Here is a 68,137-nt window from a genome sequence, read left to right on the forward strand (position 1 = left end):
TTAGCAGGCTCAGAAATGCTCTGCTATTGCCAGGGCCTGTTCAAAGGCTGAGCCTTGTACACTGAATAACAAGAGCTTTGTCTTTACAGAATATCTGTGCAATGAAGGGGTGGCTTTTCTGGGACCATGATGGCATCTATGGGCAGATTCCTGCAGGTGAGAGCGGAAGAGATTCCCCTTTCTCTTCCCAATGGTGCTGAACAGCAGAAGAAATAGCAAGCTCAGCCCTGGACCAGCACCATGTCCCTCGGAGGTTCCATCAGCAGTTCCTCCCACTTCTTCCCCCTTTCCTCAACTGAGTTTTGGGCGCAGTGCAACAAAACCCCTGTCTTCAAGTGTGATGGGGAATGGAGCTTGAGGAGATCACATCAGGGGAATGGGGACAAGCTGATCAACTGACTTGATCGCTTCATGTCTGATGTCCCAGACAGGCGAAGTGACCATCTTGTCAGAGCTAGCCAGATTGCATTCACAGCTTCGTTCCTTGGAGGAGCCGATCGGAACAGAGAGCACACGACAAATTGTTCCAATCGCAGCGCCTGCGTGGATAAATCCTGGGGCCAGACATATGCACTTGTTGAACAATAGCAGTAGGAATCTGGCTTCTTCATGGATGAATATGTTTAATTAAAATATATATCCTCAGAGCACACCCAGAGATGGAAGATGCGTACAGCTACACAAACACACTCAAAAATACTGGGAGAAACCTAACACTATAAGGCTAGTGAATCAGGACTAAGATTTCCATCACAGAAGGTCTTTAAGGCTAAGCTAGATAAAAACTTACCAGGAACTGAGAGTTGACCTTGCTTTGGGCAAAGGAGGGATCCTCTCTGTTTTCTGTGCCAGCCTGAGAGATTACAGGCATGGTAAGCAGAAAGGGAGTGAGTTGGTATAAAAATATCTGGGCAATATTGATGAGGAACTTTTCAGGTCCTCTTTTATCACAAACAGTATTTCTGATTGCCTGGATTTCTCAGCCAACCAGCCATTGATTCTGTCAACCCAGCCTGCACTGATGTATAAGCAATATTTCATCTATCAAGCTTAGATACAAGCAATATGCCAGGCACGCACGGAGCAAGCAAGCATAATCTTGCAAGTAATTAGCATAAGCTGTGCTGAGGTCAAGCGGTTGTGTCAGAGCACAATACAAATCACCAACATTTCTTCCTACCGAAGACTGAAAATGGAGAATTACAAATGCTGTATCTCTGGCTCACCTCTTGCTTCCCATCGTTTATACCAGAGGAAGGAGGTAATTACTTTGAGGTACGTTTAAGAATAGCATCTCTGCTACTTTCATTACTTAGTGGGAAATCACATGTTTAAATGATGAAAGGTCACATTATTTCAGGACCTGTTAGGTCATTTTCTTGCCCTTAACACAGGGAAAGCAGCGCAAATGCCTCATTTGACCGAGTCCAAAGCGGTAAGCTGAGGGCAGTCAAAGAGCTGCAGTTATTCTTCCTGCCTTCTGTAAGAAGATCTCGGTCACATCTCCTTGAGAGGAACCTGGTGCAGGGTATCGGACAGAGGGGTCATCCAGAGCAATGTCCTGTGTCCAAAAGAGGCACAAAACGGGTGCCCAGGAAAGAGCAGGAGCATGGTGATTCCATATGAAGCATCTCCCCATACCCTGCCAGCCATTTGATGGTGTGAACTTCGAGAGCCAGACGTCAGTTCAGTGCCTCCACTAGTGGGTTTTCTCTAGAATGGAGATTTTGGCAACTCTTTTTGCCATTAATATGTCTGGTCCCACTGTGAACCTGTAACAGCCATTCCTTCCTGTGGGGAGGACTTGCACAGGTCAGCCTGCGCTGCGGGAAGGACCAGCTTCTTTTGTTCTGTGTCTGGCTCCTGTTAGTTTTGTCTGATGGCCCCAAGTTCTTGTACAGGAAGAGACCACAAATGGTCCTTCCCACCCACCCTGTGCAGGCAGAACTTATGGATCTACTTATCCTTCCCTTTTCTTCAGGGTCCCAAGTCTGATCTCTTCTGAACAGATCAAAGAGTGAGGGTAGCATTGTTTTAAACCACCAGTTTCCTACAGAATGCGGTCTATCCACTTGCAGATGGCTTTTATGGTGTCTAAAGCCTCCCATGGATTAGCCCACAGTTGACTGTATAAACATTTTCTCTATCCCACATCCTGCTTCCACAGCATGTCTGGGACTCACTTCTCTGTCCTTTTGCTCAGTCCAAACATCCTGCAAAAAGGCTCCAGCTCTCCTGCACAGCCTTCCTCACCCCTTTTCCTTAAACCTCCCCAGCTCCTGCCATGTTGCAGATAAAACTCAATCAGCCCAACACAACCCCCAGACTCTTGGAGATGTGCCCATGAGGGAGGAACTCATGTGCCTTTCTGATTTAACTACTGACACATTTACTGCTGCTTTGCCGTTGACTTAATGCTTCTGCTATTGCATAGAGGTTGGTCTGTCTTCAGCCATCTCTCCCCCTGCACATTTCAAGCTCTCTCCTTTCTCCCCTCAGCTGTCATCTCCAGCAGCCTGGCTGCCGAAGGAGGTGGGTGGCAGAACACGCACCGCAGGAGATGCCTGATCTTCCTTGTGCTCGAGGATGGGAGAACTCAGCCGTGGCAGCATCCTCCTCCTCCATCACTCCTCGCTACGTCGGGGAGAAAACCCCACCACGGCTTCCCAGCACATATGTGTGCACCAGCACCCGTGTGTGAGCTCTGAGGCTTGGGGAGTGCTGTGGGGAGGTTTGGGGGGCTGTGTGGTGGGAGTGGGACATACACCCCATTATTTAGCAAACCAGGTGCTGCACTTGAAACGGCAGAGCGTGCAGAGGAGAGGGAGCTGCTGTGGCTCACTGGTCTCTGGGTAACCCCCTCATCCAGCTGGTGGGGGCACAACTGAGGGTTAGGGGGTGTTACGTGGGTTCCTTCTGCCTGATCAGCTGTGGGGCAGGTCGGCTGAGGCAGGGGTAAGCAGGACAGTGTGGGTGGTACTGCCTCAAACCACAGCACCTGATTTACCAGAAGCTGTGTGTGAAGTGCTGTTAACTTGGAGCAGCTGGTAAAAAAATGAAAACAATCCCCTCTGCTCCTAAATCATTATTTAAACAGTATAAAGGTCTCTGTAAATGTTTAAAACAACAACATGGTTGGGAGGGGAAGGAGGAGAGACAAACAAGTTTGCTGTTTCAGCTTCACAGAAACAGATCTTAATTTTTGGCAGAGTTTTATTCATCCAGAGGATCCAGCTGCCAACATGCTTTGGAAAGCTTCAAATTTGTAACCGCTTCCCTAGCATCTTCCTCCAAGAGGCTGCAGTTTGGCATGGGCACCACCTTTGATGTCTGCGTTTGGCCAGGACCTCGTGCTGTAAGATCTCAGTTCATGGCCAGGGCATCTATGCTGGGACTCAGTGGCTGTGGGCTCTCCTGATGGTGTTTTTCTTTCCCAGACCTGTGGGTCACAGTGGTCAAAGCCCAGCAGGAACCAGGGAGCTCAAAGGAGCAAGGTGCTGGCTGCTGGGGTAGGGATGGGGATCCTCTCCTTCCACTGAGCACCTCTCCCAAGAGATGGGGGTCCCAGTTCCCAGCCCATTCCCCTCCTTTCTCATCTGCCTCGGTAGCACTGCGGGCACCTGGTGCATTACTGCAGCAGAAACCCTGTGTAATTCCTTGTAATTTCTATTTAAATACACAGCTGGCAATATGACTTGAACTAATTCAGCTTTTTACTGTTGAAGAGCTGGAGCTGTATCCTGGTTTGGCTCCAGGCTGAGAGGGACTCGATCTGAAGCCTTGTGTGTCGCAGGCTGCTGGAGGTCAGTGCCTGCTCTCCCACCTCCATGCAGATCTGATGCTCTGGGTCCCAAATCCCAAGCCCCGAAGCATCATCTGTGTGGGATCTCAGGGGAAGGGGGGCATCCTTCTCAGCATGGGGGAGACTTTGGGCTGTCAAAATGAGAGTGCATGTGTGAGGAGGACATAAGAAAACGAGGTCCCTGGGGAGCGGAGGAGGACTCTACTTCCCACCAACCTGCCTGAGGTCTCAGCTGGTTGCCAGCCCAGTTAAAGCTCGTTTCTGCCCAGTCCCACCTGCTCTGCTCCTGCCCAATCTTGTGTTTGCCCCTGTGTCCCTCTGGCCCAATCTTGCCCAGCCCCATGCTGAGCTATGGGGTATATATCACCTCAGCGTTGGTAGCTGCCTTCTGCTGTGAGGTGTTGCAGCTGTGAGTTGCTTTGGCTGGTGTGTGCAACCTATATTGCTATAGAAATGTGCTTGATGTGCTGTATTTGCTTTACAGTCTCTAGAAGTGTGTTCCTGCTTCAGCTGTTCAGTCTAATGACAGTACTGAGCTGTGATGTGAAGATGCAGTTTCCAGAGAAGCTCAAATACCTGTTGGATCATTTAAGAAGCTGACCCTGCTGCTGCTGACCTATGTGTGACTGTAGCCCAGCGCAGATACGGGAGGGAAGATGAGTGCAGTGGTTCCTCGTGGAATCATAGCATCATTCCAGTTGGAAGAGACCCTCAAGATCATCAAGTGCAACCATAAACATACCACCAATCCCAGCCTTGCTGTTCCTTCTTTGGTTGCTGTGGAGTGACCTGATACAAAGCAGAAAGACTGAGCTCAGCTGAGCTGGCTTAGCTCTTGAGCAGGGCTGCACCAGGGAAAGCTGTTGCTGGGGTGTCCTTTGCTTTTCCAGCTCCAGCCAGCTCCTGTGCAGAACCTACACCGAGATAAAAGAGACTGACACAGTGTGAAACCTTCCTCCTCTTCAGCAGATGGTGTTTGCAACAGTGGACTTTGCTCGTGTTATTATAACAGAATGGCCTGGTCTAGCCAAGAAATTGAATGAGAAGCTGCAGTCTAGTCTTGCTGAGACCGGCTTGTTATGTAAACCTGGCCTGAAAGCCTGGATCTCAAAGGAACTCTTGTTTTTTCAAGGATTAGACTTTTCAGCCATCTTCCACTTACGAGTTAAAGTGCTGTCATGACTTGCCTGCAGTCAGTAGCTGTTGTCGCTCTGCAGCATTCACAGCAATCTCCTGGGATTCTTAATGACTGAGGATGTGATGTGTGTTGCAATTTGAACTTCATGTAACCTTCACGGAAAACCTAAGTGCATCTTAAGTGGGGCTAACCTGGTGTCCCTGCCTTAGGCTTTAGCAGATCAATGCTACTCCTGTCCAAGCTGTGAACTCTACATGCTTCATGCCTAAAAATCCTCACAGTTGGAGAAACAATGTCCCTGCTTAAGCAAACCACTGTGAGTTATTGGCTGGTAATGCCACTGGCTAAGCCTGTTCCAGTGTGTCCTGCTAAAATGATGGACTGGGAAGGTGAAGCTGAACCTCCATCAGGCCCATTACTGTCAGACTGAGACTGCTGAGCACTAACTGCAATGGCTATTTCAAGATAAACCTCAGTCTCAATCAGCGTGAGCAAGAAAAAGCATGTTGTCTTGATATTGTCTGAAGGCTGCTTTCTGCATTGTGACTGAGGGTGGAACCTGCTTAGCAAAAAAAAGGATGTCAGCTGGTGTTAGCCCTCCAAGAAACTGGGTCACCAATATTTCTGACCTTATTCTATCGCATTCAAGATGTGAGCGAACCAGAGCAAGTGTTCCCTCAGTTGGAAGGGCCAAGAAACCATGTGCTGCTTGTATGTCTCAGCTGGTCCCAGGGCCTCCAGAAAGACTTCCCTCAGTTACCTTCTGGCTATTTCTGACCACCTCCCTCTTTTCCAGTAATGTTGCTGCTTCCAGAGCATCGCTGGAGCTCTGCCTGTCTGCATCAGCTCCTGAGCTGCTCTGCTCCTTCCTCCTCCTGCTAACCAGAGGCTCTGTACAACTGTCTTTAACCTGCTGAGCCACAGCAATCTGAGAAGAAGCTGGGGAGTGTGGCAGAGAAACTGTTGTAGGCTCTGTCCCATATTTGGTTAATACCTGGAGGATTTTTTAACCTTCATGGGGAAAGCGGTTCTGTACATCTGCCAGCTCTGTTGTTCAAGCATGCAGCAATCCCATGGGCAGAGACACTTCCACTTGAAATCCGAGAGCCAGCTCAGCCCACGCAGCCCCTGTGTGTATCCCTCCTCGCCAGCCTGGCTCCAACAGCACCAGCCTTTCTCACAGCTCTTGGAGACAAACCTCACTTCGTCCTGACTAGCCTCAAAAGCTCTTTCACAGCAAGCCATGTGTGAAATCACCGTGTCCGGTATCGAAACCACCTACTTGACTTTATCCTGCCTGATTACAAAAGGGACAACAGGCCTGGACAGGTAAGAGGACACTGGGCACAGCTGGACTTGGATGCTGGGGGTGTTCAGCCAGAGTGCAGCCTTTCCCACTGCACTCTGCCTTCAGCTAAAGGAGAGATCTCTCTTTAGTGTCTCTTTCACTCAAAGCTTTCAAAGTGGTACCGTATGGATGCTATCATGATATTCATTAGTCTCTGTCTGAGCCCCCTCATGCTGCAGAAAACCCCTGGAGGGGGCAGGTTGGGGTGGGATGGGTTTTACTGCAGCTGAGCTCTGCTGGTTTTTCCTCTGGGGGTTTCAAGAAGTTTTGTTCCGCCCATGAGAAGTGCCAGGCATCAGGGGAAGATTTGTTTGTTGGCAGCTGTTCCCGTTTTGCTCTAGAAAACAGATGCTGTGCTAGGAATGCACCGTGACTAAAATTCCTCTGGGCTGCTCAGGTCAAATAGCAGCAATAGGGGAAATGGGGGGCAGGAGAGCAGCACTGCACAGCAGAGAGCAAACAGGAGGGCCAAGCCCCTTCCTTTCCCTTCCATCCTCCCCAGAGCCAAAAAGCAGGAGCTGAGCAGTTGGAGGGAGAGAAGGAAGAGGAGGGTTAGCAGGCTGCCTGCCTCCCACCTCTGGCAGCCGCACAGCGCAGGCACACGCGCCTGGCTCTGCCTGTACCTGCTCCAGGGAGCTCTGGCATTGTCAGCCTCACTGCTTTTTGCAGTGGCGTCCGACCTCCTTGGAGAACAGACCACGCTCTCTCCATTTGTTTTGCAGAGGATTCAGGAAAAGCTTTCAGGATCAGAGATTTAAACAAGGGGTGTGACAAGCGGTGACAGTTTGGGAAAAACACAAGCAGCAAAAGGTTTTGATACTGTCAGAGAACATGACAGGCAAGTTCACAGCCCCTGCAGGCCTTTGGCTTCTTGTTTTCTTTCGCCAAACGGGGGAAGCAATCCTGTGCAGTGACCTTGTTCTGGCGGGGCAGTGCTAGACATGCTGGAAGCAAAGCAGAAAGCCTGGGCAGGGGCTGGGAGCGGGGAGATGGCCTGCAGGGGTTAGAGGAGCTGGGTACCTCTTTTTTGGGGGGGAACACTGTGAGGCATCTGGAAATTCAGCTTTTGCAATGCGCTCAGCTCTGTTCACTGCACCCTGAATGGTGAAGTCACTCTCAGGGCATCACCTTCTGCTTATTCAGGAGTTGCCAGGGCTGATAGGACCCTTGGGGCTGGGGAGTGGGGAGTAAGATGTGCAGGCAGCCTGAATTCTGCTTCCCTGCCCTTCCTGGCTGAAGATGCTGGGACTGAGGGTCATGTCGTGTCCACCCAGTGCTCGCTGGGCGGTGAGTGCAGCCTGGACACAGCCCTCATGCTCCAGCCCATCCATGGCACTGCAAAATGGGTCACCCCATCAAAACAACCCTTGCCTTGTTCCCAGGCTAAAATGAGGGGTTGTGTGATAAAAACCCTGCAGCTGGTCTCTCCATCTCCCACCACTGTCTGCATTAACTGTCAAGACAGTGACTTCCTTGATGCTGGGCAATTTTTTTCTGTGCACGCAGCCAGCTAATCAATTAAGTTTCTCAGCAGCTTCCTCCAGCATTCAGGCATGGAGGGTGGAGCGAATTTGTTATTCTAGGCACTGTTGGAGAGGCATGAACTGTACTAAAAGCAAATTGGTTGCGCTTTCCAAGCGCTGACACTCTTCACTCACAGCTTGGCTTTCTGGTCCTCCTCCCTCAACCTCCTCCCTGCTCTCCTGAGCACCTCTGGGTGCAGCTCCCATCCCACCAGCTCAGAGCTGGCCTGATGCTTTATTATTTTCCTGTTCCCATCTTATTTTCCTCCTCCTTCATTGTTGTTCCTTGCCCTACCCAGGCATGATCCTCTGCATACAGAAGGGGAATGCTGTGTGATGTGTTTACATCCGTCTCAGTAACCTTGGGCCTTGCAGAGTTGAGCATTGGGCTGAGAAACTGAAGTGGAAAGATCCAGCAGGATGGGTGGAGGAACCAAGAAATATGGGGTATTTGAGGTGATATCAGATTGGATATCAGGAAAAATTTATTCCCATAAAGGGTTTTTGGGCATTGGAACAGGCTGCCCAGGGCAGTGGTAGAGTCACCATCTCTGGAGGGGTCAAACAGACATGGAGATGAGGTTCTCAGGGACACGGGTTAGTGCCAGGGTTGGGTTAATGGTTGGACTTGATGATCTTGAGGGTCTCTTCCAACCAAAATGATTCTATGATTCTATCTCGGGAAGATTTATAGATGGTTGAGAGGAACTGTGTCTCCTGCCAGCTCGGCTACACCCTGGCTCTCTGCTAGTGGGAATGAGGGTGTTTTCTATGTGTGTTTAGCAATGCAATGGCTTAAGAATGAGAGCAGCAGCACTGCTGGAGTCAGGAGGACCGCAGAGGTTTGCTAGGAGCTCAGCCAGTTGTGTAAAACTCTTTACTCCACAGATTTTGGCCTGTCAGGATACACGCAGGCATCTTCCCAGGCCAAGGAAAGCTTGGCCTGAGCAGAGCTGCTTTTGTCCTGTTGACTGGCGGGGAGGGATGGCCACAGCCTGAATCCAGCCTGGCCTGGGGGTGAACAAGGTTAATGGTTGGACTTGATGCTCTTGAGGGTCTCTTCCAACCAAAATGATTCTATGATTCTAAGGTCTTTTTCATCAGGTGCTGCCTGGAAGCCTCAGTGCTGCCTGCTCCAAGGCTTCCCTGTGGGCTTGTTGCCCCAGCGTGTCATCCTGCTTCAGAATCTCAGCAGAGAGGATAAGGAGGAGCTGGGTGGATAAGATGCCCCATGCTTTCAAAGGGTTCTCATCTTTATCAGCAAGAGGAGTTCAGCCACCTCTAGTCATGTTCTCTATAGCAAGATAACCTGGTGCCAATGACATTGCTTCTGTAGGATAAATCCTATAGATGTTGTGCTCGGGAAGGAATTTGATGAACCAGGAAAGAGAACCCAGGATGCCTGTTACCAGTTGTCTTTCCAAGCCATTACACAGTACCACTCTGGAGTTAACAAACTGAAAACATCTGGGAATAATCAAAGTTATTTAGGCTCTGGGAAAGCATGGCTGGAGAAAGTTTGAAGGAAGCAACTTGAAAGCTCAGCATTTTTAAAAACAGTCTGGAAGCCCTGGAAGTTAAAATGAGGGTAACATCTACAAAGAGTGAGGGAATATCAAGAGAAGGATCTAATATCCTCCGAGGAACAGAGAGGAGCCAGATTGAATTGTGATGTTCAAGCCTCTACTAAGCTACAGGGCATTAAAAATTGCATTGGAAAAAACAGATCTGCCTTTCCTGTGGTTTCCATTGGCAAGGGAGCTGAGGGAAAGACCAGGGCTCTGTCTTAAAAACAGCCTGGGGAGTGGAAGTCCGATTTAATGAGGGATAATCACAATTCTCCAAAAGCCCGTTCTTGCCGATGCAGAGCCCGCGGTGAGCGGTACCTGCCAGGGCTGGCTCGGGGAGGACGCAGGACACACAGCAGGGGTCCGGGGGCAAAACACATCCCTGGCAGGGTGCTGCCAGCCAGAGCTCTGCTGGGGTGGAACGTGACCCACAGGCTTTGCTTTCCAAGCAGCAGGACACGTGCTTGGGCTGGGTGATGGCATCGCCATGGGAAGGGCAGTGGGATGGATCGTGCTCCCCAAGACCCATTCCCCATGGAACTGGGGCAGCTGAGCCGCCTGCAGTGCCCACTCTGCTCCTTCTGCAGGAGCCCAGGGGGCTGCTCCCCTGAGTGACCTGGGGAAAACCACGGAGCCAGCTCTCAATGGTGGAAATCCCCGCTTTCAGCATCATTGGGGATGCAAGTCTTGCCGGGAAATCTCGCTTCCGCTGATTTATCGGAGCTCTAATCTTGAAAGGCCTCTACTGGTGCTTTCCGTTTGCTCTTGTACCACTTTACATCTCCTCCTAATTCTGCTGCTGGTTGGGACTGGGCTACGAGCCCCCAGCATCTCCAGGAGATGAAAAGGAACCTGGGCATGAGGAGGGTGGGCAGACCTGGGGAAGGACAATGGGACAACCAGCCACTGCAGGAGCCATGGAAATGGTTAAAGATTTGGTGAGCCCAGATCTGCTGCATCTTCCGTGACAATCTGGCCTCCCCAGCATCCTCGTAAATGAGAAACCGCGTAAGCCTCACACTCTATTATTGCTGTGGAGCATTAGAGTCTCTCATTTAGGATAAACATTCTCCTCTCCAGCAGAGCATGAATAACATTAAATGAGATAGTTAAAATGTTTCAGGCCAATTATAGCCCTGGTGTAACTTCGGCAGAGTTACACCAGGGATTAATTTGATCCGGAGAGCTCTGCCTCCTGTTCTGAACTGGGATTCCAGCGCAGGTAATTACATCCTGCCTCTCTGCACTTCCTCTGGAGTTTTAATTGGGTTGAATGGACCAAATCCGCAGCAAGTGTAAATCAATGTAATTGAGCTCGCTCTGGAGAGGAACCCTGCTGATTTACACCCTGAAATCTGGGCCAACCTCCCTTTCCCCTCTGCCAGGAGGCTGCGTGATGAGGGGCAGCGCGGGCTGAGGTTGGTGCAAGGAAACTGCCCCCACCCAGCACCAGCCCCCCTGCAAAGGGCTCAACTGCTGCTCTTTTCTTCAGAAAGTCACCACATTTCCAAACGGCTGCTCTGCCCTGCCTCTGGTGCTAGCACAGGTCAGGTCTGCTCCAGGGTGCAGTGTGGGTGCCCAGCAGCCTGCGCCCCACTGTTCCTTCTGCCAGTGAACCCACCACCCCAATCACATCCTGGGGGGACCAGCCGTCACCCCCCAGCCTGGATTGCAAACCAGGCTGCTTGTGCACAGAGACAGGCAGCTGGACTGTCTCCTTCCTCCACTTGCCAGCCCTTTCAGTAAATCAGTGTTAATGAGGGACATTTGACCCTCTCTTTCCCTGAACAGCCTTAAGAAACATTTTTGTTCCATGAGACAGTTAAGAAACTTGAAGCAATTTCCTCCCTCTGCTTCTACTGTAGTTTTTTTGGTTGATATGTTGGGGTGGTTTTTTTTGAGGAAAAAGAGAAGTTATAGGGCACGAGCAGCCTTTAGGATGCCAGAGAAATGGGAGCAGAGGAAGGACAGCAGAGTCTGATATGGAGGGGATGGACCGGACAGGCCAGTCAAACTGAGGTAACCCCAACCCTGGTCCATTTGGTCCGTCAGAGCAACCACATGTGCAATTGAGACAGGAGGCTCAGAGCTGGGAAAGTGCACTCACTGGCTGTAATTAGGAATTTAATTGTGAGGCGTTATCTCACTTAGTTGGAGCCTATACAGAGCCATACATCCTCCATAGCCAATTGTATGCAGGGGCGGCGGTGGAGGGAAGGGTGCTGGGAATGTTCTCCCTCACTGATTTCCAGGACTTTCTGCTGCTGTGTGGTCCCTTTCCCTTCTCACAGAGAAATGATGAAAACAGACAGTCAGATAAACCCTGGGGAGCTGGGCCCGGCAAGGTCGCACCGCTTCACCCCCTCCTCCAGGCTGCTGGTCCCACACCACCTCCACCACCCCCAGCTGCATGTCCCCCACTCGCCGTTTCATTTCCCTTTTGGTTTTTCCCAAAGTGTATTTTAGTAGAAACAGAGATAGAAAGAAAAAGAGCAGAGATGTCACAATCCTTCCTTCCTTGTCAAACAAACGGTATCTCCTCAGCAGGACCATGACAACAGGACCGTGATGGTGGGACCATGTCCTTCAGCCTCCTGTCCCCAAGGAGACCATCAGCATCCTCAGAGGACCACTGGTGACACCGCACCTGACCCATGAGTGCTGTCACTACCAATTCTGTGTTTCTTGTAAAGCAAAGGGTGGTTTTGACCAGCAGAGAGGACTAAGCAAATTCCCACTCCCACCCACCAAGGGCCTTGCGGGACCATCCCAAATCTCAGCACAGACAGCAAACACCTCGGCATGGCCAGCAACCCTTGGGCAGCCGCTTGCTACAGGCAGACTTGCCTGCCCTTAACTCAGCTGCTGGCTGCGGCTGATTGAGTAAATAATGAACATTTCTCACGAAATCCACCCTTTCGGAGGTCCCCAGATGGAGAGCTGGCCTTTCCGTGGCTCAGGAAACATTTATCCCCCAAATACACAACGCCCCCGTGCAGGCGGTTTAGCAAGCGGTGTTTGCACACGCAGGTTGGCAGCTCAATGACCCCGTTCCCGGCAGCACCGTGACATTTGCAGGCGCCACCTCCAGCTGGCCCCGCGTTGTCCTTGCTGGGATTTTTGTTTGTGCAAGTCCAGATGGGGAGAAAGGTCAGAGTTACTGATGGTAATGTCCAGACTGAAATCTGGGTTTTTCCTAAGCCCAGGATGACTGTGCCTGGGCTAACCCTGCAAACTGGGGCTCCAGTTAGCTACTCTCAGTGGGTTGCAACAGACTCTGCTCCTCATCTTTGGGGCTATCACAGCTCCAGCATATGCACATTTTGGAGCTCCTCTCCAACTTGTTTCTGACCTTTCCTGAATGCAGATCCTCCTTGTTGCTCATTGCTGCCCACCCAGAGCTGAACAGCCTCAGTCCTGATGCTTCCCCTGCAGCTAAACCCCTGACCTTTATTTTCCCTTAAAGAAATATATGAAAGCTCTGCTATAGCGATACCAGCATGTCAGGGGAGTCCAGGTGATTTAAATCATCTGAGGAGCTGATTCTGCTTTTGAAGCTTCAATCCGGAGAAGCTTTTGTCTTTCCAGCCTCCAATCTCTTCTGCATTGGCTTCAGTACATGTACATTGTGTTCATTCCCTGACCCCCCCCTTGGCATTATTGATTCTCCATCTTGCTTTTAATCTGCTATAAAATGAAGGCAGCTCCAGGTAAAACAGCAGTCTAATTCTTCCTGATCACAGTATTTCCTTTACCAAAAAGAAGAAAAAAAATAATGTTTAAAGTGAGTTGAGGTTGTAAAAGCTTAATTAAAAAGCTTCAGGGGGAAAAAAATCTATTGGGAAAACTCTGTAGGCATTTTTGAAACTACCCATGTGGAGAACCAAGCTGCTGGCAGCTCTTGTCTGTGTGTCTGGCCTTACCTCGCTGGTGACAGGTGACCCTGCAGCCCCAGGATGGGGAGATGGTGCTGCCATCAGCCAGGAGCATCCTGGGCATGAGCCACAGCCCAGGCTCTTTCTCCACCATCGCCGTGTCCTGCTTGTGGCCTCCAGTGTGGTCAGCTCTCAGAAAAGAGCAAGCAGCTTGTTCTGGTTTCAAAAGGGGTGTATTTGGCACTGAAAACTCATTCCAGCCATGGTGAGGCCAGCACAACTGTGCCCGCAGAAAGGATTTTGCTCTGTCACTACTTCACGCACCAAAACAAGCAAAGACTTGGTTCCTTCTGCCTCACAAGTACTGGCAAAAGCTTTGCGAAATGCTTTTTCAGTTAGGGTGAAGCTGATGTTTGCAAGTCTACCGATGACTGATCAATACATGCTGATAGACTTTTCCCATCAGAACATTTATTTTTCCAACAGGACACCGAGTTCTCAAACAGATGAAGGCTTGCACAAGAAATCGTCTGCCTCGGTTTGGCAGCAAACGGAAAACAGGAATATTTTTCTTTATTCTAAACCCAAATTTTTGTGGTTAAATAGAGCCAAAAATATATCTCCCCCTCCCGCTTCTCCCAGACACGAGACATCTCTGAATGCCGAAAGCAACGCTTCCCCACCGCAAATGGACCAAATAAACCCAGCACGAGACTGGTGCTTAGTAGAAACAGATGCGCCTCTAATGCTGTCATCTACAGCAAGCTGCGTCTGCAAACTGATCTTTTATTAACATATTTGTATGGACGGGAAAGCTGCAGAGGGTGCGTGAACCCCGCTGCCGGGGGCAGGACGCCTGATCACCCCGTGCCCGTGGGATGCGTGATGGCTTTGTGGGGGCATCGCCGTGGGGCTGCCGGCCACCCCGCAGGGCTCAGCCTTAAAAACAGGCAAATTTCTGTTCTGCACCAGCATTTCAGCCGATGTCTGGTCCCCCCGAGCTGTGAGAGAGGAGTTAGAGGGATGTGGGTTGGTTGGTGTCGTGGGTTGTTTTGCCGGGAGTTTCTGCGTGTGCTGAACCGGGTGCCGGCTGCAGGGGAGCTGCAGGAGGAGAAGGAGTCATGGTTGATGCTTTGCTGAGCTGGGACAGACAAGTTTATGAGCTTTGGGGGATCTGTGGAAGGGAAGGTGAGTCCCTGGGCTGCCTGCGGGCATTTGGCAGTGCCCTGTAGGCTGGGGGGATTAAGATACACAACCCCGGCCTCAAATTCCCCCCGAACCCTCACATATGTGCCCCAGGCTGACATCCCCTCACCCGAAACCAAAGGTTTTCTCCTGGGGAGTTGTCCTACCTTTGCTGGGAGCCACAGATGGGCAGCCTGGCGCTGGCCCTCAGTCCCTGGAGTCACTGTGCAGGGGACAAAGCCACATCAGTCCCGAATCTCCACCTCACAGCCCGTGCCCACTGCAGCTGGACCAGCGCCAGCTCTGCTGCCTTTTCTGTCCCTGCGAGATGCTCTTGGCACCCGGGCAGCTGGATGTGCTCTCACCTGGGAACTGAGCTGCTATTGTAAATGATGGAAAAATGGGCTTTTTCCCTTCCAATCTGTCTGTTTCAGGCTCTAATTTCCTTCCCCCAGGGTGAGCCGTTTTTCTAGAGCCTTCATAGCCTCCCCAGCAGGCAGAAAGACCTATAAATTCTGGGTGAAACAGGAAGAAACAATCGTTAAAACGCCCGTGGGGTCTGTGAGTAGGGCAGCAAGGCAAAGACGAAGCTTTTTACCCCAGGCTTGCATTTTCTTCCCACAATTTCCCCAAAGCTGCATCTATCCCATCCCAGCTAACTGCTGCTTCCCACCTGGTTTTCACTCAGAAGCAGCGTTACGTGGTGCGAGGGTCAGAGTCGGCCTCTCTCCTGGTCTCGTCCTCTCCCTCGGGGTGCCTGGGGACAGAGATGGGTGAGCTGTGCCGATTGCAGCCCAGGGGCAAATTGCTCTGAAACCTTGTGGGACCAGAACCTCTGGACTAATTTGGCTTTTTAAATGAAAGGTGTTAGCTTGCTGAGACCAAGCACCTCAACTCTTGTCCCCCGAAGTATTGCTACAGCACAGTTTACGCTGAAATATGCTGATTTTAACCAACAATTCTCTTTTCTTCTTTTTTTTTTCTTCTTCCAGAAACTAAATAAATCATGCAAGTCCTCCATTACCCACTCTCTCCAATCAGCTGTCCCTTTGTCACCGCCCATCCTTCCCCTGGGCTTTGGAACTGGGTCAGTGAGCAACATCCAGCAGCGGTTGCTTCCCACTGAAATTCATAGAAAGCGGATTTGGCCTCTGGGTGCTTTCCAGTGGCCCAAATTTGCCTTTTCAGCACCCATCTCAGTCAGCCTGGGGCAGGGTGGCTGGAGGAGCGGGCGATGCCCAAGCACAACCCTCAAAGGGATCCAGGGCTCTGCCAGCGACATGTCCCTGCATTCATCTGCCATTCCAGTGCTCATGGCTTTGCATTGTTGCTACCTGGTAGGTTCTGGATGCCCTTGAATCTTTATCCCTGGCCATACTTGGCTGAAATAAGCAACTTTTTGCAGGGGTGTCAAACTCATTTTCACCAGGGGCCACATTTATACAGTCCTAAAATTGCATTTGGTCCTTTGAAGGGAACTGTGAGGCTGATGTGGCCCCCTGGTGAAAATGAATTTGACACCTCTGGCTTATTGCCTGTGGAAACCAGGCAAAGGAGGGAGCAGCTTCATCCTGGGATCCTCACCCTTGCTCTGCTTTCAGTATTGTACCTGGCCTGGTTATGCCTGATGGTTAAAGGGAATTTGTGCTTGATGGGTTGAGGATCAGGTCTTGGGGACAGAGCTCGTCTCACCCCGGGGAATGTGGCTGAAACAGGGACCAGAAACTTCCTGAAGCTGCCGAAGGAGCCCTGCAGAGTGCAGGTAAAACCCTTCCCTACCTCCTGATACCCAGCTGGCTTTTCCACTTCTGAAGCACAGCACCTTTTCAGTGCCAGAATTTGGGGTCACTTTCAATAACTCGCTCAAAAATCAGAAGAAAAAGCCAGAGATGCTCTCTGAGTCACTGACATGTTGTTACCAAGGACACTAAGGTTCCTGATTTTGAAGAAGAGATTAATTACATTCTACAAATAGACATTTTATCTGCATTGAAGAGCAGCAAGAGCTAGTTCTTTTAGCGTAGCTCATTATGTATCAGCAGGTAGTATTGTGACAGATGTAGGAATCCAGTCGTATTGTCACTTGGGTTTAATCATCAGAAAGCTGTCTTCCCCGGGTCAGCTTCTACTGAGGATTTGTAATATTTACATAGCACTTGGGGCTGGCTTCTTTATTGCCGGAGTCTGTATTCACTCGTCAGTCTCTCATTATGCATGTGCCAGTATTAATTGCATTTAGAAATGAGATTCTAAAGGAGAAGTGAGAGCTATTTAGCTCTCCATTCAGCTTGAAAGCCAGCAGCCTTCTGTGTGACAGCTCTCGAGATGTTCTTGTGCTCGGCTTTCTCTCCAGCTGAAAAGCAGGTGTTAGAGAGAGTTGGTGTCGGAGCCACTGTATCAGCACTGCCTTTTGTGCATGCCCAGACATTTATATAACCGGCAGGATAATGACTCCGCAGAAGTGGCACAGAATTGACCCTTCTGGTACTGGATTCAAAGACAGCAAGTGGATCTGCTCAGCTGCTAAATGGATACAGGGGGGAAAGTGATGCTAAACCTTGTCTCGTGTGGAAAAAGGGGGGTAATTTTCCTGCTGGTGGGTTTGGGGGTTATTTATCGGCTTGGCTGTGCCTGCAGCACTTTGGAACTGTGTTTGTGGCTTTGCTAATGTATTTAAAGTCGTGCAGAGATTCAGCTGACACTTGTCTGTGCATGCCTGCTGTGTGCTGACGGCTCCAGCCCGGAGATGCAGAGCCCTCTGCCACTGCTGCCAGCCGTGCCTGGGCGGTAGGAATGAGGAGGTCACGTCCTGCTCCCCAGAGGGGACTAAGCTGGAAGGTTAAATCCAGATGATGCCAAGCTACCGGCTCTGTTTTCTCCAGCCTGAGGTGCAGAGGGTCTGTTCTCGCCTTGCAGTGTGGTGTGCAGGGTGCAACGAGGGTGTCCTTGTGGGGGGAGAGGTTGGTGCAGGCACCAAATGCTCCCTCTCCCCATGACCCTGGCTCCCAGTTCTAGGAAAATGACCCTTCTGGAGCCTGGGTGGTTCATGTCCAGCCTGTTGTGAGAGGGCTGAGAAGCCAGCAGTAAAGGCAAATCCACATTTCACTTCCCCAAAGCCCCTCCGTTGATTTGCCACAGTCCAGCCCTGCCCCATGAAGCCCCTGACTGGTTCCCTCTCTTCCCAGCAGGATCCTGTGGGTGCTTCTGGGCTCCCTTGGGTTCTTGCTGCCCTACTTTCCCCCCGTACTGGACCAGCACTGACACAAAACCCAGGGCTCCGGGTCAGCAGCACCTCCAGCTCCCTAAACCCAGATATTGCTGAGCAGCAGGTGGGGAGCAGCTCCCGCCGGGATGGGACTGGAGGGGAAGAACATGAGAAAGGTAAACAGAGCAGACATTCTTAACCAGCCCTGGCCCCCAGCCAGGACCTTCTTGTTAAATACCACATTAAACAAAGAATAAATCACTGCTTGTTGAGGAAACCTGAGCACCCAAGCCCAAGGAGTCTTGCATGACCTTCCTGTTCCTCCACGAGGAGGTTAGTCCAGGTTGGCACTTCAGTTTGATTTTTACCTCCAGTGAGGGGGAACAGCAGACCCTGCAGCTGGGCTTTTAGGAGGAAACCTTTCAAACCTCTCCTTTGGGGATGGTGGCAACCAGCTCCAGGGGCTAACCCCAACCCCATGCACCCCCAGCTGAGCCCCCAGCCCTGTGAGTGTGGGCCAAGGACAACCTGCCTTGTCCCTGGCAGCCCCAAGGCTTATAAATAGAAGACAGGATGTGAAGGAGGTCAAGTGAGCCGGGGATTTCACATAATCTGATCTTGCCTGTGCTGTTCATTTATGTCCTTTGCCCAGGACGCACGCTCTGCTCTGCGCACGGGGACGTCAGAGCCAGGGGGACGTTCCTACACCAAGGCAGCTTTATCCCATGGAACATGTGAGTTCCTGTCTTTTTCTTCACTGTGCGCTGGTTTTCAGGGATGTCTTCAATCCAGGGGTCACTCAGAGTGGTGCACATATGGAAAATCCTGGTCTTTGTTGCAGTATGGGGTCCTGGTGCCTGCCCAGCCTGAGCCTGGTCCTCTAACTCATTGAAATCAGTTGGATTGAAACTGCATTGGGGTTCTGGTGCCTTGGGTCTGTTTGAGGTCTGGAGGATGCTGCCTGCCTTCCACCGTGCCCATCCAAAGCCTCAGTCCTTCTGCTTTGGTCACCTTTACCACTTGTCCCAGCCCCGGTCTGGCAGCGGTTCTTTCTCCTGATTCTGCAACGTCTCTTTTCCAAAATACAAAAGGCTGGTGACAAATTCTCTTCTGGTATAAAGCTGTCAGTGGAACTGCTCTGATTTATGACAGCAGAGAGCAAGGTCAGTAGATGAATGTCCAAAACAGAGCAAGTAGAAACCTCTTAATAGCCACTGGTCTTCAGTGGTGAGAGCAATTAATCACTAGAAGAGCTAATCTAGCAGCACATGGCTTCTCTGTCGGCTGGTGTCTTGCATCCTGACTTGGTGCCAGTCCGAAGGCTGCAGTGGGGCTCAGACAAAGCTTCTCCCGACCATCCAGCTGTGAGTCTCCCTTGTGCTCCCCAGGGCTTCAGTGCTGTGCTGAGGACCCCACAAGCTGAGTCCATGCATGCTCCCTCCCCACACTAGGTTTCTGTCCCACCGCCCACAGGTTGATGGTGGTGATGATGACGATGGCAGCCAGGTGTGAGGTCTGACCAGGCTGCAGGGCCCTGGTTTAGATGTGGTGGAACAGCTTCTGATCCTTGCATGAGTGGAGAGAGCCACAGCATCCCCTCTTTCCCTCCCAACCCCAGCTTTTTCAGCTTCAGGCTACATCCTGCCTCCTCTTGTGAGGTTTTGTGCTTTCCCACTGCTTGCTAGCAGCAAGGACATGGTAGCCGAGCCACAACCAACCCTGACACCTCCTCCCACACCTGCACATTTTCCTTGCTCCTAAAAGGGTGCCAAGCCAGCTGCACAGCTGTCCCCCCATCCCTGCCCAGGCACCCAAAGGCAGCTCCCACCGGCAGGGCTTGTGCTGTGGCTGGAGCCGCCTCCCCGCTTGCTGCCAGCACTGCTGCCATCACTTCAGGTGACCTGTCCCCGAGCCATGTCCCATCACGTGTCCCCCCATCCCTGCCTGCTCGCCCAGCAGCTTCCCAAGGGACAGACCTGCTGGCTGCCAGCTCTGCTGGCCTCGCCAGCTGTCCCTGTACCCCCTGCCCTGAGACAGCCCCCACCTCTGCAGCAAGCACTTTTGCTCAGGCACTTAATTAATGAGTCCTTAATTTAGCTGATGCTGCAGGTAGCAAAGGGAGGGCTGTGGCACGCAGGCCAGGAGATGCCTTCCCTCCTTCCAGTCTTATTTCTCCCTCTCCTGACTTAATTGTCTCGTTAAGTGCCAATTTGACCTCCCCACTTTCAGATGTCTCCAGTCTCCACTGGTAAATAGATTTGTGCATCTCAAGCAGAAACCTCCTTGAGCTGAGCCTGGCATGAGGGCGATGCTCGACCTTGCCATGAACATGGTCCTGCTGCTGCTGAGTTGAAGCCAAGCAAGTGCTGAACAGGAGCAAAACTCCCTCCCAAAAGACACGGGGAGCTACAGGTAAGTGGAAGCCGCAGATGTCAGCCCTGTGCCCGTGGCATGGTGGGGATGCACTGAGCAGGAGGTGACACTGTGCTCCGGTCGCGGCTTTGTCATTGCCTTGATGGGGGACTGCAGCAAGTCCCTTTCCATCTGCTCTCTGGCATCGCCTGGGAGCTGGGACGGGAGTGTGTGTGTGGGCACGGAGCGCAGCGCTGCAGCGTGGTGGTTCTTCTGCAAAGCCAACGCTGAGCTGATGTTCTCAGCCGCCCTCCATACCCAGACCCTCACCACTGCTCCCAGCACCCAGGGATGGAGCAGGACCTCCCCAGGGCTATTTTACACCAGATGAAGGTTTGATAGCTGGGTGCTGCTGAGTGTCCTTGGCAGCCTGGGAATGTCTCCATGGCTGAGAGCACTGCTCAGTTTGCTCTCCAGCCATGGTATGAAGACAAACAGGCAGCCAGGCTGCTTGTCTAGATGGATAGCAGAACACTGGGCTGCTTCATTTAGGAAACACCTTGATCATTGCATATAAAAGCATCCCAGGAGTTCAGACCTGCCCCTGTGCACGAGAAAGTCAGGGGATCATTCCTGCATGTCTTCCTTGCTCTCCCTGGTGCAGAGAGGAGGGGGTCACAGCACAGACAGCTCCCCTCTGCCCTGCACGAGGGAATGGCTGGCGCCCAGAGGACTGAAACTAGAAGGAAAACAAATATCTCCAAGGGTGGGTCTTAGGCTGAGTAGTGAGATCCTCCACCCCAGGGCCACCCCTCACCCTCTCGTCCCAAGCCCCAGGGCCCCGAGGGGACAGGAGAGGACATACGGTTCCACTTTGTTGAAGAAGCGGCGCCGCAGCATCATGACGAGTGTGCCGAGGAGCAGGAGGGTGGTGCACATGGCGCTTCCTCCATCACCCCCAGTGCCGCTGGCCCCGCGCGTCCCTCCCACAGGCACCGCTCAGCCTGGGGCTGTCACCCGTGCCTGGCTGGCCTGTCACCCCGACTGGTGGGCACCTCTCCCCAGCAGCCACCTGAAGGCTCTCAGGGCTGGTTTTAGGAGGAATTAGAGCAGGATCAGATCTAATTAAGAGGCAACAAATGAGGACGCTTTCCTCTGACCTTCGGGCAGGAGGGAGCTGAGCAGCTGGACTGTGAACCCTTGAGCACTTAATAGGTTTTGGCGTGAGGAGCTCAGGCCCCGTATGGTCTTTATCCCCACACCTTGGCCAGGCAGGCTCTGGGAGGGACACATGATGGACCTTCCCACTCCATCCACCCCAGCCCATCTTCCTGCCCCCCTATCCCCGTCACCACCAGGGCTGGGTGCTCCCCTCTGCTCCCCACTTCACCCACCTTCCCCCTGCTCCTCCCTTTCTCTCCCGCTTCCTCTTCCCTCCTCCTGCCAGACCTGCCTCAACCCGCTCCCCCCTTCCCGGCTCCTGTAGTCTGACAGGCTCAGACCTGCATGTAATTCCCTGTGGACGCATCTCAGGCAGCTGATCCCGAGACCTTGTCTGCATCCTCCCATCACCCGGGCTGGGTTTGCCTCCTCCTCCCATCGCTCAGCAGCACGCACATCTCTCCCCACAGCATGGCTCTGGCCCCACGGTGTCCCCACAGACCTCTGTGCGTGGTGTCTCACCAGGGAAGCCTTTCCCTGTCCTCTAAACTCCTTGGATGTCCCACCCATGGGCCGTTAAGTGCCTTCATGTCCCTTGTCCCAGCTCAGCCCTTTGCAATGCAAAACACATTTTGTGGAGTCAGGTGACTTTATGGATTTAGGTTAAAGAGAATAAATGGGGAAGAATCCTCTGTAAGAGACAGAGAGGGAGGAAAACAGCTGTGTGTGCACGCGCGTGCACGTGAACTCACACGTGGGGTTTAATAGTGCACAAAGGTTCAGACCAGAAGAGCCCCAGAGCAGGCAAAAAGGATTTTGAAACAAGAACTGAATCCAAGTGACCTGCATTGGTCTGTGCTTAATGACTGGTTTCGTCCGAAGGAAAAAGCAAAGCTGAGCTTTGCAGGAAGCCTGACTTTCCATCCCCAACTAGCCGAGGATGGAGATGCCCCAAGTCCAGCCATGACAGGAGCCTGAGACAGCTGCAGTTAGTCCCCTCTTGGTGGACACGTCCTCTCAAAGTGCTCCAAACCCTACAAACAACAGTCACGAGTACCACTTGAAATGTTAGTAAAATCAAATCCTTCTGAGCCCATCTAGTAAACAGTCCCAATCCCTGAACTTAGGGGTCAGCCAAGGGCAGAGGGGACGGTTCCGGCCTCGCTGCTGGCACCAGCGGGATGGGAAGCCTTCGGGAGGGCGGTGGGTGTTTCATCCCAAGTGTGTCCTCCAGTCAGATGGAAACAAGAATGAATAATTCTTTCCCAAGTGGAAGTCAGGCCGGAGGGTGCGGCGCTGTCTTACGCAAGGTGCTGGGAAGCATGCGGGGTGGCCAAGCTCGACGTCCCGGCTGGCCGCGCTGGAGCACGCTGGGCTCTCGGGAGCACATTTCGGTATGCGGTGAAGTTGCTGGAGCCAAATAAACAGCAGCTGCTGGCTGAGCTGGAGCCCCAGAGGCTGGAAGGACCTTCTTTTCCTTGGCAATAGGCAGCGGTGGCTTTCGTAATCCCTGGGAGGACATTGCTGCTTGCAAAGCCATCTCCCCTCGCTGAGACCCAGCCGGGGTGACACCGGGAGTCTCTGCTCTTGCACCCCAGGTGTTCTCTGAGGCCCTGGGAAAGAGCAACCTCAGGAATTTGCTCCTTCATGGGCTTGCTTACAAGTGCATGGATCTCCAGAACTGAACAGGGACCATAACCTGTGGGTACGAGCCCTGGCTGAGCCTGGATGCCAAAGGGACCCAGTGCAGGTTGCTAGTCCCTCCACTTCCATGACATTGGGTGACCTCAGCAACCAAAATTGGCCCCACGTGGGAGCGTATCGCTTCCAAACACTCTTGATTGACACTGAGAGATGCTCGGTTCAAAGGCAAGGTAATGTGAGCAGATTAGTTAATGCTTCTTGCCCTAGCCCTTGAGAGCAGGACTGGAGCGGCAAGGCAGACTTAATGGGTTTTGAAGGCTTTTCTTTTTAAGATATGAATCAATGAAGCTGTATGGGGAGCATGGATAATGTGATTGGAATAAGAAACAGGGCTTGTCTTTGAACCGAAGCGAGGTCCCTGACAGTGTTTACTTCATGTCCTGGCACTAAACGCAAGATGACATGAATATATTAGCTTGCTGGCTTTCCTGAGCAACCCCTGCCATGCTCAGACCAGCTTCAGGAAGGAAAAGAGCAGCAAAGAGAATCTGTTTGGAAGTGTCGACTTGTTTCCCAATAACCCTGTCATCCTCGTTTACCGCTGATGGGTCCAGCTGTGACAGGGGCTGTGCTCCTGGGGGGGCAGCCGGTTCCTGCCAGTGGGAGAGCTCGGCACGGGAGGACGAGGGGGAAGGTGGTGACACCGGAGGCTGGTCATGGTCCGAGGAAGTTTAGCAGCCAGCTGGTGGCCTTGTCTGTGCAGCCCCACGGTGCTGGATCCATCACCTGCTTCCTCTTGCTTCATCCGTCCCAGTTTGCATCACAAGGTTTCAGTTTCCTCAAATCCCAGGGTGGGACTGGGGGGGTTTTGCAACAGTTGGTCTGGGTGGGAAGGGCTCTCCAGGGCTGCTGTGGCAGCTTCTTGCCCTGCCCTGCCTGCAAGCGCCGGCCAGCACCCAGATCCACTCCCAGGGCCTCTCTCTACTTCCTTTTGTTCCCCTGCATTTCCTAATCTTTGTTTTGTTTTGTTTGGATTTTCTTAGATTGTGTGGGTTGGTAGGGACGTTTTGGGGTGGGAGGCGGAAAGCTGATACAAGGTTTGAGCAGGTCACGAGGAGGCTGTGCTGGCCTCGTCTCACCAACCTGCTGCTGCTGAGAGTCCAGGTGTCTTCATCCCGTCCTTCATCCCGGGCATCACCCCAGCCCTGCTGCCGTGCTGGTCCCCAGCCGGTGTCCCCAGCACCCCACATCATCCTGCTCCCATCATGGGGCTTGGTGGGCTGGAGGTCGATGTGGATACAGGGGTTGCAAGAGAGGAGGGTGGGCACTGGGGGCTCAGGGCAGATCCCACTGCAGGGTTTTGCTTTGGTGGCACCGCAGACCTCAATTTCTGCACAAAGCTGCACCTGTGGGACTTCAACTGCAGAGGAGATGAACCCTGTTTCCATGTAGGAAGGAGAGTCGGGGTTGGTTTGGTTCCAACACGTTCCACACCAGTTCTGAAAGCTCCTCTTGAGCTCTGATTTCAATCCAAGGAAGAATGTCTGCCCCAGCTCTGCTCTGCACAACCAGCCTGGGTTCAACTTCCCTGGGGCTGCTCAAGCCAAGGTGGGGGGACAGCAGCTCCCAATGCTGTCGCCTCGCTGGCTCAGCTCTTCCCAGCTGTGTTGGGGACATGGAGCTGGGGGAATCCCAGTCTCTTGATGCTACTGGTCTTTACAAGTTAATCAGCAACGGAGTGCGCCAGCAACGTGGACAATGGCTGCACGATTAAACTGGGGTCCCACAACATCCTGCATGAGCTCACCACCCCACTGTGACAGAGAGGCAGACAGCAATGGAACCCCAGCGGGATCTGGGGGGATCCTGTAGCCCCTTAACCCCCCTCATGTTGTCCCCAGCCCATTCTCGCAGTGACAGCTCGCAGGGCGCAGGTGCTGCTGGCACAGAGCTGGAGCATCGGGATTGTGCATGAGTCTCCTGGGATTGCAGAAGCCGGTGGAAGGAAACCTGCAATAAGCACAGAGCATTTATACAGGCTTTAGACTAAATCCTTCCCTCCTGGGGCATCTGGCTGGAGCGGGCGCTGCAAATCCCTTTCCTAAAGTCTTGTTATTCCTTTTCAGGCCAGGACCGTGCAGTTGGCAGCAGGGCTGGATTAGGAAGATACAGAGAAAAGCACCACACACCGGGGGCAATGCTGGGTGAGCCAGGCTGATGACCAGTGGTTTTGCTTCAGCAATGACAAGTCCAATGTCTCCAGGTGAGACAATGCAGCAGCCTGGAGTGGCTCCGGGAGGAGGTGAGAGGCAGCTGCTGGGAAGGACGAAGGACAAACACCCAGCCTGGCACGCACGTGTGCCCGCAATGGCTCTCGGCCACCTCGGTGGGAGCAAAAATGACAAAGAGCCATAGCAGCACCTTCCACCTCCCACTCTGGGCAGGAGGTACCAGGGAAGTGACTTTGCAGGGGACACAAGAAGTCACCCGTGTTTCTCCAAGAACCGAGTAACGAGGCTGTCCCCACGCATGAGAGAAGCTGGGCTCAGCCTAAGGGTCTGGATTTGGGGGTTCCGCCTTCGCCTCAGCGACCGTGGAGGAGTCAAGGGTGGGGATCTGCCATCAGCCGCATCCCACACGCTGGAGAGATGAAGTCTCGGGTTTTTTTACCTTCACCTCCCACTCAAGGATTGGGAGCCAAGTACATTTCTCATTGCACCCAGCACACGGGGAGGAGGAGAGGCAACATGGGGGGAACAGGGGGCGTGGGAGAAGCTGGTGGAGGTGGGCACAGTTCCCACAGGGATGAGGCAGAGCCTCGGGGGTCCTGGATCCCATCCGCACCCCCTGCACCTGTGGGAATGGAGGATTGCCCACTTACTTTTCTAATATTCTATGATCTCTAAATGGAGACTCTTGAACCAAGACCCTTTGACTGTCGGTGCCAAGGAGCCAGGCTCACCTTGCAGCCAGGTACCAGGCTGTGAGCCCAGCTTTGCCTAAGGCACAGGGTCCAAAAGCTTCTAAGAGTCCTTGTCTTTAAACACACAGTGAGTAATAACTTAACCAATGGTCCACCTAGATTATTGCCCAACCGTTCGTATTTGTCAGAATTTGAGGCTTTTTTCCGTTTTTGAAAGCACTAGTGCTGCATTGCAGTTTTGCTCTGATTTTAAGCCGGGTCTAAGTGCAGCAGCTCTTCTCCTGCATTTTAAAGAGAGGGCGATAAGCTTGGCCGTGCCCTGCCGGGTCAAGAGGGGACATTTCGCTGCTGCATGGTGGCCACCTAGGAACATTGTAGTTTATATTTGAGCTTGGGCTCACGGGTGCTCATCCCAGTGGCTAATGGACAGGAGGAAAAGCCAAACTTTACGTTGGCTGATGAAAATCTGATGATTTAGAAGCTGGAGGTGGTGCTATTTGGGACCTGGATGATGCCTGACCGTGTAGGGTTGCCCGCGTTGCTGTGGGTTTGGTAGATCCCAGTTGAGCCCAGGTTTGTGTCTCCAAGCCAAGGGGTTCACGAACGTGTGAGGCTCTCAGTTTGTCCCAGCACAAAGTTGGTGGGGGACCCAGAATGGGGGACACGTGGGCAGAGGCTTCTCTGCCAGCTCCCATTAGATCTGCAAGAGCCAGTTTGCTGACACTACTGGTCTGGCTGCTCTTAATCCAGTCTGGTATTGAGGAAAAATAACAGCTTTTTCCCTCTGCAGATCTGCAATAACGAAGCTTCAGCCTCCAAAGGGGCTGAGACACCCCCAAGCCCCTGCGTGGCTGGTGTCAGAGCTGCACCCTCAGCCTGGCTGTCTGTCCACCCCTCTGTCCGTCTGTCTGTCTGCCCTGGCAGGGTGCAGGAGGCGGCTGTGAACACCAGGCTGCTTCTCTTGTCTCTGATCCCCCTCTGGGGGATTGTTGGTTATTACAAGTCTTGGTAGTATTTTCCTTCTCTCTGTGCAAATGGACTGTGCTGTGGGTTTAACGTGCCGGATTTTCTGGGAGCTGGAAATGGCATTTGGGTAAAAAACCAGCCCAAAAGGGCACACACGAAGGCGACGGGAAGGCTGGTGAGGAGGTGTTCCCGTGTGCTGCATCCCTGCTGAGACACCACCAGCAGTGATGCAATCACAGAATAATAATATTTTGATTTAACAAGCGCCTTAACTTTGGATGCCTCTACAATTGGCTATGGGGCGGGCGAGCAAATCCTTGTCATTAAAACAGCCCCTGTGGGACAGAGCGTGTTCTCTGGGTGACAAGAGTCACCCATGGGTGGGGGCACCTCCCGTCCCCCTCACCCTGACTCCCAATCCAGCCCCGACAGCAGAGGCGAGCGAGGGTCTGTCCTTCCAAACACAAACCAAGGGCTGCGAGGGGGGAGCTGAGGCAGAGTCGGCGCTCTAGATAAGTTTAACTCAGCACATTGGATTCTGAATTCCCTCTGAGCTGTTTACAAGGGCTGGAAAAAGAAACCAAAATAACAAAAAAACAACTTCCAGCCCTATCTCGCCCCCCCCAGCACCGTCCTGATGTTTCCCAGAACATCTCCCTCATCTCTCCCTTTCAGGAGGAAAAAAAAGGGAAGGAGGGAGGAGTGGGAGAGAGGAGGAGAGAGGGAGAAAGTGAGCTCACGTTCACACATTGGTGAAGAGGCTGGTCTTGCGATGCCTTTGAATATTTTACTTTTAGGCAGTTCCCCATCAGTCAGCCACACACACCCGAGCCGAGCTGAAGCGAACTACAGCCATGGCCAGCGCTAGGAGAGCTGAAATCTAATCGCATGCATCACACTGCCGGGATATTTTTTTAAATTACAGATATCTAAACACGCCGGCAGGCAGCCACGCTCGCACACACACACACACACACACACGCATATACATCCACCCGTCGGCAGAGCCGCTGAGCAAACACCTTGTCTCTGCTCGCAGGATATACCCGCTCGCACGCATCTCGCTTTATCTCCTCCTGGCTTCCCGGAGGATCCTGCTGGCTGTTTTTGATGGAGAAAGTCCAGGGAGAAATGGAGATTGAGAGGTGGGAAAGAAGTGAAGAGATCTCAGATGCCGAGAAAAAGGTTATTCAAGAGACATGGAGCAGAGTATATGCAAACTGCGAGGACGTTGGTGTCTCCATACTCATCAGGTATTTAAAAAAAAAAAAGGAAGCAGCAAATCCAAGTAAATCTCTTTATAGCTGAGGAAGAGGCAGAACAATATATATAACTGAAGTGAGATGAATGACAGCGAGTGGGGAGCTGGCTGGGCGCAATCGCTGGCGGGGAGTAGGGAGGTTTCACAGCACTCCTCTGATTTCCACACCTTGGAGCCGGGTGGTGGCGGCGGGGGGAGCCTCACCAGGGACTTCGGGGGAAGCTGCTTCCCTGGCAAAGGTCACCTTAGCCTGGGGACGAAGCCTGGGGGGTGGCGGAGGAGGGGGAAGAGCGGCACCGAGCTTGGGTGCATTGGGGGTATTTTATTTCTTTACCCCCCCCAGTTGGCTGCATGCGGATGGCAGCGGTACGGAGCCGGCTGGCGGGTGAAATAATGCAAGTTGGGAGCCAAGATAAAACCCAAGCAGGTGTGTCTCCCAGGGCACCATCTGTCCCTCCGGCGGCAGCATCGGCGGGAAGGAGAGCGCTGAAGTTGGCGGTGGCAGGGGGTGCGGGGGGCACAGGCAGGAGATGGGGGGAATGGGGGCCACAGGGACCCAGCCACCCCAGGAGTGGGGTGCGGAGCATCACCCTTGGCATGGGGCTGTGACTGGTGGTCACAAACCCTGTGAAAGCAAACCAGAGAGATGCTCTTGAGGTGGGGATCAAAGGCGGGTGGGCATTCTTGCATAGTTTGGGGTACCCTGGAGAGGCACTGAGTGGGAAACCTGCAGACACCAGGAGTTTGGGGTGTCCATGGGGTGCAGCACCAGTGGGCTGTGACCCTTGTTTAAGGGGGGACAGGCAGAGCAAGGAGAGGAGCAGGCGAGGTGCCTGTTCTGACCTGTTGGCAAAGATGCTCCAGGGACACAAATCTCCCTCCACCCATCCCAGGGAGCAGCAACACAGGGGTCCCCCTGAGCTCCTCCCCGACCCAACCCCAGCACCCAGACAGGAGACAGGAGACAGGAGCCTGGGTTGTGTCCTTCCCGTTTTGCTCCTGCAGCCGGGGACTGTGGGTGCTCAGAGCACTGCTGGGATGGATGCACTGTTTATTAATAATCAGCCAAAAGTTTTCCAGCCCCCGCCATCTGCAGGGAGCAGAGCTCCTCAACATGCCAGTGAGCAGAGACGGGTCCCCTCCCGGCTCACTTCTAGCACCGCAATGGGATTTTCCCAGCGAGACCCCTCTGCAGAGAAGCCAGAATGACATTTGAGTTCCCTCTCCACCTCCTCAGACATTTCCCTCTCTCAGAGCCAGCTGATGGCTCAGCCAGTTCCCCCAAGGCTCCCGCTCTGTGCAGCCAACCAGGGGCGGTCAGGGGGTGTCATGGCACCACAGCTGGGGACACCAACCTCACCTGAGCTGTGTGAAGGCTGCAGACATCTGGAGGATGCAAAATCCCCCTTCTCCCCATCCCATGAGCTTCAGCACAGGGCTTGACCCACAGCTCCTTACCTGGCACCTGGGCCATGCCATCGCCCATCCACCAGCTCAGCTGGGTGTCCCCCACCTGGGAGCACAGGGCGGGTGTCTGAGTGCCCTGGCTGTCACTGAAGGACTCATGTTAGTGCCATGGGGGAGTCCCCAAGGCAGCTCATTGATTCAGCGTCCTGTGTGCAGCTGTGGGGCTCAGAGTGGGGCGGGGGAGAAGGGGCAGCAAGGTGCAAGCAGCGGGAACCTCATGGCCGAGCTCTGGTCCCAATTCAAACTTTCCCAGTAGAAGTTACTGCTCTGTTTTTTTCATTCCAGGGAGAGTTGTGGCACCATGCGGGGGGTTTCCCCCCAGACTGTGCCAACAGGGCAGGACTGAGCTGGCACCTTGGGTTAGCCTTGGCTCCTTGGGAGCATTTACATGCTTGGCCATAGCACACGCTCTGGCACATCCCAGCTAAACCCACAGCTGCTCCCGCAGCCAGAGGTTCCCTGGGATGCTTAGAGTGAGGTCTGGACTTTCGGTGCATAGAATCATAGATCATAGAGTCATTTGTATTGGAGGGACCTTCCCAGCTCCCCCAGTGCCCCCCCTGCCATGAGCAGGGACATCTTCACCAGCTCAGGTTGCTCAGAGCCCCGTCCAGCCTGGCCTGGGATGTCTCCAGGGATGGTTCATCCACCACCTCTCTGGCCAGCCTGGGCCAGTGTTTCATCACCCTCAGTGTAAAAAAATTCTTCCTTGTGTCTAGCATGTCCCCAGGGATGTCAGTATAATTTGGGGGAGCTACTGTCCCCTCTAGCAGCACAAGCTGGAGCACCACATCTGCCTGCATCCCCATGCCACGACCCAGGGGGCCAGGCTGCCCCCCAGCAGCAAACTCCATCTGCGCACAGAGCTTCGTGCTGCTGCCCTAAGACTCATTCCCCTGCCACCTCCAACCTGCTCCCCGTGAGTTCCCCAGGGAAGGGGACGCTGGGCAGCCCTGGCCGGGGTTGGGACACCGGTGGCTGCCGCTCTCCCGCTGCGGTTCCCAGCTGGCACCAGCTGCAGGGAGAAGTGGGTCATGCGTGGAGGCCGCCGGGAGCCTGGGCGGGCGGCAGCCGCTGCCCAAGACATGATTCAGCAGCTTGAGAGGTCAGGGCTGGGGAGGGGGCAGCATGGGGGCTCCTGGCACAGTGTGAGCTGACCTGCCCAGCATGTTTTTGGATGCACAGACATGCGAAGTGCGGGGGGCCGAGAGCTGCCCCAGCCACCTCCATGCTTTACCGCTTGTTTCTGCTGTTTCTCATCACCTTGCTAGGGAAACTGAGGCAGGAAGGGATATGTACAAGGGTGCCTGGGTGAAGCAAGGGGAATACACAGCTGTGAGCCCCCGCTTTGGTGCATCTCAATGTGCAGAGAGGTAAAAGCAGGTGAATATGTGAGCAGCCACATTTCTGCTGTTGGGGTTATGAGCGGGGAGTTGCCTGTATCTGGTGGCAGAGGGTCTCTATGTGCCTTCCTGCTCCGTGCCCTCTCCAGCCCTTTGGAGCTGCCCAGGGCAGGGAATGACTTTTTCCTATGGGGGGAAAAGCCATCCTGGGGCCTGATCCTGTGCCTCAAAAACAGAGGCAGAGGGGCAGCAATGCCCTCCTGAAAGGCAGAGATGGGGAGAGCTGCAGCATGGGCATCCCACAGGAACCCCATCCGCCTCCCTCTGCACCTTCTCCAGCCATCCTCCGCCACCCCCCGCCTTTCCATGCTTTACAGGTGGGGAAACTGAGGCACAGAGCTAGGCCTCAGCTTCCCAGCCGTCAAGGCTGCTGCTAGTGCTTGAAGCCATAGCAAATCTGCACAGTGCTGCCAGCAGCACGGTGGGGTCCTGATCTTGCAGGGCCTCTGGGCTCCCAGAGGACATAAACACGAATAATGGGGACTTCTGGCTGAGCAGCCACCGGATCATGGGAATCTGCGCTGTGTGGTTAAGAACTATGTGGTTAATTGACAATTTCCTCGGTGGGGGACCCTCGCGCCGGAGGAAGCACAATCTCCTCCACGCTCATCTTCCTCCTCCGGAGCTCAGGGGCCTCTGTGGGCTCCGTCTGCAGCCTTAACCCTTTGGGGCTGGACCCAGATCCCCAAGCTGCACATATGGGGCTGTGTGTTTGGCTGGGTCTCTCCCAGGTGGGCACACCAGCCAGCATGGTTGGCCACCCATAGCCTCCCCATGTCCCCAAATTCATTGCTGTGCCTCGGTTTCCCCATATGTAATTTAGGAATCGATCATTTTTGAAACACACCCCCCATTAGAGAGCTGGCAGCGGGGGAGTCTGGGTGCTCGAGGGGACCAGGGCAGCTCTGGCTTCTTTGCAGGAGCCCTCCCCAGGCATCCCTCTTTCTCTAATGCCCTCGCAGTAGTTCATTGCCAATACCCCACATTCCAAGACTGTGCCGGGGGGCATAATCACTTGGGGGGGCCTCAGCTCTGTGCCGTGCAAGGGTGAGCATCTCCTGAGCATCGCATTCTCTCGCTCCCACACCCACACACACGTACCATGATCACAGATGTGGGACCACAAAACTTTACAGATCCCAGCAGAGGATAAAACCCAGGGACAGTTTCTATTAGTTCCCAGGCAAATCCACACCAAATGTTTATGCCGGGCCGAGCGCAGGCAATGCAACCTGCCACATCCACAGGGTTTCTCCGTCACTGTTCCTTCCACCTCCACTCCAGCTCCATCAGCTTTCTAAATTTCCAAAATTGTTACCTTCTCCATCACTCCTGATGTGTTCTTCCTCTCTCAGGAGGTGTAGGAGGGGAAGCAAAAGGATTGCCAATGCAGAATCAGGCTGCCGGATTTCAACAGCTGCTCAGTCTGAGCCAGCACACCTGGTTTCAGACACTTTGCAAAGAGCTTTGAAATAGAAAAGCACTCCTTGGATGCCAGACTTTATTGTAAGTTTTAGGTTAAACCGGCAAAGAGCCTGAGTAATGAGTCTGGCTATGCAGAAGACCCTTTATTTCTTTTTTTTTCCAGCTGAATACAAAAAAAAAAGGGATGAATCCACCTAAAATGGCATTTAAAGATATGATTTCACAGCTGCCCCCAGAGCCAACGTGTTTTGTGGAGGTGTCCATAGGGAAGGGTCCATCCTTAGCTGCCAATGGGCAAATTTCAGAGCAAAACTGCCTGGCAAGATCCTCCCACCGCAACATCCCGCTTTGCAAAGGGCCTGATGAAAAGACCAACCTTCCGTGCAGTGATGTCCCCATCCCATGGCTTGTCACACGCTGGTGAATCATTGTGGTCAAGCCAGAGAGATGTTTCTCTGGAGCCGAGGAGAGCAGAAGGGCTCTGCTCTGCTGACAAGGACACGCACAAGGGACATTGGCCGAAACAACAGCCCCCTCCATGAGAGGTGAAGGGAGCAAGTGTGGGTTTAATAAAAAACAGCCCCTTTTCCTCTGGCTGTGTTTTCTCTCCGATCACAGCGCCTGGAACCAGCTGTTACGGCTGCTTTGTGCCCAGGGCAGCTGAGCAGGGATCCCTGCATCCCACATCAGCTGTGTCAGCAGCTTGTGGGGTGACACGAAAACAGCCTTTCCCATGTCCCCCGTCCCAGGGCTGCCCTTGCATCACCTGTGAGCCGTGTGTGGATGGAGAGATCCCACTTGGCACCCAAGAGCTTCAAGGACAACCCTGACAAAGGGAAGCAAAGACACAGTGAGGGTCAAACACTTCGGCTGGGTGCTTTCCCTGGCCATGACTGAGGATGTGCTGGATGTGTTGGTACCAGCCCTGAAAATCCCTCCACTGGTGCAGGAGATGGGGGTCAAGCCGGTGAAGGGTCTGGAGCACAAGTGTGATGGGAGCAGCTGAGGGACCTGGAGGGTTCAGCTGGAGAACAGGAGCTGAGGGGAGACCTTCTGATCTCTGAACTGCCTGAAAGGAGCTTGGAGCCAGGCGGGGTCGGGCTCTGCTCCCCAGGAACAAGCAACAGGATCAGAGTAAATGGCTTCAAGTTGCACCAGGGGAGGTTGAGGTTGGATCTGGGGAACAATTTCTTCCCCAAAGGGCTGTGGGGCATTGGAACAGGCTGCCCAGGGCAGTGCTGGAGTCACCATCCCTGGAGGGTTGAACAGACGCAGAGATGAGGTTCTCAGGGACATGGGGCAGTGCCAGGGTTGGAGTAATGGTTGGACTCGATGATCTTGAGGGTCTCTTCCAAACAAAATGGTTCTATGATTTTCCTTTTTCTGTCTCATTGGGTGGTGGCATCGACATGGCTGAGACCTTTCTCACCTTGGCCTGGGGGCTGTAAACATGTGCAGCACCCAGCACCCCTACCCCAGCCTGAAATTAGGATGATAGGATACGGGTGTCTGGGAGGGGCAAGGGGAAGGTGCAGGCGAAGCTCTCAGCCAGCCCTCAGCATAATAAATAGCAGCACCACACACCACCTGCCCACCCAGTATCAGCTGCTTTGTAGGTACCCAAGCAGAAGGGAGCTGGAAGAAGAGGTTTGAAAAGGGACGTGGAGAGACTCCAGGCTGGTTAGAGAGAGTTTCTCCCACATAGAGGGATGAGGTGACAGAAAACATAAAAGCTTTAGTAGGCAAATCTAGGGGAAAAAAAGTCTATATTTACAGGTGGGGGCTTCAGCTGACGCTTGCCAGCAGCTTCCAGAGCTCACTGGCATTTTTTCCCCATGGTCTGCAAACAGGGTAAGTGAAGCATCAAGAGTTTAGGTGCTCAAGGGGACCAAGCAAGCACCTTCGTTCGTCCTCCCAGTTGGGAAAAGGAAGGAGATGGCTGGGCTGGAAGATCTTCTGCATGTGGGGTTTGCTCTGCAGGGCCTGGGGAGAAGGAGGATGAGGGAGATGGGAGGAGAAGTGGCATCTTTCCTCCTGAACAGAAACCAGGTTAACAGTGACTGCAGTGGGTTTTGCACCTTAATTATTTCCTTTGGCTCTGCTACTGGGAATGGTTGTGTCCTTAAAGTTGTTAAAAGAGCAGAAAAGAGAGGAAAAGCAATCCTGACATCCTGTCCGTTGGGTCCAGATGTAGCTCGCAGAGTACAAATTAGCGAGTGCAGAATGGAATCACTTAAAAAGAAATATAATGAGATTGGTATGCAGGCATCTGGTTTCCATCAATCATCATTCTGTGTGATATGCAATGGTAAATATCATCTTTTTAATGACTCCGATGAAGAAAAAGAGCCCAAAAGACACACACGCACACACATAATAAGCCAACAAAATTCCAGAGCCTGAGATGTTTGAACGCTCAAAAAATGTTCTGTAGATGGAAAAACCCCAACTGACACCTCTTCTAATTTGCTATTGTTTGAGTTATTTTATTTCTGCCTTTTCTTTTTTTCTCCTTTCCTCTGGTTATATTTAACCTTTGTGTTAAATTAATCTTCTCTGTTTATTAACAAGTACCACTGAGCGAGTCTCCTTCCCTCTTTTTATTGCTTCGACAACTCAAATATTTGCTCCAGGCCAGAAGTTCTTGCCACAGCCCCTGCCTTTCCCAGCCCCGCAGGGAGCAATGGCTGCTGGTCTCTGGCCAGCCACCGATTTGCTCTTCAACTTAAAACAAAGGTGCTTTGGGCTCCCCTGGTTCAGTTCTCCATCGATGAACATCAGCGGATGACACATGAGGTTAAGTGTGCAAACCAGGGATTTGCTGGTTTTACACCCCTCCGGCACTGCCACTGTCCCTCGGAGAGCTGCTGGGCTCAGCTCCCATGGGGGCATCACCTTGAGGGGCTGCAAAGTGGGGAATGGTTGGAAAGTGAGTATTTGGAACCTTCATTGGCCTGGTCTCATCCAGTTTGGGGACTTTTTGGGGTTTAATTAATCCTGGTGTTTAGCTGAAAGTGGCAGAGAGGTGGAGGTGATGCCACGGGAGAGGCATGAAGTCTCTGCTCCTACTCCTGGAAGGGCATCAGTCTCAACGAGTTCTTTCACTCCTTCTTTTGGTGGGATGCTGTGGTTCCTGGAGATACAGTTGATCCCCCCTTGCTGTAGCCCTTCTGCTAAAACATCCTGACTCAGACCAGGTATTTTTCTCAGCTTGTTCCCTGGCTTTTCACAGCATCATGCCCTTGAGCTAAGATTGAATAGGGCTTTTCGGGGAACTTCAGATGGTTTGGGATTCAGAGGCTTAGACAGGGGTAGGCTATGGGCAGCAGGTCCCACCTTGAGCAGCACCCCCTACTCCCAGTGCCCCTGAGGATGTCAGTCAAAGGATGAGAGGTGATAAACCCGCCATCAGGGACAGCAAACCCCTTAGATACAACCTTGGTGAGGTGTTTGTTGTCCATGGTTGGAGAGCATTGATCTCAAGGGATCAGAGATGGAACTGCAGCAGTGGAGAGGTCCAGGATGTGGGGAGAAGAATGCTGGGTGCTAGGGAAAAAATGGTCCCATTAAGAGAGAGGAACGTTTGTCCTTCCGTTGGGAAATGCTTGGGGCAGAAGCTTTAAACCCTGGGAGTGGTGCTGTGTGGCCCAGCATCCATCCCTGACCACCTCTCTGACAGCCCTGAGCTGAAGGGTATGGACTGAGCATCTCTGTGGCGACAGGAGCTGGAGTCAGCCAGGCCTGGACATGATTTCTCCTGACAGGGACCAGATGTGTCAGGAGAAGCTTTGGGGGGCAGGAAGGCTGCACAATAACAAGAGGAGTTTTGTCATGGATCCCCTCCAGGTTTTAAAAGCAACACCTTATCTCCCCCTTTCCACCTTCCTTCCTCCCCCCACCCTTTCTGCTGCACAGTCTTCACACCTCCAAAACCTATTTTGGGCAGTCTGATGAATCCCAGCTGCCTTGGGGAAGCGACAGAAGCGGCGGGTGCACTCCAGGAGCTGCTTCACCCGCTCCCTTGGCAATGCCCCCAAACCTTCACAAGCCAACGGAGTGGGGGAAGGAAGTGGGGGGGGGGGCAAAAGAAGGATAATGTGGTGGTAAATGAACCTGGTCCTCAATGTTGTGATTATCCATGAAGTGGTGAGAGAGGAAGAGGATCCCACCTGGTCCTGGAGGGAGGTGGGGATGGTTGGGATTAGAGGTAGGGTGGGTTCACATGGTTTGGGATGGTGGCTGGGGAGGGGGTTATGGCAGCCTGGGAGAGAAGAGGAGGCAGCAGGGTGTCTGTCTGGAGCCAAGGACAGTGGGGGACAGCCCTAGGAACTGTCTGCCACCTCCTGAGCATCCTTCACTGGCCCTGGTTCAGGTGAAGGGGGGACTGGGAGGAGGCAGGGAGAGCCCCCTCGGAGGGAGCTGAGTGGCAGTGGAGACCCAACACTGCTGTGCGATTCTCCCATGTACATCAGATGGAAAGGGGTGGTTAATGTGACTCAAGTGTCAGCCCCGGCTGGTGAGAGCACTGGCTGTGGTGTTGGTATTGATGGTGCTGGTATTGGTGGCCCCAGCCCTGCACCCCACTACCTTGTGCTCCCCAACCCTCCACCTCCCCAGGGAGCTCAGCACAGCAGCTGCAACCGCAGCTTCATTTGCTCCAGCTGCATTTCATTTGAATTGGTTTAATCCTGCAGAAAAGAGGCTCCTCAGTGGGGTGGGCTGGGTGTTTGTGGCATCCTTGTGCTGGGCAAAGTGTCTCCTGGCAGGGATGAGCAGTGATGTGAGCTCAGGGCTGAGATCTTGCTGGACACTCTGGTGACGCTGATCTCTGAAAGGCAGGGGTGGCTATTTTGGGTGGCAATGCAAGAATAAAGCCCATGAGGCTGGGAAGGTGCTGCAGGACTGGGGAAAAGGGGCAGGGAGAGGCTGACTGGGATAAAGAGAGGTTTTTCATGCTCGTCTCCAGCTCTCTGAGACAAGACATGGCATTTTGATATATATTTGAGCACATATTCAGTATCTGGCATGCCTGGGCTGGAGTCTCTGGGTATCAAGAACTCAATCTTGCCTCTGCTTTGTTGATGAATATCCAATTCCAGTGCCCTTATAGCTGCTAGGGAAGTTTGAGGAGAAAGGCATTAACCTGCTGGTTTTTAGGCTGCTTGAATGGCACAGCTCTCAAGAAGATCAAAGAAAAAACCATCCCTGGCTGTGTTAGGTGCAAGAGGGTGGTTTCCAGCATCTCTACCACTCCACACTTTGCTTTAACCTCTCAGCTTGCTCTCACCCTCCTGATGGTATTTCGTGTCTATTCTTTCTTGAAGGTTTTTCGTCAACTTCCCCTCGGCCAAGCAGTACTTCAGCCAGTTCAAGCACATGAAGGACCCGCTGGAGATGGAAGGGAGCTTGCAGCTGCGTAAGCATGCTCGGCGGGTGATGGGTGCCATTAACACTGTGGTGGAGAACCTCGATGACTCTGAGAAGGTCTCCTCTGTCCTGGCCCTTGTGGGCAAGGCGCATGCCCTCAAGCACAAAGTGGAGCCCATCTACTTTAAGGTAAAGGATGGGAGCCAAAAAAACCCAAATCTCTGTGGTGCTTTAGAAATTCATAGAATAGTTTGGGTTAGAAGGAACCTTCAAAGCTCATCCAGTCCCAGTGCAGGGACATCTTCACCAGCTCAGGTTGCTCAGAGCCCCGTCCAGCCTGGCCTGGGATGTCTCCAGGGATGGTTCATCCTCCACTTCTCTGGGCAACCTGGGCCAGGCTCTCACCACCCTCAGGGCCAACGATTTCTTCCTCATGTCCAGCCTGAATCTCCCTCCTTTAGTTTAAAACCATCGCCGCTTGTCCTATCACAAGAGGAAAAGGAGAGCGGGAGCCATGACAAGCTGGTGCTGCCTGTCCTTGCCCAGAGGAGGTTGGCTGGTGGTGGGGGTTGCTGCCCAGGATGCTGCAGTGTCCCACTGCCATGCTGTCCCCAAGGCCACCATTCCCAAATGCAGCCAATGCTGGAGCATCAAGTACCTTAACCTGCCTGCCCGCATCCTGCCTGTACCCGCTCCAGTATGGTTGTGGCAGAATGTCCCTTATTTAGCAATCAAGCATGATAGAAGGGACTTCATAACTTGAGGTGCCCAGATTAGGGAGACACTTGAACATGCAAGCAGCATCCTGTTGTGCTGGGTCTCAGCCTCCCCCTGCCTGGGCACACTGGTTACCTGGGGCGTCGGCAGACCTTCCAAACATCTGTCTGTCCGGCAGAGGGTTGTCATTTCCAGAACTCAGCAGCAGGATTACATATGTTTTGCAGGAAAAAAGCTAAATTTGCTGCTAGCTCCTCCCAGGAGGGTTATTAACCCCTTGCTATCTGCCTCCCTCCCTCCAGAAACTCACTGGTGTCATGCTGGAGGTCATTGCCGAGGAGTTTGCTGACGACTTCACCCCGGAGGCACACGGTGCCTGGACCAAGATGAGGAGCCTCATCTACACCCACGTGACGGCGGCGTACAAGGAGGTGGGCTGGGCGCAGTATCCCACCGCCACCCTGTGAGCGGCCGGCGGGGCCGGGCGAGGGGCAGGGGGGGCTTCGCTCCCACCCAGGACTTCACTCTGGTCTCTTCTCCAAGATCTTCGCTCAAGTCTGGGGAGCCCGGTAGGGCCAGCTCTGTTAGATGCCAAGTCGCAATTTGATCTCCACGGGGTTTAAAAACAAACTAAATAAGCCAAAAAAAAAAAAAGAGGATAATGAAGGGTGTGGGTGGGTCAGGGTGAAGTGGTTGCAGGGGACGCTGAAAGAGGATGCAGAGCGCGAGGGGGAGCGTTGGTTGTTGGCTCCATCTTATTGTCCTGGCCTGTCCATCACCATGTCCCCAGTCCCACACCTCACTCGCACCACCTCAAAGTCTCTTGCACAAGCTCTGCTGCGTAGCAGTGACCGGCAGCCCCGTCTGACGAACAACACAACTCTTTTCCATGCAAAGCCCCTGGGTAAACCTGGCTCCTCACTTTTGCGGGCATGATGCATATGGGGACTGGCTGGGACCAAAACCACTTTGCTTTGCACTTTCTGCACTCGCCTGGCAGGGCTGATGGCCACGGTCAGAGCTGCTCTCACTGCCCATCGCCTGGCACCGCGGCCGGCAGCAGCCTCTGCCTCTCCATCATCCCCTGTCCCTCTCCTTGGCTGGCTGCTGCAAACCCTCCTGGGGTTGGAGGGAGCGAGGGGGTGGGAGAGACCTGTCCCCCCAGTGTGAGTGAGTGGGAAAGGGGGGATGCCTTTGGGCTGCCTCCCCTTGTAGCTCTGAGCACAGCGTGGAGGTGGGAACCTTGTGGCAGATACAGGGAGCTGGTGAGACACCCCCCTGTCTCCCTTCAGCCCCTGCATGTAGCAAAGATGTGCAGGAGGGCAGGCTTGGATGGCACACGTTGTGCCATTGCCCTGGGAGGTTGGTCTGTCTGTCTGTCCAGCAGCAGCAAGGTGGTGTGGGGGTGTCGGGCTGGGGCAGCTCTGCCCCACTCAGTGAGAAAAGGACTGTGATGAGGAGGGGGAAAGATGAAGCAGACATAGCAGGAGGGATTCCTGAGTGTGAGGAAAGGTCCCTGCTCTCTTAAAATTAATAAATAACTTGTTACATAGAGCATATTCCTGCCCTCTTGGTAAAACTGCGTTCCTTAAATAAAGTGCCTGTTAGAGACAAGCCCACGCAGGAGCTGTGTCCTCCCCCAGGACCCATAGTGCTGTGCCTGGCAAAGGGCTCCCCCCAAAACAAAAGAGATGTGGCTGCAGGGCTTGCAGCACTCATCTTCCTCCAACACCAACTCCTCAAACTGTGGGTGAGTCTGCTTAGTTTTGCTGCCTCGGTTTCCCCATTGGTTACAGAAAAGGGAGGAGGAGCAGCCCCATTGCCTCCTGCACACATGCGCTTGGATTTGTAGGATGCTCTGAGGACTGATTCCTAAAGGGCTGGGGATGAAGCATCAGATGTGCTAGGAAGCTTTGTCACTCTTGCCACCCAGTGTTTCCCAAAATACCTCTGTTGTTTTAAAGCTCTAACATTAAGGGCAATGTTACCTATTGAAGTGCAGGTGGGTTTCCTTCTCAGATTTCCTTGGGCCTCGCTCTGCTGCTGTGACAGCAGCTGGCAGCTTTCGGGGAGAGAACAGCTCCTCTTTTGGATGTGGGTTTGACAGGCAGTGAGCCTGCAGTCCCGGCTGGGTCCCCTTGGCTACCCTGGGGACATCCCCCTCCATGGGGACACTGCTGGAGGGGGCAGCAGTGACTCCCCCTGGGGTAGACCTCCCTTCTCTGGAGCAGCCAGACAGAAACTGCCATTTGCTCACCCACAGCCAGTTCATCTGCACTTTCAGACATCCCCAGGGAATGTTTTGGGGTTTTTTTCTGTTTTGTTTCCGTGCAAAGGGGCTCCTCTGCCCCCCAGCCCTGACACTGCTGAGGGGCAACCCATACAAAGGGGCAAACTATGGACCACCACCCTGCTCTTTCCATGCTGAGGGACGTGAGGGGTTCATCCTGGAGAACAGGAGCTGAGGGGAGACCTTCTGATCTCTGAACTGCCTGAAAGGAGCTTGGAGCCAGGCGGGGTTGGGCTCTGCTCCCAAGGAACAAGCGACAGGATGAGAGGAAATGGCCTCAAGTTGCACCAGGGGAGGTTGAGGTTGGATCTGGGGAACAATTTATTCCTGGAAAGGGCTGTTGGGCATTGGAACAGGCTGCCCAGGGCAGTGGTGGAGTCACCATCCCTGGAGGGTTGAACAGACGCAGAGATGAGGTTCTCAGGGACATGGGGCAGTGCCAGGGGTGGGGTACCAGTTGGACTCGATGATCTTGAGTGTCTCTTCCAACCAAAATGGTTCTATGATCCCTTGCATGTCTAGCAGAGTCATGTTTCAAACAGCAGCTGTTGGCCAAGGTCAGGATGAAGCCCATGCAGATGGGAGAAGACCTGTTCAGCCTTTGACCTTTCTCTGGTGCCAGACTGGAGAGCGAACACTTGGAGCAAGGCTGTTAGATATCTTTTTTGGGTGCATCGCAGGACTCTCACAAGTGCAACTCCATCCATTTGTGCCAAAACCTTGAGGCCAGCGACGCATATTTTGGATGAGTTCATGTACTCCCCGTGCTCTGCGGATGCTGGGCCAGGGGTGTTTCCGTCCAGGGATGGTTCATCTTTAGGAAAAGTTCACACATTAACCTTTGAGCTTAACACTCTCCAGGTGGGAATTCTGATTTTTCAGTGCAAGCCCTTCCTCTCCCTTCCCACAATCAAAATTGGGCTTGGTCGCAATCAGCAGGGAAGCGATTTTGGGGTGGAAAGTCCCCACGTTCATGCCTGACCCACTTGAGTGCCTTGGCTTTGGGGGAGCAGCAGGGTGAGGTCGCCCCCATCTCCCCTTTGAGAGGGACTTGGTTTCTTCTTGTTCTTTTTCTTTCTCTTTCTTTTTTTTTTGCATTTCTAGAAAAAACTGACCCGTGACCTCCTGCGCCCACGCATGTGTGTGCTGGGTTTGGGTTTTTTTCCAGGCACATTTTTCTAAAACAAATCCAGATGCGTGCAGCTGCTGTCCCTCGAGGAGCCTCCCTATCAGCCAAATCGCAGGCCGGCTGAATATATGCAAACATAAAACATACTTATTTTTACCAGCTCTGTAGGAAGAGAGATGAATCGGGGAAGGTGGCCAGGGCAGAGCTCATGAAGGGGAAGAGATAAAGCGAACGCCCCCTCTTCACCGCCCATAGCAGAGCAGGCGTTACTGAAATCGGGGAAAATCCTCATCTGGGGAGAGATGAAAATGAACAGAAAAAAGGAGAAAAATACCATTCCAGAGTGACAGGGCTGATAAATGCCATGCGGAAGAGCAGAAAGGGAGGCTGGGTCCTAGCTCAGAGCGTGGCTCTCTGGCACACGCATGCAAATGCCTGCACTGCTGCTCCCTGTCTCCCCCAGCCCTGTTCACTACCCCCCTGAGCACCTTGTCCTGGCTCCTATGGGGACATCTGCTCATATCAACCAGCTCATGTCCCCCCTAGCCCAAGTTTGATGCTGTGTTTGGTCAGAGGGAGCTCAGTGCTGGAAGCACTGGGTACAGGATGGGGCACAGACCCCATCCTTCTGTCCTCCCCTCCCTATAGCAAACACCCATGGCAGGTGTAGCTCCATATTCACCTGACCAGCTAGAGAGACTCGTCAATGTCACCAGAAGACAAGGAAACCTTAAGGACCTTGAGCCATCACCCTCGTCTTCTCTTATAGCAAAACAAGCCCTCACAGCCAAGCCGCAGGCTCTCCCGGGGGAATCCTCCTGCATCTCTGCCAGTTTGCTCCTGTTTGCCCCAGTAAAGGGGATCCCAGTGTCTCCCCACTCTGTGGGGACATGCCCAGTGACCTCAGTGGGGACCAGATTTGGGCTGGCTGGGCTCTGTGGCTGGAGCTCAGCCCCCCCTGCCCCTTGCCATGGGGAAGCCCCCCTGGTACACTGAGGTCAGTGTGGGGACCAGCACCAGCGATGCCAGACTGGAAGGGAAACCCCTGAGCTCACCTTGGACCAACTAATCCAAAAGGGAGGGATTAAAACTACCCACCAAGGTCTGACCTATTTAACAGACCGTGACACTAATTATTTTCCATAGCCGAGGTTGTCTCTAATTGTCAGTATGTCTTAACCAGTCCCGCCGTGACCCGCAGACATGAGCCGACGTGGTCTGATGTAACTCCGTGTCTTTCCTGTTCCTGCTGCCGATACTGTCCATGTACGTGTTTCTCGGCGCTTCTGTGCTGGTTTTATACATGCCGTTCCATGTACGATGGGTGTAACTTGTTGTTTTCTTTTTGTAGGTTTTTAGTATGTTTGTAACCGGACAGAATGGTGTTATTAAACCGAAACTTGTATCTTCAGTGGATAAATCAATCAAACCCCTCCAGCTCTTCTTGGTTTCTTTCTGGTGGGGTGGCTGCAGGGCTGGGGTGATGCAGGGGATTTTGGGGGGTCTGCCCGATGGCCAGGTGGGTCTAGTCAACCCCCTGCAATGATCTTCTCCCACTGCATCTTTTTTCTGGGGGTAAACCACTTGGTGCTGTTAATGCAGTGAGTAAGCCATCCTCGGGATCCCCACCACATCCTGTATACGCACCCAGGCGGAAGCGAACGCTCAGCAAACCCACACGCTGCTATGCTCCAGATGGGAAACATTCGCTTGGAAACCACGAGCAAGAGGACTGGTTGGCTCAGGAGTCGGGAGATTGCGGTGGGGACCTGAAGCTCTCAGACCTTTGTACTCCAGGCTGAGACTGGCCAGAAACAGTGATGACGGGAGGATGCTGACACAGGGCTGGTTTTTCCAACAGATTGTTGAAAAGGAGCCAGGAATTTCATCATTACCTTGCAGGGAGAAAATACGTACACAGCCCTTCACTTCGTACTAATATTTACCCCCGGATTCCGTCACTTTGGGGTGGCTGTGACGATCACGCTATGACCCGGACCCCACCGCCACGTCAGTGCTCTGCAAGTGCTGGTGGAAAAGGAGACATGGTGGGAGGCTGAGGATGCACTGAAAAACTGCTCCAGGTGCTGGGGTGATGGGCTCACCCCCTCCTGCTGCTTTGGGGATGGCTAAACCCACTGTGTCTCCAAATGTCACAGCCTGGGGATGTCGCTTTCCAGGGGCGACCCCTCGCCCCAGGGAGCAGGAGACCCAGGTCTTAGACACCACCTTGGTGACCTTGGTGCTGGTTTATGGGCTGGGAAATGGAGGAAGAGGGGAATTTTGCAGCTAAGGCACAGTGCAGGGTGTGCTCGCAGCCCATTGCCCGTGCTCCAGCCCTGGGAAAGCCCCACACCGCTGGCCATGGGGTCTGATGCTCCCTGCCCTATATGCTGGGGGAATTGCAGCTCCCCAAGCCTGGTGCAGATGAGGCTCAGACATGGGATATCTCCACCACGTGTCCAGAGGCCAGTGACAGCCAAAGGGAGAGCCACGAGGTTACTGCAAGGGTCAGACAGAAATACATCTGCAAAGGTGAGATAAAAAACAGAATATGCAATGTGCTGCGCAAATACCTATTAAAACCTGGATTTTTGGAGCTGGAGGTGAGGAGAAGCTCTCCCTTGTGTGCCGAGTGACACAGGGTGAGAAATCTCAGGAGACGGAGCTTGCAAGCTCCCACTGGCTTGAAGGACACATCCCTTCTTTTTGTCCAGTATCTGCATCAAGATAAGAACCAGAAGCTCCAAGTTTTGCTATATGAACCACTCTATGGCCACCCTCACCAGCACAGGGGTTTGGGTGGCTCCTTGCTCAGAGCAAAGATCCAAGGGGAAAAAATATAAAAAAAAAAAGACAACAAAAAGAGGCAGGAAAAAAATCACCCGTGACACTGAGCAGGAGCCAGCTCTTCCTTCCGCACCGGCTCCTCTTCAGCTGTGCCGGTTGATATGGTTTATCTGAGCAGCGCTGAATGTAAACGCTGTCAGCGCCGACTGGGATTAATTCCCGGGAGTTTGGCAGCCAAGAGATGAAATAACAGCGTCGGGGGGATGCCGAGCTGGGGGGGAAGTGCACATCTCGGATTGAAAAATCCTCCTGGCTAATTTACAGCCAGGTTTCTCTTCTCCCAGGCACTTTTGAGAGAGAGCAGAGCCGAGGGCAGAGGGAGGGTGGAGAGAGGGCTGGGAGGAGGAGGAAGGTTCTGGGGGGGTCAGGCTGCTTCCTCCTCCTCCTTCTCCTCCTCTTTCTTCCCCCAGGGACCCAAGGCAGTGAGGATGCTTGGGAACACCAGGAAATCACCCAAACCCAACAGCTTGCTGATGGGAGGATTCCCATCCCCTATTACTCTTTATTACAAATCCCTCTTGTTAACTGACGAATATATTTTCTATAAGGGAAAGCTTTAGACAACTACCCTGCAGATGCTCTTTCTATATTCGATCAGTCTTCAGGGTGATGTTCCAAACAGCTCCTGAAACAAAATAATCATCAGGCTCTGCCACATTGTTGTGGTTTTATATTTATGTAGCAGAGATATTTGTTTGGGGGGTACTTTTTTAAGCAATAGTGTGATTTTCAGTTACTTTCTTCAGATATTTCAGTCAATAACTACAAATATTTACACTTCTTTTTATTGTTTTCTTGGTAGAGGGAAAAACTGATTGTCAGAAAGGCCAGAGGAGCCTGGACAGGTAAGCTGGTTTATTTTAAACTTAGGAAAGCCCATGTCTCATCTGTCTGCCAAGAGCTGTGCATCACTTGGAGCTCTGCTACCAACAAATTATGGTTATACTCAGGATTTAACAACATATTTTATATCTACCTACACCCTATAGATATATTTTGAGGTCTCGGTGCTGCTCAGGAGACGTATGGCTGTGTGTGCCCCATGGTGCTGCTGCTGTTCCCTGGGGACGCGGCTGGCTGTGCTGCCCACGTCCTGCCCGTGTCCTGCCTGCATCCTGCCCCTGCCCTTCCTGCTGCCAGGATGGGGCCAGGCACTTTATGTCCCTTGTGACAGAAAGTCCCTGCCCACATCTGCCATGGCACTGGGTGACATCTGTACCAGTGCTACTGGTAACGAGGGGGTGCAAAAGGCATTGTACCTGGAATTGTACCATCAGGTTCAGGAAAATGATTTCAGAAATAATCCAAGCGATGAGGGCTGGGTGGAGGGTCAGTGAGACAGCAGTCATCCTGCTCTCCATGCAAACCCACCCGTGGCATGGTCTGCTTTGGGAGTGGAGGCTGGTAGAGTGGTCGGGATGATGACAGAGAGGGGTGCCTGCGGGGATGGGGTGTCTGCAATGTTGTGCCTATGGAGAGGCAGGATGCCAGCAGAGATGCAGGTGCTCACAAGGATGTTCTGGCGGTCCAGCCCTGCTCTCTACAAGCACCATCTCCCCTGGGTTCCTTCACATTGGGATGCTGACACCACCCTGGCCCCAGCCTTTCCTCAGCTAAGAGGGGCTGGCAGGTCCGTGGTGCATGGTTGGTCAGAGCTCTGCTCCCGCACAGCCCAGCTGCTGGATGCAGCTTCGCTCGGCTCCGGCGACAGGCAGGTCACCTCTCTGAAGGTGAATGCAGACTCTGTGCAGGTAAACATGGACCTGCAGCCTCTGCTCAGCCGGGTGTGGATCCACCAAGCCCAGGCAGAGCTCACCTGAGCAGCATCAGGGAAGGTGGGCAAGGGGGATGCTTGGGGACAAACACATGGCTTTTCCTCCCAGTTCTCCTGCCTAAAAGCACCTGGTAGGCAGGAAGGTTTGGACCTTTGCAGAGCTGCTGTTCCAGCAGTAAACGATGCATTCAGCTCCTCAAATCAGAACCACCCTTGGACAGCAGAGAGCCACGGCTCAGCACCAGGGCAGCCCAGCATCGCCCAGCCTGGCCCACGCACTCAGGATTGCGCTCGGTTGCAGGAGCCGCTGGGAAGGCTGGATAAATAGCAGCGGGCAAAGAAGATTGCTTCTCAAAGGTCACCGCTTCCTCTGCACTGCTGTGAATTCCCCCATTTCAATCCCTCCTCCTCCTCCCCATGGCAGCATCCTCTGCCACAGCTCCTGTCCCAGTAGCTCCCACTGACCCCAGCTGCAGTATCAGGAGGTGAAGCAGCCTCCCCATCAAGCCAGCCTTATCCTCCGACTGGGCAGTCATTTCTACAGGAAGGAAAATCCCCAAATCCAGACCATCATCCTGAGAGATTTGCCAAAGGGAGCAGGCAGCTCCCAGCCTCCTGCCCTTTCCTGCTCCACTAAATCACCCCAGAGCCCTCTTCTTTGGGAAAGCAATAAAAGAGAAGGAAAACCCAGAAGACAAACTCCCACCAGCCTGTCTTTGATTGCATTTGATATTGTTTTATTTTTCTAATGCTTTCCCATCGCAGGCTGATCAGGGAGGGAGGGAGGGCAGGAAGAAACAATGCTTGGAGGGAGTAAAAATACAAATTTCCCACTAATATTTGTGTCTGGAGGGGTCTGTGCACTACTAGGGTGGCTATGTCAGGATTTGGGGGTGACAATGCCTCTGAGGATGGGATCTGGGATCTCCCAGCCCCCTGGGCTGCTGACTTTGAGGTGAGCAGGAGATCCCTGTATTTGCAAAGGTGACCGAGCACAGGGCAGCTGCATGTGTGGGCCATGGGTGCTGATCCCATCTCTGAGCCCCTCAATGGCTGGGGGAGCAGCAGGGGACAGGCAGGTGAGGATGCCATGACAAGCTGCACAGCCAGGTGCCACCACCGCTGCCATGCCGGTGGAAAAGGCTTGGAGGAGCTTTTCCATCCGCAACAACCTCACAGAACCAGACCTGTGTTCCTACTTTGTCTGATAAAAAAAAGTCCCCCTGTCTTTGCATGACGCACCAAGAGCCGGGTGGTCCGGGGTGCCCCGTGTCCCTCAGGGGTTGGGCAGGGGTGACAGCTGTGACACCAAGAGGAGCAGGGGAATGGAGGCGAGAGGGAAGGGAGCGGTGAGCGATGGCGGAGGCTGAGCATCCTCGGCTGCTGCTGGGAGCAGCTTCCACCCGCTCCCAGCGGCACCAAGCGTGGCCGCGGCCTGGCCTCTGCCGTTCGCACCGGGAACGGCAACGCTGCCAGCAGCCGCTCCGGCTCTGCTGCTCCGGTGCTGGCAGGGGCGGTGGTGGCTTGCAGCGGGCTGAGGTGATGGTGGCAGCAGGGACAGGCGGGTACAGGCAGTTTTTAACCCTGAATGAGTTAAGACAGAGTGTGAGTGGGACATGAGGGGGTGCAAACCAGTGGTGAGGGCTGATGCGTCCCCTCCACATGGGGCTTTTCCCCCAGGTTGTGTGCCAAGAGACCAGGGGATGAGGGCATGGGGAAACAGGCTCCCAGAAGGGCTGTGGGATCACAGATTCATCTGCCTGCATGTGGGAGCAACCTGGGACAACCCAGGGAATCTCATACCCACTTTGGGGGGGGCGGGGCACATGAAGAGCCAACAACGGGAAAAAATTCCTGGAGAACCTGGACTGTGATGTTTTAGGAAGTGGTTGATGTGTCGCAAAGACAAGACCCAGGATGGTAACATGGGCTTTTTACACTAAAAATCTACAAGGCTGTGAAAACCAGTATCATTTCTGGCCAAGCTGTGGAGCAGTTTGCAGGGCAGAGGGAAGCGCTGCAGAGCACCTCCCCAGCACGCTGACGCAACACCCTGACCGTGCTCCCTTGGGGGTTTTTCGGTCATTTCTTTCGCTTCCTTATTGCCCAATGCTCTGCAACATTTGCACAGGTGCCAATCACTGCCCTCCCTTCCCCTCCACAGGCCTTGCCAGCCTGCACGGGGCTCTGCCTGGCTCCTCCATGGAAAGACACATCCCGCAGGTCCAAGTTGTGGAGTGGGATGCAGGCAGGGACATGGTAGCGATGGGTTTTATCACTTGTTTTTTGTCCCACACAAAGACAGTCTGATCTGTCCCCTCCCAGACGCAGGGAGAAGTCAGTGCCTGGCATCTTGGCCCAGGTCCCTGCTTTGCCACCTGCCCCAGCTTGCAGCTGGGGATGCCCCCACCTCACCCCTGAGTCACGGGCAGGAGCATCCACCCGTCCCATGGCACAGCACGCGTTGGGGCATCCATGCCCAGCCACCCATCGTGGCACCAGCCGGGCTCTCCCCTTCTCCACCCCCGTCCAAACATGACTTCAAAGGAGCTGGGAGGAACCGAAAGCTTTTTCCACCCTTTTTTCAACCAGGAACTGAGAGCAGATTTGCTGAGCAAGAACCCATGGCAGTGGAAGAGGAGGGCCACAGCAAGCATGAGCTCAGTGTCCAGTTAGACATCAGTGAATCCACGCTGGAGCCCAGCTGCAGCACCCAGGAACAGAGGGCTTGCTTGAAGTGTCCTTGTGTGGGTAAGATAAATATGAAAGAAAAATGCAACTTTGAATAAGGAGGTAAAGTTAATTCCTGGTCCTGCTTGGTCCTGGCTGTAAATTCAGTCCACACTCACGTGAGACCAGCAGCAAGCCACAAATCAAGTTATTTATTTTGTGGCAAAATCCACGGCACGTTTTCCCATATAAAAGCCTCAGCAACAGAGCCATGCCAAGCCCAGTCTTTAGAGGTCTCTCCTCAGCCCTCAGATCCTGTCGGTATCTGAGCTCCTCCGTAGGGGTGGCAGGAAGCTGGATGTGAGGCTGTCGGGGAAGAAGAGCCATGGGAGTAGGGGCAGCTGCCCAAGGGGCTCCACGTTGCCAGGATCTGGACAAGTCACCGCCGCGAAAGCCAACATGACTGGCTCTGCCATCACTGTCCCAGCCTCACCATGTGTCACCTGGCTCCAGCCCGGCCAGTGGGATGTGCCTGGGCCCGCGGTGCCCTTGAGGCTGTGCCAGCCCACACTGTGCTTGCCACGCTGCCTGGCACATCAGGGTCCCTGCAGCTTGGGAGTGGGGTCGGGGGGTCTGTGCCCTGGGGTCCTCATAGTGACTGGTCCTAACAGAGCCTGGTCCTGATAGTGACCAGTCCTGATAATGACACATCCTAATAGTGATCAGTCCTGACAGAGCCTGGTCCTAATAAGGTCCTAATAAGGTCCTGATAATGAACAGTCCTAATACTGGCTGGTCCTAACAGTGACCAGTCCTGATAACGACCAGACCTAATAGAAGCCAGTCCTACCAGACCCTGATCCACGCGTGTCGCCGTGGGCGGGCGCTCTGCGGGGCGGAACCCTGGGCGGCGGCTCCGCCCCCACGAGGCCACGCCCACGTGAGACCACGCCGCGCCCCCCCCACCCCGCCGAGGCCCCGCCCCGGTGCCGCCCCCGGGTCCCGCCCGGCCCAGGTGGAGGCGGTGGCGAAGCGGCGGCCGGTGCCGGCGGGACCGAGAGTGGGATCTGAGCGGGAACGCGGCCGTGCCGAGGTGAGCGGGGCCAAGGGTGGGAGCGGAGCGGGGGGTTCCAGTGCCTCCGCGCCGCTTCGCGACCGCCCGGGTTGTTGTTGCTTTGTGACCGGCCGCGTCCCGTCAGCTTCCTCCTCCGCCCTGCGGCCGCTCTGCCCGGGGTGCTGGCCTCACCGGGGGTGGGTGTCTGCCCCTGCTCCCCGGGGGACATTTGCCGGCGTAGGGGAGACAGCGCGGGACCCCTGCTCGGGCTGCGGCCGTACCCCGCGCCCTGCCCGGCGCCCCCGGGGCGCGCAGCCCGGGCGGACGGGGAAGGACCCTCCTCTTCCTTCTTTTCCTCGCGGGGGAAGCGAGTGCGTGTCCCGGTAGGGTGACCCGGCCGAGCGGAGGGGACACCGCGTGGCAGGGCGGCCCTGCCGGCTCCCCTGCCTACTGCCGGCTCCTCTGCCCCGGCTGGGAGGAAAGCACTAACCTACTTTCTGGAGCTGATGGCCCGATAAACAAGCGGGTGTGCAGTTGTGTTTTTGTTTTGTGGGTTTTCCCCTTCCCAGGCGAGCGGGGCTGGCGGCGCCCTTCGGAAATGGCAGCAGCCTCGAAGCCACAGGCGAGGGCAGGCAGGTGGGCAGGGGAGCAGCCCCAGATGCCCCAGAGCATCGTCATCCCCTCCCGCCTGCCGATGCCGGGGCTTTGTTGTTGTTGCTGGTTTGAGGTTTGGTTTAAAGGCTCTAGCACACTCACACGTGCTGCTTGAAGTGGCAAGTACTGCTGCCAGCCCTTTGCAAGCAGACAAAACCCTTTGTGATCAGAAAGGTCCGGCCATCCTACATCCATTCATGCACCCCGCTGGGAGCAGGAGGATACTAGCTCTGGATGTTTTAGCCAGTTGCATTTGCTGTTGGCCCTCAGCAGTTTTGGGCCAGACTGGTAAGGCTGGGCTTTATCCTCGTCCTGTCCTGCCTTGCTGCCAGGCCAGCAGGACCAGGCAGCAGCTGTCCCTCCGTGCTTGCCTGCAGCGGGATTGCAGTGCCCACAGTGGGCCAAGGGCTCTGTTTCTTCCCCCGAAACCCCACAGCTCTCGCTCAGTTCCCCATGCCTGCGCTCTGCAGGGGAAAGGGGACCTGAAAGGCCATGTTGTCGGCTCTAGGTCCCTGCGGCAAGAGGAAGTGCCCTCTTCCCCAGCGTGGCGTCGTCCTTCCCACCACAGGGAGCCGGGACGGTCCCCTGCCTGCGTGTGCCCGGGTCCTGGATGGTCACTCCCAGGGATTTCCAGGGTGAGCTCATTGTTTCGCTGCTCTCCCGGGCTCACAGCACATCGGCTGGCTGCAGAGTTTGGGAGAACACCTCAATACCATCCCATGGCTGTCCTGAGCGGGAAAATGCTGCCCAGTTTGGCTCACTCTGTTGTGCCCTCCAAAGGAGCATCCTTTGGCTCCTGCATGTTTCCCAGGTGGAAAACCTCCTGCAACTTGGAAACATCCCACCTCTGAAATGAGTTGGAGGAGTCAGCCGTAGCCATACCCTGCAGAAACAGGGCCACCTCTGCCTGCTGTGCCCCAGGTGCCACGGGCTCTGCACAGCAACTGGCTTCACAAGTGGCTTCTTGGGCTCTGCCATTCCAAGCTCCTTTGCAATTAAGAGGGTGATCAACACCTGTTGCTGCTCCCTCATTTGGATGGTGGCTTCTGCCTATTCTGTTTGCTGATGACCAAAGCAAGACTTGGTGGCCTCCCCGCTTCCCCTGGTCAGGGGTTTCTTTGAGCTGCACTGCAGCTGTGCTGGAAACTGCAGGGCGAGAAAGGGTAAACCACAGCGGGGGAGAGCAGGGTTTGACACCCAAACAGCTGCCCCGTAACAAATTCTGCAAGATGGGGCTGAACCTGGTGTTGCTTTCAGATGCACGTGTGAGCGGCGCTGCTGGAGCGTGTCCGTGGGTGCTGGCGGGAGGAACAATGGAGGCAGCTCAGAGCTGGGGATGCAGAACGTGGGGATGTGAATCTGATGGGGAAAGGGGTTGGCTGGGTCCTTGTTACCGTGTGGCTAAACAGCTGAACGGCTGCTCTCTCGCCTCGTCTTCCCTGGGGCGAAGGAAGGGAAAAAGGAGAAAAGACTCGTGGGTTGAAATAGAAACAGGTTTGGTAAGACAATAATAAAAGAAGAATGAATAATAATGTGAATATCATCAGATATAGAAAGCAACTCTTATCATCAGATATACAAAGCAACTCTGAACACCCGAGGCGGACACAGTGAGTCCAGCTGAATGCAGACCACAGCGGGCACGGGGAAGTCATGGGAATTGGGCTCCAGGAGCAGCAGCAGGGATGGGACTCCTCAGGAACAGCAGCCATCGAGGAAAGAGAGCGTTTGTGGTACGGAATACTGCTGGGCAGCTTGGGTCAGCTGTGCTGGATCCGCTCCTCCCTGCATTGTACACCTGCTTCCTTGCAAAACGTGGAAAACTGAGGAAGGACCTTGGTTTCTGCAGCAATAAGTATCAGTGAGGTCTTACATTCTTTTATACCAAGTCCCAAACACTGGGAAGTTTACTGAAGAAAACCTTAACTTTATCTCAAGGTGCTATCTCATTGTTCTTGAACTAAATTCAAAGGACTGTGCTAGCTACCAAGAGGAAAATGGAATAACCACATGGAAAATGACCTTGATTCAGCCAAACCAGCACAACCATCTCTGTCAGGAAGCCGAATTCCTTGGGATGAGCTGGGGATTCAGGTGGTTTTTGCATTGTTTGGCTGTGCTGGGCTGAAAGACAAACACATGGACACGGTCCTGTAATTATGGGGATCCAGGAGTCGTGGTCATTTAGGAGACTGCAATGCTTTGGTCATGGTCATTTCCTGGCCTTGGGGTCAGTGCTGAAAGCTGGGCTTGTGCTTGCGAGTGGAACAGAAACCCTTGGTGCTGGTACCCTTTTTCTTGCTTAATCACTGTTTCTTAAAAAAAAAAAAAAGGCACCAAACCAAAACAGAAAGCATTTAGTTGGTGGTTGGTGTCTTAATGAGGCATTTGGGGTAGGGGTTGGATGCAGGGAAGATGCCCTGGGGAAGGTCCATGTGCTGTATGGCTCCAGGACTAACCCTGCCCTCTACTTGACCACCACACAGGACCCCTGTGTCCCCCTTGTCCTTGGGGACCTGCACCCTGAGGGCTGATATCATGGGATGCAGGTCACATTAGCACAGGGGCAGCCCCCAAATAACTGGTTTGGGTGGCAGGGGAGTAACCTGCACCCCTCATGGAAATCAAACATTTGTGGGGTTTGCATGTGAGGGCTTCTCCCCTCCTCCCTCACCCTCCACTAACTTAAATAACTTATATCTGGGGGAATTGTAAGGACTTTATTGAAGCTGCTTAACCCAATCTGAGCACTCCTGGGGATGGCACAGAGACAGCTCCTCAAAAATGGGCATCTCCAGTTGCCGCAGTGAGCTGTGCTGCTGCCCTGTGGGTGCAGCATTCCTGGGGTGGGGTGGGGAGGATGAGGATGGTGGGGGAGACCCCACCACCTGCTCTTGGCAGCAGAAAGGCTGCAAAGTGCGTTGCTGGCACAGGTCCACAGTGACGCTGCAGCGTGGGGAGAGCATCACTGGGTTTTTGCAGGCACCAGGGGGTGGAGGATCCCCCATACCAGGCTTGTGCTGTGTTGGATGGGACGAGCTGCTCTTGCTCTGGTTTTTGTCTGCAGGGTGTGGACCTGGGTGCTTCGAAGGAGGTTGCCTCCGCACAGGGGCCAGCGGGGCAAGCAGTGTGTTGCGTGAGCCTTGAAATGGCTGCGTTGAGATAAGGAGCCTGTTCCCAAAGATAGGGAGCTTTAGCTTTTAGCTGAGTGGATCGTCCTGCCCCCAGCACGGGGCTCATCTCCTGCCTGGGATGAGCCGAATTTGTACGTGAGGCTGAGCACCACCTCCCACTGCTGCATCCCATGCCGCACAGGGATGCTCAGAGCTCATGGTGAGGGCAGTCTGTAAATATGGGTGCTTCTCCCAGCTCCGTGTGGCTTGGTATGCTCTGAAATGGGCAGCAGAGGATTGGGGCAGTCTGCAAGTCCAGCCTGAGCCCTTGCACCAAGTGTTGCTGTCAAAATGAGTGTTTTGCAGAAGAACCAGTGAAAGAAATCTGTGTGTGTCCCCCCATCACACTCTCACACCAAGAATTTCTTTCAAATACAGAAGGGAGGATGAGCTCAGTAATGACCTGGGCATGGGGACGGCAGGCAGGCTGCTCACCCCCTGCCTTGGGGAAATGACGACCTGGGACCCCTCAGCCCCTTCCAGAAGGCGCAGTCATGGTGGGAGCACTCGCACCATCGTGCCCATGTGTCCTGTGTTTAAGCCAAGCTAATGAGGAATTGGAATAGCACTGAGTAATAATGCAACTCTTAGATAAAACCAAGTTAAATCAGTCCTGATAGACCGAGGAATCCATGTGGTGCCTGGAAGAGAGCTTTTCTTGGATCTAGGGAGCAGCCAACCCCCCATGCTTTCCCTGCTGCAACTGCCCTCGCTGCCAGCAGAGACTTTTGCCCTTTGCTCTTTCCGAAGCCCTTGGGACGACTCAAATCCTCCACGTGCAGGTCCCCTGCTCAGGTAGGGCTCCAGCTTGGGGAAGGTGCTGGCAGCACCCACAGCCCCGGCCGGCATGTCTCCACCGTGGGAAGCAGAGTGGGTTTGTGTGGTGCCACCTATTTGGGGTTATTTTGCGGTGAGGGTGTGTGAACCCCCCCAGGAAGGGGTTGGGGAGGTGTGGGGCGGGTGGGCGGGCAGTGACACAGAGCAACACTGACCCACCAGGGCTCATCACCCACCCCAGCAGGTTGGGAAGCCTTTGGGTGCTGGCATTTGCTCTGCCGGGGACAGGTGGGTAATTGCATTGGTAAAAATTAACGAGGGTGGGAAACAGGCTGTGGGAAATCCTCTGCATGGCTTTTTCGATCTGCTGCCAGATCCCCTGGGTGAACCCTTCCCTCTCCGTGCAGATCCCAGTGGCATCACTGCCCAAGGGACCGGCGCCGCACTGCCAGCGATGGAGCCCAGCACATGGCTGCCTTGTGCAACCACGCGAGCCGCCGCGCACCCTCCCGGCTCCGCTTCCCTTCCCCACAGGCAGGCAGGGCTCTGCCCGCCGCGCTTTATCAGCTGCACCCAGCACAGCCCCCCCGGCCGCCTCCGTGTCCCCTGCGGTGGTTTTGCTTCCTCCCGGGGCGTGCTGCGCGCTCCAAGCTCGCTCGGGCTGAACAAACCTGCTGTGGTTGCCCAATGTCCTGCCCAATGTAGAAAATGGGAGAGGATTTCCTCATGGCAGTGCGGAGGAGGTTCTTGCTCATGGCGGGGGCTGACTGGGTTCTCATCACCCATCGCGGCATCTGTACCCACCTTGTAACCTCACCGAGATGGAAACAAGGATTAAAGCTCTTGTGGGTGATGGTGCCAATCGTGTGGCTCAACAGTGTGAAGGAGGGGACGGCTTAAAACACCCCCCAACACACAGCGGTCCTCTCTCAAGACTCAGAGTGAAACTTTGCGTCTTTGTGGGTTTGCCAACCAGCACGCATGGGGAAAAGATGGAGTTGCCTTATCTGTGGTGGGGGGAGAAAAAAAATCAGCCTGATGCCATGGTGCTGGGGTGTGAAATGGCCATGTGTGGGCTGGGGTCTCCACCATGGGCACGGGACACACGGTCCCTCAGGGCCAGGAGGGTTCCTGCAGCAGGGCTATAAAGTGTATTTTGGCCTTTAAAAAGGAGCCTAACTACTCAAAGCACAAAAAATAAGCAGCAGATGGAGCCTGGCTGCTCCTCAGCTCACGAGGCTGGTGCTCTCCAGGTCTCCCCGTTTCAGTGGCGGTTTGGGCATTCTAAGAAGAAATAGGAATATCAAGGTATTTAGTTTCCTACCCTATAAGTATTTTTCCTTTTTTTTTTTTTTTTTTTTAATAATACCTTTTTCATTTCAAGAGCTATTTATCCTGGGCTGCTTCTCTTGCATCTGAAATTTGAGACTGGAAAATGATAAAAAGCTTTTAGAAAGGCAGGAGAAGGGGGGGAAGGTGCTGGGAAGCTGCTTGGGGTTCTCTGCTCAGGTGCGAGTCCGTGGGGGCTCAGTTCTTGGAGCAGTTGGACCTATTGACTTTCCTGTCTGGGGCTCTTAATAACCAGGAGCACCTTTTAACGAGGCTCCGGTCTTTAACGCTCTCGTGAATCATTTATGGGCAGCTGCCACGCTCTGCCTAATGGAAAAACGACTCTTGTGTGAGCGTCGTGATGGCTGCAGGGCCATTTCAGGGGCATCCCTGACCCTCTGCTTGTTCCCCTGTGAGATGGAGAGGGCAGAGCAGGGGTGCGATGGATGCTCTGAGGGTCCCTCTCCTGGCCCTGCACCCTCAGGTGGCTCTGAGCTGTGTTTTCCTCCTGGTTTGATTGCACCAGCCTGATGGACTTTTATTTCAGCACCGATAATGCCGCCTTCCCCCCATGGCAAGGGTCTCGGGGACTGTGATCACAATCCTCGTCTGAGCCTCTGTGCCTGTGTCCATCCCCCCAACCAGGGCTGCTCTGCAGGGTTGTCTCTAGTGTCTCGTACGATAGTTGTGCTCAGTTGTCCCCAGCTCTGCAGGTTGTCACTTGACCTTGCAAACCATCCCTTTGCATTGCTTAGAGCATCCCAGCATGTCTGACAGTGACGCCTGAGCCACATCACCTTTTCCATCACTTTCATTCCTGGGCGTGCTTCCTTGGGTCAGCGTTGGCCATGATTCACCCCAGGGCTGGGACCAGTCCTGGTCACCCTCCTTGTGCCTCTCCTGGCTGAAGATTAAGACCTTGTCCCAGTTGCTCACCAGTGCCCCCCACACACCGTCCCTCTTAGGAGGGGATGGGGGCTTCACCTCCTTGTCGTGGGGGTGAGGGCAGTGTCTCTTGCTGCTGGACATCAGGCTTTGGTGAATGTGACAGCTTTGTGAGGGGAGGTGGTGATGGTGGGTGACCTCTTCTTTTTATCAACCAGACCACGTTACCCCCCTCCACCCATTTATCACTCCCCATGGGTGGTGGCAGGGTCCACAGTGCATTCTTCTCTCTCCCTGGAGATCTTTTCCAGCCTGCAGTGACCCTGTGCTGTCCTGGGACCCCTCTTCCAGCTGGAAGCTCAGCTCAGTATGTGCCCTTGAGTGCAGAGCCCCGCATCCATCACCCCCTCACTGCTGTCACCACCTTGTTCTCATGGCAGGATGTTTGTGCAGCCATCCCCCCACACCATGTCACCTCTCACTTACCTTTCCTGTCCCCAGGGCAGAGCCACCACATCTACCCTGAATGCCCTGGGGACAGGGCTGATGTGCGGTAAAACTTCTTTTTGGTCAGGATTTGTGCCTGGGGATTGTTGCTGCCCCCAACCCACGTGGCCAAAGGGACTTGAGCCATCAGGGGCTGCTCCCTTCCTCCCCCATCTCTCAGTGCCAAATATCGCATTAAAGCACAGAATCGTGAAAGCTGCTCCGCGTGACGGGATGGCAGGTGCCACCAGGTTGTGCCAGCTCCCCCGGGAGCTGCGTCACCTCACCCGCAGCTCAGGGGGAGCTGGGTCTGTTCCTTCACCCTCGCTGCCTGGGGAACTGGTGAGGATTGGGACCAGGGTTTTCAACATCCTGCAAACCTGCTTCACTGGGAATCCCAGAGGTTCCTCACCAAGGGCTGCCTGGTGTGTGATGGGAGCAACTGGGTATGGGATTTTGGGATAGAGGTGCAAGAGCAGCTCTGTGCAAGAGCACCTTGTCCCCTCGCACCTCTGAGTGATGCAATTTTTGTGCTCCTGGCTGTGTTGACTTCTGCTGCTGAGCCATTCCCCAGGGTCAGAGGAAGATGATGAGGGTGTCCCAGGGCTTGCTATGACCCCAGTGTGTCCCCGTTCCCAGCTCTCCAGAGCAGCTGGCACCTTGAGCTCATTGCTGGCAGCCCTGGGAGGAAAACAAACAGCGTTTCCAGCTCACCAGCGGGACGGAAAGTTTTACTTGCTGGGGCTGGACTGCCCGGCTGGCATTCTCCCAGCTTAGCAGCTATTAAATACCTCGATGAGGCCATTGCATTTCGCGTCCACTCTTCACAAGTGTCTCACTACGCGAGAGCTTTGCCCGGCAGCAGCGGGTGAAAGCTCCCTGCCAGCCCCACGCCGTTCCCCTGCCACAAAGAGAGGTGCATCACTGCAGACGGCAGTTTTTTTCTCCTTCCACTGCCTGGTCCTTGTCCCCAGTGTCTGGCTGCCCTGTCCCCCGGGCTCACGATGCTCCTGCAGCCCTTCACTTCTTTCCCATGTATGGCTTTTCATTGCAGCCTCTATCGCTCCCCACCAGGTGAGGCAGGAGGAGTTCGACCATGTCTCGGGGCTCCCGTGCATGAATGACGGAGCAGGAGGAGGAAGAGGAAGGCCGCCGTCGGTGTTTGCCATCGAGTTGTGCTGCAGAGGATCCCCACCACTCTTATGAGGTAGGAAAACCTCAGCAGGGACCAGCACTGACGGAGCCCCCAGGAGGAATTTGGATACTGGTTGCTCCCCGGGGAACTGGTTCCATGAGGATGCTCCTAAAGCCAGGCTTTGCTTGTGGTGGGGTCTGAGGGGGCAGTCGTGCTGGGGACTCAGAGTGCTACAAAAGTGTCCCTGTGCATCCTGCTCAGGGACGTGCTGCAGAGGGGGGTGGCAGGTCCTGGTTGCTCAGCTGTTGCCAAAAGAGAACGGAGCCTTGCAAAGCTGGATTCTGGGCAGAGAGAGGAGCCAGGCCTGGGGATCAAGCTGGGGATGCTCACAAGACCTGTGCAAGTCTGCTGGGCACTGGCACGTGGCTGGGGGGATATGAAGAGGCTGGAGGGGGCTGTGCCTCCCTCTGAGAGCCCCCACAGCCCCTAATAGGATCTGGACTCCCTCCCTTGCACTCGGATGGAATTACCTTTCCCATAAGGTCCTGCCTTGTAGAGCCAGGCTGTGAGGACCCTTGGGAGGGGATTGCTGGAGGAATTAACCACCTCTTGGCCATTAAGCCTCCTCCTGCTTGCATGTTGTGCTGAGGAGGATTCAGTCTTCCATCCTGGTGTATGCACACATGTGCCGGAGGGGAGCATCCCATGGGGACACCACAACATGTGATGGGTCCCAGCCCTGGGGCTGGAGGTGACATGGGCTGCTCCACCTCCTCTCACTGCAGAAAGAGCCGTCCTGTGAAGAATTTACTGAGAATGGGGTGTTTTCAGGCTTTGCACATCCTGATTTCCCGTGCACGTGCTGAGCGGGTCAGGTGCATCCCGATGGGGTGGGGAGCACAAGCCAGGCGTCCTGCAGACAGGTGATGGGGATGCTCTTACCCTCTCGTGCCATCCCTCATTCTGCTCCCAGCAGGTGAATGGGTGGTCCTGGAGGACTGGGAGTGAGGGGGAGATGGAACCCACTGCCCACCCAAACCTGGGGAGAGGGTGTGGATGTCAGGGACACAGTGGCTGAGCTGATGACAACAGGGTCAGTGGCAGGGTTTGCTGATGCTGGTGAGATCCTGCTGCTGATGAGGCCTCCTATCCTGCTGAGACTCAGCCTCTCCCCACACATGAAATCCTGGGGGGACGTTTCTTCTCACCTTGCCAACTCCTTGCACATCCCAGCCTGCCAACCGCCACCGGCCCGAGATGTCAGCCGGCAACAAGAATGGGGACAGCTGCTCCAGCAGCAGCCGCCTGCAGAGCAAGAAGCCCCCCAACCTCTCCATCATCATACCTCCCCGGGAGGCAGAGGAGGATGGTGCCCGCAAGGAGGTGAGCGATGGGGAGCTGCGTCCATCCTGCACTGGGCATGGGGTACCTGCCATCCCTAGGGGACTGTTCCTGTGCCATCCCTAACATCCTGCTGTGCCTTCCAGCCCTCCAAAGTCCCCATCTACCGAAAGAGCAAGAGCCTGCAGGAGCCTCGCTCAAAGGGATGCGATGGCTCGGAGCGCCCGCCCGGCTTCCGCCGACAGACGTCCCTGTCCCAGAGCATCCGCAAGTGAGGGACGAGGAGTGGTGACGCGAGGGCAGGGCAGGCGCCGGTGGTGGCTGGGTCACTGAGCGGTCCCTTGGTCCCTGCTGGGGTGTCGTGGCTGTGGGTGCCACAAAGGACTTGCGATGGGGATGTGGAGTTGCAGCTTGGAAGGGAACACCTTGGAGGGTTTTGTGCAACTCTCTGCTTTGTCTCCCTGGTGTCTGCCTGGGGATGATTCTGTAGCAGAATTGTTTAGTGCTAATTCACACCATTGTTTTGTGCACTGGGGAAATTTCTTAGCCCTGTTTATGTAGGACCTTCACAATCACCTTGAGCTGTATATCTGCTGCAGCCCAGACCTGATGCACTGTCCTGTGCCAGGTGATGGAGTTACCTCTGCAGAGAGACCCAAAGGCCAGTGATGCCTCTGCTCATCCCTTCCCCAGCCCACAGCCAGCTCAGAACTTGCCCTGCTGCCAGCTGAGCTGGGACATCCCAACCCGAATCACAGCATCATAGAATAGCTTGGGTTGGAAGGGACTGTCAAAGCTCATGGGCAGGGACTTCAACCAGATCAGCTTGCTGGAGGGAACACCTTGGGGGGTGGTGGTGCCTGGACTGGGGGGACCAGATGGTTGATAATCCCACCCATCGTGTGTCCAGGGGCACAGCGCAATGGTTTGGTGTCAGCGGCGACTGGGAGGGCAAGCGGCAGCAGTGGCAACGCAAGAGCTTGCAGCACTGCAGCATGAGATATGGCAAGCTGAAGCCTGCCTACCGTGACCTGGAGCTGCCCAGCCAGGAGGTCCCCTCCTTCCAAGGAACCGAGTCACCCAAACCTGCCAAGATGCCCAAGGTAGAGCTCAGGGTATGGGGTCCGGCTCCCAGCCTTGATCCCGCAGCATCCACACCTCTCCCCTCCTCCAGATCGTGGACCCGCTGGCCAGGGGCCGTCCCTTCCGCCATCCCGATGACACCGACCGTCCCCACACGCCCCACCACGTCCTGCCCCCGCTCACCCCCGGCGTCGTCTCTTTGACGAGCATCCGCTCGGGCTACGGCCGCCTGCCGCGCAGGAAGAGGGAGTCCGTCGCCCACATGAGCTTCAAGGCGGCCGCCGCGCTTCTCCGTGTGAGTTTTGGGGAGCATCTTCTTCCTCATGTGGGTTTCAGCTCTGTCTCTGTTCAGGTTTAATCCCTGCCACTCGGCGTTGGGGAGGGAAGCTGTGAGAAACCCTTGGTGCTGCAAAAACTGGGGGGTTTCTGGCTGTTTACCATCGTTTGCTTCCCCTGCCTAAGGGACGCTCTGCCCTGGAGCCACTGGCTCCCAAGTGGAGGAGCAACAAGAGGAGCTTCATGTACCCCAGCTTCATGGACGAGGACGTGGTGGATGCTGCCGATACCCTGGACTCATCCTTCTTCAGTAAGGCAAGTGCTGTTCCACGGGGGTGGATGTGGAGCTGCAGGGGCTCTGATGAGGACCTGTGTGTCGGTGCTTCGCCTGGGAGCAGGAGCATCTGTGGCCGCTGTGCCCAGTGCTGCAGAGCCCTGATCTGGGTGATGCTCCTTGGGGATGATAAGGAGTGACGCTGCCACCGTGGGCACATCTCGCACCCTGTGACATGCAGTTCATGGGATATTGATCACGATTGTCCACTCGCCAGGCTGGCCTGGTGGTGGCCATGCTCAGCCAGGGGGGGTTTCTCCTTGATGAAGGATCTAGAGAACAAGTCTTAAAAGGAGCGATCTCTGGAGGGGCTTAAAAGACACATAATGAGGTTCTTAGGGACATGGTTTAATACCGTTGTTGGGTTAATTGTTGCACCCCTCCCCATCATCCTTCCAGATGGACATGCACGATGAGACGTACTCCATGCCTGATGATGTATTTGAGTCGCCACCTCTCTCAGCCACATACTTCCGCATGCGCCCCATGGGGGACAATGCCAGGGTGTCCCCCGAGGTGGAGCAGCCCACCCCGTGAGTATCAGCTCTCAGCAGATGCTGCCCCCAAGGCTGCCCAGGTCCCCTGCCGCAGTCGGGACAATGTCCCCAGCCATCCCTGCCATGGGGCACTGAGTACTTTTGCCATGCTGCTAGGAGGGTGAAGCCAAGAGATGCCCCCAGCCCTCAGCCCAGCATCCTCTGTCCTGCCTCAGCTCTGGGGTTGCACATGGGGGATTCCTCAGCTGGCCCCTTTCAGCAGGTGTGATGGGTCCTCATGACAAGACAGTCCTTGAGGTGCTGGAGCAAGTTCAGCGAAGGGAACGGAGCTGGTGAAGGGTCTGGAGCGCAAGTGTGATGGGAGCGGCTGAGGGACCTGGGGGGTTCAGCCTGGAGAACAGGAGCTGAGGGGAGACCTTCTGATCTCTGAACTGCCTGAAAGAGCTTGGAGCTGGAGGGGTTGGGCTCTGCTCCCAAGTAATAAGCGACAGGATGAAAGGAAATGGCCTCAAGTTGCACCGGGGGAGGTTGAGGTTGAATCTTGGGAACAATTTATTCCTGGGAAGGGCTGTTGGGCATTGGAACAGGCTGCCCAGGGCAGTGGTGGAGTCACCATCCCTGGAGGGGTTTAAAAGACACAGAGGTGAGGTTCCTAGGGACATGGGGTAGTGGTGCAGCTGGCAGTGTGAGGTTAACCTTTAGACTCTATGATCTTAAAGGTATTTTCCAACCAGAGTCATTCTATGATTCTCTGGGTTTCTCTGCTCTCTGCAGGCAGGAGGGTGTCCGGCTCACTTCGGTCTCTGCCGGCGCTGGCCCAGCTCCCCAGCGAGGGATGCGCATCACTTCCAAAGTGATGCACTTCGCCTTCGACCGCAAGAAACGCTACTATGGGCTGGGGGTGGTGGGAAAGTGGCTGAACAGGACGTACCGGCGCAGCCTGAGCAGCATCGTGCAGTCACAGCTGGAGATCACCGACAGCCACCGGTGAGGGGTCTGATGAGACCAGCATGGGCACAGGGGACTCCTTAGCTGAAACTCAGATGCGTGTCCCCCTCCATGCTTGGGGGACTGCAGCGTCTCTTTGTCCAGTCACCCTTGAGCTGCTCAAATTTGGGGTCCTTTCTTCCACAGGCCGTATTTCACGTACTGGCTCACCTTTGTCCACATCCTTATCACCTTGTTGGTCATCGGCACCTATGGCATCGCCCCCATTGGCTTCGCCCAGCATGTGACGACAGAGTTAGTAAGTTTAAGAGCTACCAGCCAGGGCTGTCCCCTCCCAGGGGACTCTGAAATGGCAACCAGCTGGCTGCCAAGGAGAGCAAGGGGGGTGTCTGGGGGTGCCTGCAATGCCCTGGGGGCTGATCCTTCCTCTGGGGTTAGTCCTGGGGAGCTGCAGGGCTGCATTGCTCCCCAAGTGCCCTGGATCCATCTTCCAGTGTCTCACACTGATGTGCTCCCTGCTGGGGCTGGGAGCATCTTGGGGTGCTGCTGGCCCCCGCTGATGAGAGGCTCCATTAAATAACCAGGATGAGGAGTCTGCAGCGTGTTGCAGTGGCATGTGTGCTGACAGCAGAGCTGCTCTCTCTTCCACATCACTGATGGGACCCAGCAGCCCTTCCCCTCACATGAAGGGGGCCCCCCACGAGTAGAGGGAGAGGTGGCTGCACCCCTGCACAGCCCCCTCAGCAGGAGCTGACCCTGGCCCCACTCGGCAGGTGCTGCGGAACAAGGGTGTCTATGAGAGCGTCAAGTACATCCAGCAGGAAAACTTCTGGATTGGACCCAGCTCGGTAAGGGCTTTGCTGGACCACCAAGGCTCTGCCCCCACCAGCCTCTGCTCCCCCTGCCCAGAGCCAAGGGGGGGCCCTGGGGTGCTTCAGGGGAAGAGCTGGACCCCTTGTCCCAGCCCGCTGCCCCAGGGCATCAGTGTCCCCATCCCTCTGGGACCTGCTGCCTGATCCCTGCTCAGAGCTGCAGCATCATGTTGGGATGGTTGGAACAGGCCACATCCCCTTCCCACCTGCTTTCCCTAGACATGAGGGAGAGATTTTTGACCCTGAGAGTGGTGAGAGCCTGGCCCAGGTTGCCCAGAGAGGTGGTGGATACCCCATCCCTGGAGACATCCCAGGCCAGGCTGGACAGGGCTCTGAGCAACCTGAGCTGGTGAAGATGTCCCTGCTCATGGCAGGGGTTGGACTAGATGAGCTTTCCAACCCAAACCATCCTGTGATTCCGTTATTCCCCCCGCTGGGGTATTGGAGAGTCGGGACTGTTGCCTATGGGAAGCCCCTGCCCCTACTGAGTTCTCCCGGGGGCAGCTGGAGGGAGGGGAACTGTGGGGGCAGACATGGAGCATCCTGTGGACTGGTATCTCCCTCCCAGATTGACCTGATCCACCTTGGAGCCAAGTTCTCCCCCTGCATCCGGAAGGATCGGCAGGTGGAGCGGCTCATCCAGCGCGAGCGGGACCGGGAGCGCGGCTCCGGCTGCTGTGTCCAGAACGACAGATCGGGCTGTATCCAGACCCTGCCGCAGGACTGCTCGGTGTGTGCCACCCCCGCGGGCACTGGGAAGGGCTGGGGATCCTTGGAGAAAAAGGGGAAAACACCTCAACCCTGCACAGCACCAGGGCAGTATGCGTGGCGTCAGGGCAGTGCACTCCTAGCATATAGAGGGTTGGTCTCTCCTCCAGAGTAACAAGCAATAGGACAAGAGGAAATGGCATCAAGTTGTGCCAGGGGAGGTTTAGATTGGGTGTTAGGGAACAATTTCTTCCCCAAAGGGCTGTGGGGCATTGGAACAGGCTGCCCAGGGCAGTGCTGGAGTCACCATCCCTGGAGGGGTTGGACAGATGTGGAGATGAGGTTCTCAGGTACATGGGGTAGTGCCAGGGGCGGGTTAACAGTTGGACTCAATGATCTCAAGGGTCTCTTCCAAACAAAATGATTCTGTGATTTGCTGCAACGTCCTCAATCTCTTCGTGCTCCTCAGGAGACGCTGGCAACGTTCATCAAGTGGCCGAGCACCAATGCACCAACCATGGACTCGGGGAAGAAGCGGACGTCAGGAGCCGTGTGTCACCAGGACCCCAGGTAGGAGTCACAGCTGGGGAGAGGTGGGACAGTCACCTGGCTGTACGCAGGGCATGGCAGAGCTGCTACATGAGACTGCATTTCCAGCTTGGCTGCCTTAAATTCTCATGTCCAAGGGGCTAGGGGGTCCTTACACACTGTAGGAGAGCGATAAGGAAGAGGGAATCAATGGGGAAACTGAGGTGGGGTCCCATGGGGGGTGAGCTGGGATGGGGGATGCTGTGAGGGGACATCGATGGGGTGTCTGACAGATGCAAGTGCTGTGGGGTTCACGTGCAGAAGGCTCTGCTGTGAGGGGGTGTAGGACACCAAGGTGCAAGATCCCTCCCAGGCCAGGGGATGGGGCAGGTCCCAGGGGTGTCTGTGCCCAAGGCAGGTCTGGGAGGAGGGATAGGTCTGAGGGAGACCTGTCCTGACCCCCCAACCTCCTCCCACCAGGACATGCGAGGAGCCAGCATCCAACCCACCCCATGTGTGGCCAGACGACATCACCAAGTGGCCGGTAAGAGCCCAGTGACACCATGAGCTGCATGACACCGTGGTGACAGGCCCCATGGGAGACACAGCATGTGACAAGCCATGCACAGGGGCTCTGGGGGGAGCCTAGGACCAGACCATGACCTTGGCTCCTCTCCCTCCTGCTTCTAGATCTGCACCTACGAGACCAAAACCAACCACTCAGGCTTTGCCCACATGGACTGCGAGATCAAGGGCAGACCCTGCTGCATCGGCACCAAGGGCAGGTGGGTCACAGCGATGGGGATGCCTGGCCAGGGCTCAGCTCCCCCCACTGCCTTTTGTTGCCCTGTCAGTGTCTGGAGCAGTGCCAGGGGGAGGTGGGGATTTTGGAGGCTTGCAGGCGGCTGGAAGGATTGTGGCAGCAGGACTGGCTGCCGGGAGCAGGGCAGGGATGGTCAGGGGAGTGGGGAGCGAGCCCTGGTCCGAGCCCACTGCCCTCTGCCCAGCTGCGAGATCACGACGCGGGAGTACTGCGAGTTCATGCACGGCTACTTCCACGAGGAGGCAACGCTCTGCTCGCAGGTGAGTGGGCTGGGATGCAGGATGTGATGCTGGTAGTGGGTCACGCATTGCTGTGCTGATGCCGAAGGGGACAGGTGTGAGCAGGGGATGCAGGGTGCAGGGGTTTGCTTGGCTGTCAGTCAGGCTCCTGGTGCTGCTGCCTTGTTGCTGTGGGGCAGGAAACACAAGACTTAAAATCACAGGATGTCCTGAGTTGGAAGGGACCCACAAGGATCATCAAGTCCAACTCCTGTCCCTGCACAGGACAACCCCAAAAATCACACCATCTGTATGAGGGCATTGTCCAAATATTTCCTGAATACTGGCAGACTTAGGGCTGTGACACCTCCCTGGGGAGCCTGTTCCAGTGTCCAGCACCCTCTGGATGAAGAACCTTCTCCTAATGTCCAACCTGAACTTCCCCTGACACATCTTCCTGCCGTTCCCTCGAGTCCTATCACTGGTTGCCAGAGAGAACTTGAGGCGATCTCACCCAGGCAGCCTTGGTGTCCTTGAGAAAGGGATATTCTGGGTGGGAAAACAGCCCCTCAGCATCTCCTGGGGCACTGGGGGTGCTCGGTTGCTCCCTCCCCAGCACCTGGGCAATGCAGGTGCCCCACACCACTCAGGGTTCCCCCACAACTGACACGTGGCATCACCAGCCGTACGTCCCTGTGACCCATCTGTTGCTCCCTGCGGCACTGAGGTGTGGGCTGAGCCTTCATCACCCTCCAACCCCCCACCTTTGCAGGTGCACTGCCTGGACAAGGTCTGTGGTCTCCTGCCCTTCCTCAACCCGGAGGTCCCTGACCAGTTCTACCGCCTGTGGCTGTCCCTGTTCCTGCATGCCGGGTGAGCCACGGCCCCCACACCCCTAGGGCATGGGGAGTGAGTTGGGAGCAGAGTATCCATTGGGATGGGCTGGGAGAGAAGTGGGGAGAACACCTCCAGACCACAGCAATAAGTGGAGGGTGTTTTGTACCATATCTCATACTCCAGGGCAGCAGCATAGAGGGCTGGGCAGGGGTCTCTAACGTGGGGTCTCTTCCCCCAGCATTATCCACTGCCTGGTGTCCGTGACATTCCAGATGACAGTGCTGAGGGACCTGGAGAAACTGGCAGGCTGGCATCGCATCTCCATCATCTTCATCCTCAGCGGCATCACGGGCAACCTGGCCAGTGCCATCTTCCTGCCATACAGGGCAGAGGTGAGAGCTGGGGGGGCTCTACCCACATCACCCCAAACCCTGCCACCTCCCCAGGGACCAAAGGGATACTCCTGCCCATCCCTGTCCCAGCAGAGGTTTGGGGAGGGGGCTGCAGGCTGCAGCACAAAGCTCTCTGCCTCTGGCAGGGGGGTGAGAGGCTGGTGCCCGCATGGCAGGGGGACGAGGGGGGTATCTCTGCCACACGTGTGGGGGTTTGCACATGATGCGTGAGTCACGCGTCACCCTGTGTCAGTGTGCGTGCAGGGCTCTCGGGCAGGCAGATGGCTAATCTGCTGGCAGCCAAACCCTGCCAGGCTTTAAATGAGATCACGTCCAGTGCCCTAATCCCCACGGGGGTGCGTCAGGACAAGGCTGGGGGGGCTGTGGTGATGCTGCCTGGCTGCTGAGTCACCAAAAGCAGCGGCTCTGTCCAAACAGTGCCAGTGTGCTTTTCCTCTTCCTCCCGTGCCAGCGTGATTGTGGCGCCCCATGGCAGTGCAGCCCTTGGAGGGATGCAGGAGCCACATGCATTTTGCAAGGGGAGGGGACAGTCTCAGGGGACACACAGGGACATGTCCAAGGTGATATGCACAGGCTCTGGCCATGACTTTCTCCATCCCCGCAGGTGGGCCCCGCCGGGTCCCAGTTTGGCTTGCTGGCCTGCCTCTTCGTGGAGCTCTTCCAGAGCTGGCAAGTGCTGGAGAAACCCTGGAAAGCCTTCCTCAACCTCTTTGGCATCGTCCT

At 54.7% G+C, this 68,137-nt stretch overlaps 2 protein-coding genes and 2 long non-coding RNA genes across 9 annotated transcripts in view; 3 read left to right on the forward strand and 1 right to left on the reverse strand.

The window, feature by feature from the left end:
- The first annotated feature begins 2,225 nt into the window (after positions 1–2,225).
- LOC139829390 (uncharacterized) lies at positions 2,226–20,214 on the forward strand. The gene is made up of 6 exons (XR_011741847.1): positions 2,226–2,697; positions 3,210–3,803; positions 4,287–6,269; positions 15,432–17,820; positions 18,297–18,378; positions 19,874–20,214. It is a non-coding gene; the product is annotated as an uncharacterized lncRNA (long non-coding RNA).
- On the reverse strand, positions 13,723–15,098 carry LOC139829389 (uncharacterized). The gene is made up of 3 exons (XR_011741846.1): positions 14,805–15,098; positions 14,607–14,662; positions 13,723–14,355 (listed from the first exon to the last, which is right to left on the reverse strand). It is a non-coding gene; the product is annotated as an uncharacterized lncRNA (long non-coding RNA).
- Positions 20,215–27,422: 7,208 nt separating the features above from the next.
- CYGB (cytoglobin) lies at positions 27,423–43,186 on the forward strand. The gene is made up of 3 exons (XM_065852266.2): positions 27,423–27,943; positions 37,571–37,802; positions 38,633–43,186. The coding sequence occupies exons 1-3, from the start codon at positions 27,801–27,803 to the stop codon at positions 38,795–38,797; spliced, it is 540 nt and encodes a 179-aa protein (XP_065708338.1). The 5' UTR covers positions 27,423–27,800; the 3' UTR covers positions 38,798–43,186.
- A 6,834-nt stretch (positions 43,187–50,020) lies between these two features.
- The window catches only part of RHBDF2 (rhomboid 5 homolog 2), a 19,922-nt gene continuing 1,805 nt past the window's right edge, over positions 50,021–68,137 (forward strand). The window contains exons 1-20 of one of the 6 annotated variants that reach the window (XM_071816441.1): positions 50,029–50,136; positions 51,260–51,386; positions 52,299–52,845; positions 58,476–58,608; positions 59,770–59,919; positions 60,024–60,148; positions 60,788–60,980; positions 61,052–61,255; positions 61,423–61,551; positions 61,970–62,103; positions 62,842–63,054; positions 63,202–63,313; positions 63,789–63,863; positions 64,456–64,617; positions 65,065–65,165; positions 65,604–65,667; positions 65,814–66,206; positions 66,937–67,037; positions 67,240–67,393; positions 68,019–68,137. The exon at positions 68,019–68,137 is cut by the window's right edge and continues 1,805 nt beyond it. In XM_071816441.1, the coding sequence (XP_071672542.1) occupies positions 58,522–58,608; positions 59,770–59,919; positions 60,024–60,148; positions 60,788–60,980; positions 61,052–61,255; positions 61,423–61,551; positions 61,970–62,103; positions 62,842–63,054; positions 63,202–63,313; positions 63,789–63,863; positions 64,456–64,617; positions 65,065–65,165; positions 65,604–65,667; positions 65,814–66,206; positions 66,937–67,037; positions 67,240–67,393; positions 68,019–68,137 (2,516 nt within the window). In that variant the 5' untranslated portion in view covers positions 50,029–50,136; positions 51,260–51,386; positions 52,299–52,845; positions 58,476–58,521. Of the gene's footprint in view, positions 50,137–51,259; positions 51,387–52,298; positions 52,846–58,455; positions 58,609–59,769; positions 59,920–60,023; positions 60,149–60,787; positions 60,981–61,051; positions 61,256–61,422; positions 61,552–61,969; positions 62,104–62,841; positions 63,055–63,201; positions 63,314–63,788; positions 63,864–64,455; positions 64,618–65,064; positions 65,166–65,603; positions 65,668–65,813; positions 66,207–66,936; positions 67,038–67,239; positions 67,394–68,018 lie in introns of all 6 variants that reach the window. The other 5 variants (XM_065852624.2, XM_071816440.1, XM_071816442.1 and 2 more) reach the window with 5 other exon arrangements.

The sequence above is a fragment of the Patagioenas fasciata genome, chromosome 18 (genome assembly GCF_037038585.1).
Source record: "Patagioenas fasciata isolate bPatFas1 chromosome 18, bPatFas1.hap1, whole genome shotgun sequence".
Classification (NCBI taxonomy): domain Eukaryota; kingdom Metazoa; phylum Chordata; class Aves; order Columbiformes; family Columbidae; genus Patagioenas; species Patagioenas fasciata.

What these genes read in the sequence shown, in the direction of transcription:
- CYGB (XM_065852266.2), top strand. Translation starts at nt 27,801, where the DNA reads ATGGAGAAAGTCCAGGGAGAAATGGAGATTGAGAGGTGGGAAAGAAGT. An exon ending in GGTGTCTCCATACTCATCAG is followed by an intron (nt 27,944 to 37,570) that starts GTATTTAAAAAA and finishes TCTTTCTTGAAG; the next exon opens with GTTTTTCGTCAACTTCCCCT. An exon ending in TGGAGCCCATCTACTTTAAG is followed by an intron (nt 37,803 to 38,632) that starts GTAAAGGATGGG and finishes CCCTCCCTCCAG; the next exon opens with AAACTCACTGGTGTCATGCT.